The following is a 72,089-nucleotide window of genomic DNA, read 5'->3' as shown; positions in this document are numbered from 1 at the left end:
CCAACAAATTAAAATAAAAACTGTGTTGCCATTGTATCATTTTTATATACCCGAAATGAAATATTTCTTAAATCGATAGCGAGAAACGACATATTTATTTAATTTTTTTATAATCCTTAAAATAATGACAAATTTTAACAAAACCAAGCATAAATTAGTGAAATTAAAATAAATAAATGCTAAAAAAAGTATATTGTACAAAAAGCATATGTTTTATTTTTCTCTAAAAAAAGAACAAAAAAGTAACCATTGAACGAAATATTCATAAGGCAACTCTGCCTTAAACGTCAAAAAAGTAATTAAATTCGTGTATTCTGCTGCAAAAATGGAAGCCAATTCTAATAAATTGTAAGTTTTTATTATTAAATGAAATAATTTTCGTCTAACATTCATCAAATTTGATTTTTATTTTAGACAAAGAAGAACATGGACAGCAGAAGAAACCAAAGCGTTTCTGGATGCGTACAGCAAGAGGCAATTTGAGTTTGAAAGTGCCAAACTCAAAAAATTTGCCATGCAGAACGTTTTGGAAGACCTAATTGCACTGGGAGTTTTGGTAATTTCAATAAGTTTAATGATTTTGTTCATATTTTTATTTGTTTTCCACAGACACAGCCAACAACTGTAGAAATGTTGAAAATTAAACTAAAAAATCTATTGAGGTCCTTTAAGACCTCAATAGACAATAATAAAAAAACAGGGGCATCTCTCATCCGAGCTCCATTCGAAGCGGAGATGATGGAAATCTTCGGCTCGCAGCCCATTATAAACAATAGTCATTCCCTGAATTTATCTGGCAGACAAATTCAATGTCTGCCAATGGGGAGCTTTTCAACAAAAGAAGGTATCATAGTGTTAATAAAACATCGATAGTTTTATCGATTAATCGATTGTTTTGAACTATCGGAACTATCGATAGTTGGGAAAAAACATCGATAGTCTGTTCAGTTGATGTGTTTTGTTTGTTGTTCGGGATTTTTTTTTTAACGAAAATTGTCCTCGAATTAAAAAAGGCTGAATTGAGCCTAAATTCAGTTGGTTGCTGAACGTTCCCTTCTCAATGAACAGTCAACAGTGAACACAGTTCTGTTTTTGACAGTTCAGGTCGTTTTCAGTTTTCACTGCCTTTATTGGGGAAGTCCCTCATCGGCATTTCATTGCAAACTAGATAAATGTTCGACATTGACATATATGTTTTGTGTTTATTATTGTTTCTGGTTATTCCTATGTTATTGTTTGTTAATGTTTGTAGTATTCTCCTCTGTTTATTTGTAAAAAGCGACGGAAGCAAGAAAAAAAATATGAATAGAAAAAACCAATCTACGGTTTGGACTTTTTTCAACAAAAAAGGGCAATTTTGCGCATGCAATTTTTGTGGGCAGGAGTATAAACACTCTGGAAATACCTCCAATTTAAGAGACCACTTGAAAAGGAAACACGCTGATGATATAAGAAAAGAAACTGAGGGTTCATCCTCTGAAGCAGATGAAAATCAACTTGTGCCAGTACCAGCACCACCCAAAAATTCTAGAAATAGCATTAAAAATTATTTTCAAAGGAGTCAAAAATTCGATGCAAATTCCAAACCAAAAAAGGAACTTGATGCTCTCTACGCACAGATGATCGCTATTGATATGCTTCCATACAGAACTTCTGAACACAAAGGGTTAAAATTATTTGTCCAAGCGTTGAACAACAGATATGAGTTGCCTGACAAAAAAACTCTCAAATGTAAACTTGTTCCTGAACAATATGACGAGTTAAAAACTAAATTAGACGAAGCTCTATCAAGATGTAAATATGTGAGTGTTACAACAGACATGTGGACGAGCAATGCAAATGAAGGGATTCTAGCATTAACTTGCCACTTTATACAGGACGCAAAATTAGTTTCAGCGTTTTTGAAAGTGACTAAAATTGAAGGAAACCATACTGCGGAAGCGATGGCAAATGTAAGTTTTTCACAACTCTGTTTATCCTATTATCTTATATTGAATTCCATGCAACCAAAAAACCACTCTCGACTTGATATCCAGCACTTTTCGTTTTCACATCAAAAAGCAAAATCATTCTTTTTTCGTTTTCCATGCAACCAGAAAAATCGGGAAAAGTAGACCAAATCTGAGAGCAAATCTGAAATTGTCGAGGAATTCACCTGTAGAAGAATATTATATAGCTTTTTACAAAAGATGATTTTGTTTTTTCAGGCAATCGACCAATTGTTAATAGATTTCAAGATTCGGGAAAAAGTTGTAGCAATAGTCACGTACAACGCTGCAGCTATGAAAAAAACTGTTGAGTTACTCAAACTTCGACATTCCTCATGTTTTGCGCACTGCATTAACTTAACAGTGCAAGACTGTTTGAAAGTGGAATCATTCTCAACAATTTTGTCAAAAATAAAGGCTATTGTGACTTTTTTTCACAGTTCTACACTTGCTTGTGACAAACTTCGTATTGCTCAAAAGACGTCAAACAAACCAGAGTTAAAACTGATTCAAGAGATATCGACACGATGGAACAGTTCGTATTATATGATGAAAAGAATCATGGAAATACGAAGTGAGGTCGCAATCGCAATAAGTCAATGTGAAAAAGCACCTTCTTTTCTCACAGCAGAAAATTTTACTGCTATACAGGAGATTGTAAGGTGTGGTGGATATAAAATAAAACATATTGTAATCGCGACATTAAATCGTTTGCGCGAACCACATACTTGCGTTTTAAACTTTAAGTTTTTAGTTTCCAAACGCTCACCAAAGCAACCTAACGAAAATAAAAATCAACAGTCCATCGTGTCTCCTTAATCATGATTCTTTCTGTCGTTCTCATTCCCTATCTACTTCTCGAGTTGTTCGGTTCATTTTCTAAAATATAAATCTAATTCGTGTGCTGGTGCAATATTTGCTCCCAACCTAAAAAAACTATTTATCATTATATATTATAAGAAGTAATTAAATAAAATAAAATAAAAATAAAAGCATTTCGTTCTCGACAAGGAAGATAAAAAAATAGCCACACAATAGTGTGCTATATTGGTGACCCCGAAATAAAATTCTTTTCGCCATCGAGACGACGCCATTTGCCGCATATAAAAGTGCAGTTTTAAAACTGTTGTAGGACACGCTACATTTATAACGGCATACAAGACAACGCTTTTAATTGAAACGGAAAGTCTTCAACAAAGCCATCGAGTTCTCGACAATTATTTTTGGATCGAGTGCCATAAACAACAAGACAACTCTTTGTGCAGGCATTTTCAAGAAAAATTTCACGAATAAATTTGCCAAGCGTCATTGCACAGTCAAATACATCCCATCAGTTGTTGCCACAAAACTTTCACCACCGCTCGTTGTTGCTACCGCCCATTTTAGCAGTTGCCCGTTATTGTTGCCCATCGTTGTTGCTGCTCATTGTTGTTTGCTGCCAGTCATTGTTGCTTGCTGCCCGCCACCACTACTTTTCGTCATTGCTGCTACCACTTTTGGCGCTGCTTCCACGCGTGCTTAGTGCACTTTTACAGTTACAGACGCTTGGAACAAGCGGTACAGTTTCCCTACGAAGTGGGGATTACGATTCTTTACGATTCCGAACGAATTTCAATTTAAGCTCTAATTTATGAAAGCAATCAAAATTGAAATGCCCGGTGATAATCAATCAAGTGATCAAAACGGATCAAACGTAACGAATCCACCACCACCATCGGTACAATCGAGTCCCCCTCCGGTAGAAGTAGAGTCAATTAGAATTCGGCTTCCTACATTTTGGAATTCCAATCCGGTCACATGGTTTATCCAAGCAGAAGCACAATTCACAGTGCATAGAATAACCAGTTCTGAGACAAAATACTGTCTCACGGTTGCCGCTCTGCCACCAGACACCTGTGACTCGGTAATTGACATTCTTTCAAATCCACCTAATACAAACAAGTACCTCGCACTTAAAACGGCACTCGTAGAACGCCATTCGGTTTCCGAAATAAAACGTTTAGAAACCCTCATTGACAAAGCAGACATTGGTGACCGAAAACCATCGGAAGTATTACGATCGATGAAAATGTTTGCTGGTACCTCTTTTAATGACGATATTGTCAAAAATCTGTGGATGCGTCGATTACCTCAACCAATTAATATCGCTTTATTATCGGTCGGTCAAAAATCTCTAGAAGAATTATCATCTTTCGCTGACAAAATTTACGAAGCTTCACAAAATACAAGCATTTGTAGTCTTTCCACCACTCAGCAAGATAATAATTCTTCTAATGAACTTGAACAAAGGCTTAGTAGAATTGAGTCGATGATAGAAGCAATTTCGTTCGATTCCCGTTCACGTAGTAAAAATAGAATATTTCAAAATAAGAGAAACAAGAGTAGTCATTCACACAGTCGTGCAAATTCAAATTTAGGGTCGAATATCTGTTGGTATCATAGACGATTCAAGAAAAATGCTAAAAAATGCGACAAGCCCTGCAACTTTGATAAAAAGAATAACCCAAACTAACTAAACCTGCTGTTGCAGCGGCAAACAGGCAGTGTCTTTCAACTCGCCGCTTATTCATTAAAGACAAAACTTCCAATTTCACTTTTCTTGTCGATACGGGGGCTGATCTGTCAGTTCTTCCTCACAGCAAAAGGGGATCAACACCTCAAAATCCTTTGTTTCTACTCTCAGCTGCTAATGGAACTTCGATTCCAACATTCGGTTCCAAATTATTAAATCTCGATATTGGCCTAAGGCGAAATTTTGTTCACTCTTTCGTACTAGCCTCAGTAAATAGACCAATATTAGGAGCCGATTTTCTAGCCAAGTTCAATCTATTAGTAGACACAAAAAACAAAAGATTAATTGATCCCCTCACAAAGCTCCATACCAACGCAACAGCTATAAGATCTGACGATCCTACCCCTAAACATTTTCAAGTTACAAGTGAATATAATGACATAATACAAAAATTTCCGAGTTTAACAAAAGAACCCAATTATTTTGCGCCAATAAAACATACAATTGTTCATCACATTATCACAAAAGGCCAGCTCCCAGTTTCAAGGCCCAGAAGGCTTGACGCCTCTAGACACAAAGCAGCAAAAACAGAATTCGAACACATGATGCAACTGGGAATTTGTCAGCCTTCATCTTCAAGCACATGCTCACCTCTTCACATGGTAAAAAAGAAAAACAACCAAGATTGGAGACCTTGTGGTGATTACCGCAGACTTAACGCTGCCACGGTTCCGGATTGTCATCCAATTCACCATATCCAAGATTTTTCCATGAACATTCATGGTTGCAAAATTTTTTCGAAGCTTGACATTGTGAGAGCATATCATCTCATCCCAGTTGCACCAGAGGACATTCATAAAACAGCCATTACAACACCATTCGGTCTTTTCGAATGGCTTCGAATGCCATTCGGGCTACGAAACGCTGCTCAAACGTTTCAACGTTTCATGAATGAAGTTTGTTTTGGACTTGACTTCGTTTTTGCATACATCGACGATCTTCTCATCGCTAGCAAAACCGAAGAACAACACAAAGAGCATCTCGAGCTTTTATTTAATAGACTAGAGGAATATGGAGTAAACATCAATCTTTCGAAATGCGTCTTTGGTGTTTCCACCTTGGAATTTTTAAGTCACTCAATTAGCGCTGAAGGAATTTCACCTTCAAAGGATCGCGTTGAAGCAATCTTAAACTTCCAAACTCCCAACTCAATCAAGCAAATTCAACGTTTCATAGGTATGATTAACTATTATCATCGCTTCATTCCTAAACTTGCTCAAACAATCGCCCCTCTTCATGAACATTTAGCTTTGCTCACAAAAAACAAGAAACCCAAAAAAGTTTTTTCTTGGCCCGAAAACCTCAACTCCGTTTTCGAAAACGCAAAAGATGCACTTGCAAAAGTTACACTTCTAGCTCACCCTATCCACGACGGCACTTTCAGCATCACCACTGATGCATCCGATATAGCCGTTGGCGCAGTTCTTCAACAACAGATTTCACAATCATGGCAACCCTTATCGTTTTTCTCTAAAAAACTTAAGGATGCAGAAAAAAAATATTCGGCTTTCGATCGCGAATTATTAGCTGTATATTAAGCAATCAAGCATTTTCGATTTTTCATCGAAGGACGAGATTTCACGATTTTCACAGACCACAAACCCCTTTCATACGCACTCACAAGCAAGACGGAACGAAGTCCAAGACAAACCCGTCATCTTGACTTCATATCTCAATTTACTTCTGATATCAAACACATTAAGGGCAAAGACAATGTCGTCGCCGATGCTCTTTCTCGCATTGAAGAAATCGCCACCAAGAAAAGTCACGGAATCGATTTAGAAACGATCGCAAAACTACAATCCACAGATAAAGAATTAAAAGAGCTTATCAGTAATGAGAACTCAAAGAAAACTTCAAAATTTTCATTGAAAGAGTTCAAATTTCCCAACGTGAACATTTACTGCGAAACCTCAACCAACAAAAATCGTCCTTTCGTTCCATCTGATTTACGTTTTAATGTTTTCAACATCCTTCATGGGATTTCCCATCCAAGTATTCGCGCAACACGAAAACTAATTTCCGAACGATATTTCTGGCCAAGTATGAACAAAAATATCAACACTTGGGCCAAATCATGCATAGGATGTCAGAAATCAAAAGTTCAGCGACACACCAAATCAGAATATGGTAGATTTCAAGTGCCAACTGGTCGATTCGATCACATTCACTTAGACTTGGTAGGACCTCTTCCTCAATCTAACGGTTTTTCATATATTCTGACGGCCGTTGACAGATTTACGCGTTGGCCAGAAGCCTATCCGCTTGTGGATATAACAGCTATCACTGTAGCAAAAGCATTTGTCGAAAACTTCATCTCCCGTTTTGGTACTCCTTTAAAAATCACCACGGACCAGGGAAGTCAATTCGAATCAAAGCTTTTTAGTGAACTTTCTAGACTGTTAGGCATACACAAGATCCACACAACGCCATATCACCCGCAAGCTAATGGCATGGTTGAGCGTTTTCATCGACAACTCAAGTGTTCGTTAAAGGCTAGGTGCAATACCATCAATTGGAGTTCAGAACTTCCAATACTCCTGTTAGGAATTCGATGTGCAGTCAAAGAAGACTTAAATTCTTCGGCAGCAGAGATGGTCTATGGACAAAATCTAAGATTACCTGGAGAAATTTTCGTTGGCAATGAAAATAAGCAAACATCTCCAGACAGTTTAATCGAGAAACTTCGCGACACAATGAAAAATCTGATCCCAACAGAAACTCGACAACCAAATCATGAAATTTTCATTCCAAAGCAATTAAACGCATGTAAACAAGTTTTCGTCAGAATTGACAAGGTCAAAACAGGTCTTATGCCTTCATACGAAGGACCATATAACGTCATTCGACGCCTAAGAAAACATTTTGTAGTTCAAATAAAAAACAAAAATGTATCGATATCCATCGATCGCCTTAAGCCAGCGCATTGTATATAATTTTAAAGTCAAAATAAATCAGAATTTAATTTAAAAGACTTAAATCTCTAAGAGGGACACTCGATTGGAGGAGGGTGATGTGGTGGATATAAAATAAAACATATTGTAATCGCGACATTAAATCGTTTGCGCGAACCACATACTTGCGTTTTAAACTTTAAGTTTTTAGTTTCCAAACGCTCACCAAAGCAACCTAACGAAAATGAAAATCAACAGTCCATCGTGTCTCCTTAATCATGATTCTTTCTGTCGTTCTCATTCTCTATCTACTTCTCGAGTTGTTCGGTTCATTTTCTAAAATATAAATCTAATTCGTGTGCTGGTGCAATATTTGCTCCCAACCTAAAAAAACTATTTATCATTATATATTATAAGAAGTAATTAAATAAAATAAAATAAAAATAAAAGCATTTCGTTCTCGACAAGGAAGATAAAAAAATAGCCACACAATAGTGTGCTATAAAGGCTTCTATAACCTTTTGATGTCGCAACAGCAACAATATCGGGTGAGTCTTATGTCACTTCATCCCTAGTTATACCTCTTATACGAGGTATTTCCGTCAAATTGTCAAGTTTGGAAAACAGTTTGACAACTATCGAAGGACGAGAGGTCTTTCATTCCTTAAATAATTCAATTAATATGAGGTTGAAACCGTTCAATACCAGGACATTGAATATGATTTCCACATTACTAGATCCCAGATTCAAAAAAACTGGATTCAGAACTACTCAAGAAGCAGACAACGCATCCCAAATATTGCAAAGAGAGTATGCTGCTATTATTGCGTCCTCAGCCCAAAGAGCAGAAGTGCCAGTGCCAGTGCCAGCACCTTCAACTTCAAGTACAGAATGTACTTCAAATGATTTACTGTTTTTGTCTAATCAGCAACAATACCAGATATCAACACCAGTAAGTGACTCAAAAGCAATAATATGTTACGAGTAATGGCCAATAAATATTTGTGTTGTCCAGCGACTTCTGTTCCTTCTAAAAGAATTTTTTCAAAAGCTGGTCAAATCATGAATGTGAAAAGAAACAGATTGAAAGATAAACATTTAAATACATTGCTATTTATTCACCCTAATTATAATATATTCAAGTAAATACATGCATTGAAGATAATTTATACATAATCGTATCTGTGAATTTAAATATGTAGGTATTGGTATGCTGTGAATTGAAACCTATAAGTTCTTGCTGTGAAATGAAATCTCACTTTAAATAAATATAATATATTATTTACATTAATTATGCACTTTATTTCATATGTATTGGTAAATTTCGGAGTCGAAAAAAAACGAACTCGAGATAAAGTCAAACATGGGAAAACGATGATGGAATGTTTTTTAACGGTTCGATTTTCTGAAAAACTTGCAAACCGGTTGAAATGAAATTTGTTTCACCAACGTTGTTTAATATGAACATTTATTAAAGACAAACATTTAAAAACAAAATATTTCAAGCATTTTTAATAGATTTTTGGAAAATAAAAGAAAAAAATCAGAACTCTTTAAAAAGTCGATTTTTTTTATTTGTATTTTTTGTTATGGAAAAGCTTTTTTTTATTTTCCTTAGCTATATAGTCTCATTTAATTTGTTATTTTTAATAATAACACTATCGATTGTTTATCGATTAATCGATTGTTTAAAAAAAAACAATCGATACTATCGAAAACTCAAACAATCGATGTTTTATTAACACTAAGGTATCATCTTTGCCTGTACAAACATATATATGTGCATAAATAAATAAAACATTTTTTCTTTTGTCTATAAATTCAAGCCCGGCAGCGTCTATTAGTTCACCCACACCAACAACATCTGCCGGTGCAATGGGGAACACGTTGGAATGCCCGACAGTATCTCCTGCGGCAACGTCGAAGAGAATGGGCCCAAGGCAAAAATACTGGCAGATGAGAGAAGAAAGCGCTGCCGGAAAGTATCAACTTTTAAAGAAATATACTGCCAGCAAATTAAAAAAAATGGACGAAGCGGAAAAAGGAAAAGAAGCAAAATTAGTAAGGAAAGAAAAATTTCTAAGGGAATTATTTAATAAACCATTAGTTTTATTTGAATTTACATAAAGCTGTGGTTCATTAAGTAATTCTTTTAACAACTATAAATTTATATGTTTAGTTTCTTTATTTTATATTTTTATATTTTTAATGTCAATATATTCCTACAAGTGATTTTTTTGTGATTTTTAGTTTTTATGTAAATAAGTTCCTTTATATACATTTGTTGTGATTAATGAAATGTGGTTTTTTGAAATGTATGTAATAGGTTTTTTCTGTTTATTTTGAAATATATGTTATATGTTTATTTTGAATGCAGTGAATTTTCTTATTTTGTTTTGATGTTTGTTCAAATGTATGCATATGCATAAATAAAACACGTTAGTACTTTTTTAAATGAATTTTTGTTTATTTTAAATTTAATAAAACAAAGTTTCTTTTAATAAAGAAGAGCGCAAGTTCATTTTTATATTTTAAATTATATTTCTATTGATTAAAACTTCCATTAACAGTTGTCGCCTAGAACTATTTGAAGTTCCAGAATGAACATCAAGATCTGGAAAAGAATCAATCTGATGGCCTTCCTCTAATTCATCGTTGTTGTCCACACACATGTTATGGAGGATGCAAGCGCAGAGAACTAAGTTCACAGCAGAATTTATATTTGTTTGTTCCGTAAAATGAAGAATTCTTCGAAAACGAGTTTTAAGTAGACCGAAAGAATGTTCAACTACGATTCGTCCAGAAGAATGTATTTCGTTGAACTTACGTTGAGCAGCAGACATATTTCCATTGTCTTTAAAGGGCAGAACAAGCCAGTCAAGACATGGATAGGCAGAGTCTCCGAGAAGAAATGAATTGATAGGAAAAAGCTCTTCGGTCCTTTCGCACGCGTCCCTATATAATTCCGATCTTCGTAAAAGGCGACTGTCGTGCAAGCTCCCCGGTTCACCACAAAAAACGTTAATAAACTTTTTTTTAGCATTAACAACACCTTGAAGCAAGATGCTATAACTATGCTTTCTGTTGAAATAGTTCTCTTTATTTAAAACGGGAGCCTTGATTTTTATGTGCGATCCATCGATACAGCCCAAAATGCCTGGTATTTTAGTTTTGGCTTCCATTGCTGCCATATTTTGCCCAACTTCTTCTCTGCTTGGCCATTTAATATATTCATGCCCGATGGATATGAGCCATACTGTAACTTTTTTAACTACATTCCACGCGGTTGAACGTGATATGCCAAATAAATTAGATATTTCGCGGAAAGTGTTGGTATTTGCAATATACCATAGAAATATATATATTTCTTTTTCGGCTGAAATTCTCGGCAGCCCTCTTTTTGGCGTGGAATCGCAGCGTAGTAATAAGCTATACCGATCTAGAAATTTTTTTAAAAAATTGCATGAATATGTATACATGTAATAAGAAAAACTAATTGTATACCTATCAAAACGTTCACTGTTGTTCTTTCAAGTCGAAAGTGGATTTTAAAATTCGCATCGCAATAATTACGAATTATATCCACAAAATTTTCTATTTTTTGGTGATTCGATGGAATATTTTCAGATGATGAGTCTGAGCTTGTATCGAATCTGGACAAATTCGAAATGCTTGATGTGCTGCTATCATCGCTTTCCAATAAAAACTGCAAATACAAATGTTTTTTATCATAAAAAAGAAACAAAAATAAAAATAATTACTTACATCAACTACCGCAGCCTCCATTTGTGGTTTTTGTTTGTTTTATTTTGAAATGTCACTTTGAAGGAAGGAATTTCACACAGATACCAAACTTGAAATAATAAAAATATGATGATTCAAAGCTGTTTTATTATCATGATCTGATCCGGATCAGATCATGGTGATAATAAAACGCGGCTAATAACGCATTATTATATAGTTCACATTTTTGATAGAGATGTTGTGTTCTACGAGATACAAAAAACCAAAAAGTGACTTATTAATTGGTTACAGACTACTAAAAGAAGCTTCCATAAAATTGGACTTTAAAAATGGTGTCTTAATCTATAATAATAGGAGAAAGAAAATATTCTTATCTGTAGATAACAATGAAAAAAAAAATCAGAAAAAAATATAAATGTAGGATCCCAAAACGGCAGCACTGGACAAAACGGACGAAATACATAAAACGACAACACTGGTACGAGACAATACAGACAGAACAAAGAAAATGCGAAAAGCGGAAGAGTTAGATATAAAGAATCAGCCCAAGGGATAAGTCGAGTACGCGGTCCGTTTGTTCGCCCAGCAGAAGTATTTATGTTTTTTTGTGTGATTAAACAATTATATTAATAGTTTTATCTATATCATAAAGTGTTTCTTTTGTTTAACAAATTAAAAACCAAACAAGGTGTTTTACTTATTATAACTAATGAATTGTGGGAAGTGAATCCCACATAAATATTATAAATAATACAAAGGAATTAGAAGATTCCGAGAATATCTTGAATAATGCGGATATTGAAAAATTAAATGATGAAATAATTAAAAAAAAATTGAAAAATTCATTCAAATATAGATTTGAATTCATTGCTTAGAACGGATGTAAGGGTAGATATTAGGACAACAGTCGAAACTCCTTACCCACTGTCAGTTAACACATTTATTAATAAGGAAATAAAAAATTTACTAGAAAATGGTATAATACGCCAAAGCAAAAGTCCGTACAAGTCTCCCATTTGGATTATACGAAAAAAAGGATTAAATGAAGACGGTAGCCCAAAATTAAGAATGGTTACGATTATAAAAATTGAAGGAAAAGACAATATCAGATAAATATCCAATACCAGAAAGTAGCGTAATATTGTCAAACGTAGGTAAAAGCTGAATACTTCTCTACAATTAATCTAGAATCAGGCTTCCATCAAATACTGATGAAAAAATCAGATATTGAAAAAACAGCCTTTAGTATAAATAACGGAAAATATGAATTTTTAAGAATGCCTTTTGGTTTGAAGAATGCTCCGAGTTACAAAGCCCTTAACTAATTACTTTGCCGGAGAGAACGGCAGAATATGTAAAAAATTATCTAAAAAAACGAATAAAACTTTAGACGAGGAAGCTATTTCAGCTTGTAAGAATTTAAAAAATCAATTGATTAACCATATTGAACTGGTTCAACCAGATTTTGATAAAATATTTATACTGACAACTGACGCTTCTAATAATGCAATAGCAGGAGTTTTAAGTCAGGAAGGAAAACCAATAACCTTCATTTTAAAAACATTGAATACAACTGAACAAAATTACGCCACGAATGAAAAAGAATTATATGCAATAGTGTGGTCATTAAAAAATTTAAGAAATTACCTTTACGGAGTTTCAAATCTTGAGATCCATACGGATCACCAACCGCTTACGTTTGCAATATCCATGTACGTAATCCTAACGCCACAATGAAACGATGGCACGCATTTATTGAGGAATTCGCTCCAAAAATAATTTATAAGCCAGACACTACTAATGTAGTTGCTGATGCCCTTTCAAGGCAATATCTAATCTAAACTAAATTTCAGATGAAGACTCTTCTAGTACGGCCACACAGCACTCTGCCGAGAGCAGCGACAATATTGATATAAAAAAAACTACAAAACCTCTTAATCAATTTAAGCAGCAAATTCTTTTAACCCAAGGACGATTCAATGCAAACGAACAAATACGTAATTTTAAACGAACAAGACATTTAATTGAGTATGACACTCCTGACAATCTAATTATTATTTTGAAACAATATTTACAACCTGGAACTGTTGCAATTCATTGCACTCCTGAAGATTTATATAACATTAAACAAACATTAAAAGAAACATTCAATAATAAATTTCTTTCTTCCAAATAAAAATAATTTAGAATTAGATGTACCATATAGAAAATTAATATTGAGAAATAACATCTGGTATGAATACACATATAAACAAATTTTATAAAAAAAAGGATTAAAGAAAATTATTGACGAATGTATAATGGAAGAAAACCCAACTTGTAACTTTTTAATCAACAAAGCAATTGAAATAAAACAACTAAGCATGTGGGAAAGTAAAGTGTCTCGAGTGTCAGCGATATAAGCCGACAAATAAGAAACCTGTGGGTCTATTACAAACAGTAGCAAGTAACCAACGGTTCGAGGTCTTGGCTGTTGACTTAGTCGGGACTTTGCCGAAAACCAAAGAAGGCAACCAATGGATCTTTATCATTGAAGACGTTGCCAGCAGGTGGACAGACATTTTTCCACTAAAAGATGCCACTGCAGAAAACTGCGCGAGTTACATGCCTGACCTCCATCCCGGTCATCACCCCGGTCATTGGCATGGCACTCATCAATTATAAATTCATTCATTTTCCCACGATATAATTGTAACTTAATATTTCATTTTTCATGCTGCCTCACAGCAAAAAACTATTTTAACCTAATATGTATTCACAGCATATTATTGTCAATTTGACGATTGAACAATATAAAGAGAATTGTATAGCATTTATTATTTGAGTTGGAAATATACCTGTTGTAGCGCCGCATCTAACAGTTTGTGTTTTTTTAAATTAAGTTTAACACAGTAACCTTAACTCGCGCTAACGCTTCTCCTAGACGCCTCATATCAGACAAAGGAGTACAGTTTACTGTACTATCATGCAGCAACTGGTTTATTGGTTGAACATTCAACCCACGTTAACTCCACTATACCACCCTGAATCCAACCCGGTTGAAAGAAGAAATCGGGATATGAAAACTCAACTAGGAATCCTGCTCGGAAACGAACATAAAACGCGGGATGAAAACTTACCTGCTATCCGATTTGCCATGAACACCAAAGTACAGGGTACTCGCCAGCATATTAAATCTTCGGCCGTGAATGCAGAACAATCGATGACGTAAACAATGACCTAAGAACTATTGCGGAATCTGAGAATTTAATTCCGCAGATAACACCAAAGCTGGTAAAGCTATCCGAAACTCTTCAAATCGCCCGCGAAACTACCGAAAAAACACAAGACCACAACAAAGCCTACGTGGATAAGAAGAGACATCCACAAGCCGTTATAAAAGTGGGAGATGAGGTAATGGTAACGAGTCATGTTTTGAGTAAGGCAACAAAAAACACAACATCGAAATTTGTACCACAGGGATGGTCCATATGTAGTCATAAACAGAGTCGAGTCATCATCTAATCAAATCGCCCATAAGGACGACCTTGCAATACCAATGGAAACCTATCATTCTTCCGCAAAAACAAAGTGTGGTACTACACAAAACACCGCAGTACCAGTCCGAAGACTGCGTAAAAGAGGACGACCAAAGAAATAGACAAAATCCTGTCACTCCATCGAGACGATCATCGATCCAGAGGGGGAGACTATAACACTTACTTATTTTTCTTAAATTTAAATTTATAACAATTAATTATTTTTTTTTAAATCTTAACTTATTATTTTGTCTTATAAATCTAATCTCTTCTCTTATACAAAATTTGTATTTGTTCATGTAAGCCTTAAGCCGTAAGCTTTACAAAAAGCTTTTGTATAAAAAAGAAACAAAAAAATAAACATTGTAAACAAAAGCTCTCGAGCAATATAAAAGAAGGGCCAAAAGCCAATAATCGACACAATTGGTTCTTGCATTGAGCAGTTCGGCCGAATACTTCAGCCTCTGCAATTCTTTGTATTAAACAATTGTTATCTAAACAATCTAGTAGCAGAAATTTTCTTTAATAATAATAAAAGCGGCACCCGCTATATTTTTAAAAAGAAAACAAACGCTGAGTTTTATTTTCCTCTACAACTCATCCTCCACGCACTCACTCCCTTACCTCATTGTCTAACTCTTTTTTGTAATACCTTCTTTTAAAGATGTAAAGGTAAAAAATATAAATGAGCTTACCAGAGCTCCATTTTGAAAATATTCAACATTTTTGAAGAAATCAAAGCCAATCACTTTGTATCAAATAGTTTAACCTTCAGTACAATTGTAATAATAATAATTGCATTATAAACATTATACTTTTGCCTTTCGAAACAAAAAACAATAAACAATATTATAAACGAAGAAATCAATATCGATAAAATAAACAAAAAAATTCAACGTCTCACCGAAGAAACACAAGATGCGGGATTCATCATTTAAGAAAGAGGGGAGTTAACATATCCACATTGTATTTAAAATGCCACCCAAAAGTCTTAAGTCAAATGTCGTGTAAAATAGTTCTAAGCAATTTATAATAAATAAAGATATTTTTTTAAAAAGGAATTCAACCTCATTTCAATAATTGGCGCCCGAGCAGGGAAGGGTACTGTGTTAAAAAGTGAATTTAATAATCGAACGTGAACTAACTACTTATAAATATAAAACATTTTTGTAATACGTGACTGTAGAAAAGTGCGCTGAAATATTCGAACGTAAGCTTACTATTAATAAATATAAACATTTTCTTAATACGCGACTGTAGATAAGTGCGCGACAAAAAGTACGAGGAAATAACAAAGAACAAATAAGTACGAAATAAGCAAAAGAAGGGAGAGTATCCCGAGTCACCGTGGAAACTAGGAATCTCCGCTGGAAAAAAAGGAACCATACTCAACTGGCACAGTACCTGCAACAACAAAATGAAAATATTTTTTCTGTAAGCATTTTTAAAACTATTTTAAACCATTGCATTCTTAAATTCTTATGAAAATTATAATTCTTGTAAGCATTTAGAATTTTCTATATCGGAAAAAACAAACATTTATATTGAACACTAATTTTTGTAAACATCCACTTTCGAAGACAAGCTTAAGACTCACAAAAACCTTAACCTAATCCCTTTTCCTAGTGTTAGCATTATTATTATTGGATTCCAATCAGTAAAGGATTTTGAAACAACATTCGAACAGCAAAATGGTCAACCCCGATCAACCAAGTAATGCAAGTTTAGTACCTCCTCCACCACCTCGAAACTCTGCAGGATCACAAGATTTAACTGATAATATTAACCAGGTAGTTGCGAACGCTTTCTCCCAAATGGGAACCCCTTCTAGGGAAACCGAATGCTTAGACCAGCTTATTGATATCGGTCAAGCTAGGAACCTAGAGGGATTAGAAAAAATCCCAGATGTGGTGAAATGTCTACGTCAATTCTCAGGATAACCTGGAGAATTTAGCTCCTGGAAAAAAAAGCGTAGACAGGATTTTAACAATCAACGAGCCTGTTCGGGGTTCCCCGAAATATTTCGGCATCCTTAGCGTTATACGAAATAAAATTTTAATAATAATCAAAATAGATCGTCCTCGAATCAAAAATTCCGAGATTTGTAAGGAAAGTCAATAACTACTCGAAATTAAAGCCAGTGACACTATTTTTTATTATTTCCTGGGGCTGAGGAACTATTTGCTGTTTGGAGAGTTGGTGAATTATCCGTTGGCCATTTTCTGTGCCGAACAGATAATATAGTGATAACGATACGTAATAGTAAACTTTAGTTTACATTCTTATTAGAAGAATATCTACTTTACTGATTAATTAAATAAGGAAATAGGACATCAATCGACCAAGATTAAAGTCAACTTTCAACGCGGAGAAGATTGGGTGAGTGAATTGTTCTATAATGCGACATATACAGTATATATCATACTCCGGCGTCTATAAACTTAAATGCAATGATTTCAATAAGTTTTACATCGGCCAAAAAGGTAGAACGTTTGAAGAAAGATTCAAAGAACATAAACCTAAATCAAACCCACATATGCGCTGCATTTAATAGGCAACAATTAAAATCGAGTACCAATCAGGGGTTCGCATGCGTTAGACGTGTATATTTTCTGTACGGTATACTAAAGTAAAAAAAAAAAACATAATCGGTAAACGAAATCGTTCACCTAATGTTGAAGAAATTTCGTCTTTACACGTCAAAATCCAAAATGAGTTCTAAGGAACCAAATAGAAACAGTAAATTTATACCCTTACAATCTTTACCGGATTAAGATAACAGTGATATCGAATGCGATGAAATTATAGACCCTACTCCAAAAGCATACAAAAAAAACAATCTAAAATTCCATCTGTGTGCGTTCTTCAAAAAACGAGTGAAGATGTGTATAAATTGTGTAGTGATCTAAATCTATCAGACTACAGCATTAAGAAAATGTCCATTGGCATCAAAATAAATTGCGAAAGTCTTGAATCATGTGAAAGCCTTAGAGAGGCATTAAAAAGAAAAAACTGGCAATTCTATACCCATTCAAAGTGATGTGATGAACTTAATACTGATGTCGTGAAAAATTAACTAATATCAATTGGACTTAAATGCCAAAATGTTAAAATTATTAAGAAACAATATAGTTACAATATCAGAAATGAGTAGTACTTCCTTTCCCACCAAATTCCTAAAATCTCATCAAGAAAAATAATTTAATAAAATAAACTAAGCAAAATATCAGGTTGCAATGTGGGAGACTAAAAGAATTTCAATTCCCACATCGCGACACCTTTTTGCTTAATAATCACTTTTAATTTTTGTAATTTTTGAAACTAACAAATAAAGTTCAGTTTTAACATTACTCTCAACAAAAACGGTTGTTTTATTATTGGCGCAGTCGGTAATCGAACAAACCAAAGAAGACAATTTCTTTTGTGTTTTACTAAAGCAAAAAAAAACCAAAGAAGACAATTTCTTTAGTGTTAAATAAAAAAAAATATAATAAATAAATTAGAAGCAAAACCAAAGAAGACGATTTCTTTAGTGTTTACAAAAAGAAAAAAAAAAGCATTGAAACGATTCAATTGATTCATGTGACTAACAACAATTTAGTGAATAATAACAATTTTGTAACATATGCCAGGTGGTTCAGTGGGAAATATACAAATAATTTGACTATATTTAACCATTTCCACTTGCACACCCGATTGCAAACCCTTCCGGTTGTTCCTTCCAGTTGTTGTATAAAGTAAAGATAAAAGACGTATCAATATCACCGCAACCTATTGCCACTGGATTACCAAACTTTGACCTGCAGTATAAGAGCATCAAAATCATCGTTAAGGTATACTGACGATTGACGAAACATCCGAACTATTTTCAACATCTGTTACCAGAATCAAGCGGATTGATCTTATATTTGAAAAGGATTACTAAAGTATAGACCAATATGTATTCTTCACACATATTATGGGACAGTCAATAGAAGTCTCTAATATAAATACTGACAATGGTTACGTTATATTCAAGATGGAGACAAAACTAATAGTAGACAATTATACGAAAATTCTCCACATAGTTAACTTACAAGACTATGAAAATGCATTGAATACTATAACAGACAATGTACAGAAACTTAAGACGCCAAAATTATTGACGAACATCTAAGAAACCCCGATTGTAATACTGAACAGATTACAAAACAAATGAACAAACAAGTAATAATTAATAGTGTTAGAGATTAGAGCAACAAGGCACAACACCGTCGGCACCATAGTAGAGCAACAAGGCACAACACCGACGGCACCATAGCAAAGAAAAAACAACATTCCAACCACCAGCTGCATTTGCGCGCGAGCACAACAACAATGCGCGAGCATTTACTAGACCTATTTCTGGGTCCACAAACTTCCAACAACAATAACCATGAGCAGAGCAACGGCGCCGACAAGACAGTATTCTTCGTCCGGTAGATTTTTGGGCACGAGTGCAACAACAACCACATTAAGCTGCGCATCCTTATCATCGACGACGTTGACGATCGAATCGAAATCAGACCATCAACATACAAGTGCGCAGGCCACACCCTTTTTCATAGTGTCGTGATAAGCGGTACTTGCGACCGATAACCAATTTATCGAGGGAAAACAAATATCAACGAGCAACTACAACGGGCCAGCTGCAGCAGCAGTAACAAAAACAACAACAATCAACATTGATGACTGAAAGTCGTGCGATGTGGCCGAATATGATCCTGTGTGCTTTATATTTTATATTATTCAATATTTTGTATTAAGTTTTTTTTCATTGTGAGAGCTTGAGCGGTACAGACGTGCCTTGCCTAAATAATAAACAATAAATTCTTGTTCTGAGTTGAGCGTTACATACAGTCCATTTCTTTCTTATTAGAAATAAATTTGTGTGAAGAAAATTAAATTTGTTTTTTATTCAGCACCGAACAACTAGCAACCTACAGAAAAATTACAAACAAATCGTAGAACATGTGAATACACAACAAATAAAATTAAATGCATTTTTGAATGAAATAAGTTTAAAATCAAATTCAACATTGTTAACTTTTGACAAATTAAAATCAGTTCTTCTAATTTACGTTGATATCGGAGCCCTAATAAGACAAATAGAAAAAATGTCAGATAGTATTCTCATGAGTAGACTATTCATATTAGCACATAACATCTTTTCAAATAAGGAAATATCAGTTCAGTTTTAACATTACTCTCAACAAAAACGGTTGTTTTATTATTATATTAATACACATTCCCCATATCAATATCATCCTCCCACACGATTGCTGATTGTGCATTACACAAAATACCCTTTGTTCGCATTTCGCGACTCATCGTTTTCATTCCTCTTAATTTCCTCTTAAGTATTTTAAGGTTGAAGAATAAAAAGTTATACAGATTAATTGAGGCAGTTGATCATTAGATCCCATCTAGAAAAGTGCATAATAAAATAATATCTTTCTTTATCTTTTATTTAACAAATCGAAAAAAAGTGATTAACAATACGTTTAAAACCTCAATTGTCGCAGAGATTGCTTGAACGTTGGGCTATTTTGGTGCTTAAATGAATATTTTATTAATAATATTGCCATCAATAGAACCTAAGAGGGCTGAAGATTTATTGAAATAAAAAGTATTTTTTTTATTTTGTTCAGACACATAAAATTATAAATTGCCAACGCAAGCACATTTTGTCTCCGGCACACTAGAGGCCAACCCTGTATTTAACCCTAGAAAGATAAACTGCGCCTGAGAGGCGCCCGTAAAATATATATATTGCTTTATTCTTTCAACGGACGTTTGAAAAAGCTTGTGCTTTTGAGCCAACTCATTCGTCGATCAACACTCGCGATAGACGGTTGTTCCGGTTCGGTAAGTACTTCAGATTTTTGGATATGGTAATGCGTTGCGTTTGAGAGGCGCATGTTTATCTCCTGTGTTACTTTCATGCAGTTTTTTGTGATATTGTTTTGTTGTTACTTTGAACTTATATTCTACTTGTGTATGGGTTTTAGGAAAGTTTTATTATCATGGCGTCTAGAAGAGTGTTAGAAGATGAAGAAATTGTTTCTATTCTGAATCAAGAAGACGAATTTTCAAATGATGGCAGTGACAGCGAGATTGAGGATCATGTAATCGAGGATGATGTGCAAAGTGAAACTGACGACGAGTACGTAGATGAGGTTATAGAAGAAAACTTAGATGAAACCTCAACATCTGAACACCGCGGACATGACCACCGAATAATTATTCCGGCTCAAAGAGTAATCAGAGGTAAGAATAGACACGTTTGGGCTACTTGTAAAGGCCAAAATCACGGAAGAACATCTGCTATCAATATAGTTCGTTCTAATAGAGGTCCCACTCGAATGTATCGAAATATTTTGGAGCCACTTTTATGTTTTCATTTATTTATCACGGATGATATTATTCAAGAGCTTGTTCGCTGGACAAATGTTGAAATATCCATTAAACGTAGTGATAGTATGACTTCTCCGACATTTAGAGATACAAATCCTACTGAACTCAAAGCCTTTATTGGTATACTTACTCTCAGTGCTGCAATGAAAGATAACCATTTATCTACAGTCGAATTATTTGATAGTTCATTTAGTGGCACAAGATATGTGACGGTTATGAGTAAAGACAGATTCGATTTTATTATCAGGTGTCTAAGAATGGATGACAAGACCCTGCGCCCTGCTCATCGTAAGCAAGATCCGTTTATTCCTGTTCGGAAGGTTTGGGATTTATTTATTGCTCAATGCAAAAGTAATTACTCTCCTGGAAGCAATGTCACTGTTGATGAGCAATTACTTGGATTCCGTGGTAGATGCCCATTCAGAATGTATATACCTAACAAACCAAGTAAATATGGAATAAAAATCCCAATGATGTGTGATAGTGGAACTTCTTACATGCTGAACGCTATGCCATACATCGGAAGAGCAACAAATACAAATGGTTTGCCGCAAGGAGAGTATTACTTGAAGGAGCTATCAAGACCAGTTCATGGCACAAACCGCCACAAAATCAATGCTACTTGCACCATATAAATTGACAATAGTGGGCACGGTAAGGTCAAACAAACGGGAGATCCCCGAGCAGTTGAAAAACACCCGTTCTCGGCAAGTGGGAACGTCTATGTTTGCCTTTGATGGATATTTAACACTAGTTTCTTACAAGCCTAAGCCGTCGAAAATGGTGTACTTATTGTCTTCATGTGATGAAGGTCCCATTATAAATTCTTCAACTGGCAAACCTGAGATGATAATGTTCTACAATCAAACTAAAGGCGGCGTCGATACGTTTGATCAGATGTGCTCTTCTATGTCATGTTCTAGAAAGACAAACAGATGGCCAATGACAATGTTTTATGGCATTTTAAACATAGCCTTTGTCAATTCTTACATAATTTACACGCATAATGTTTTGCTAAACGGAGGAAGACGATTGAATCGTAGAGAGTATATGAAGAAGCTTAGCTCTGACCTGTCAGCACCGTGGATGAGATCCAGAATGGAAGTCCCTACTTTGACCAGACGTTTGAAGGAAAATATTCAAAAAATCTTACCACAAACCAGTCAAGAGGGTTCTGAAGAAGCTGACGATGAACCTCCAGCTAAAGTTCGGCGTTACTGTAGCCTATGTACTATGAAGAAAAAAAGAATGTCTAAGATGACATGTATCAAATGTAGGAAGACAGTGTGTGGTGAACATAAAAAAGATGTTTGCAACAACTGTCTTTAACTATTTATTAATTTTATTTTTGACTGTATTATAATCCTGAGACTGATAATAATTGTAATTCTTCAAAAAAAAAACCGAAGATCTTCAATTTTGTGTTCCTTTTTTGTGATGGATTTATGAAATCCTTCTTAGAATTAGAAGAATTAATAATATGCATACATTTATGTTTTACGTTTTTTTATGTTTTTAATGGTTTTGTTATATTCTAACAATGAAATAAAAGAATAAAAAAATATTTATTTAATTTAAAAAAAAAACAGCTTTGTATTTTAATCGTGCGCCTCGCAGGCGCATGTTTATCTTTTCAGTACTAAAAAAAAAGATTATCTTTCTAGGGTTAATAAACCGTCTTTTTTAAGAAGATTATTACCAAAACAAAAACACCTTCGGATAAATTATCTTTTATTTACTTAAAAATTGTATATACATACATATATTACTGTTAGATTCACGAATTTAAGTTCGTATGTTGTTCCCCGCTGAAAAATAATTTAAAATACTTTTAATTTGGTTGTAGATATTCAATACACTACCCCTTAAGAATAGGGTTACCATTCATCCCCATTTTGAGGGGAATGTCCCCCTTTAAGATCTCAGGAGATGTTTGTCCTTCAAGACATAAAACGTGAAAGGGGGACATAATCTCCCCCTTTTTTAAACATCCGCAAATTATTTTTATTCTTAAGCAATATTATTCTATCACAAAAACTTGTTCCACTTTTTTTATTCTTTAATTTAAAAAAAAAAGTGAAATTCCATTATACTTTCACAGCTGAACACATCCATTCTTTTAACAAAATGTTCCCAACTTCACTCGAAAAAAGTTGTTTTCCATTTGTCACTTCGTTTTTCATTTCAAAACAGTTCTATTATTTGTGTCTAAATAAAATTAAATTTGTTAAATGTCGGACTCAAATGTTTCCTACGACACTGAAGAGGAAAAAAAACAGAAAAAATATAAAAAAACGAAAAGTGTTTTACAAAGTGCGGAAGGCCAAGAGTATGCCAATTGTGTTTTTTGCAATTGTGATTTTTAAATTTCTAACAGAGGCCAATACGATGCAAAAAGACCCGAAAAACAAATAAAACATCAGACAAAAAAAAGTTAACTTCAGCGTGATAAGATAGTCACTTTTCTAAACAAATTGGGGAACTTAAGTTCTAACCTGTCGAAAGCAGAAAGAAAACAGTTTGCAGCAGAGGCAACATTATCATACCATACGATAATTCACGCTCACAGCTATAACTCATCTTTCCTGATTCAGGTGTGTACTATAAAAACATAGCATATATTTTTATATACATATCGTCGCTTGAAAAGCAAACTGACATAAGTCAAAATTTGTCGATTTTGAGTTAAGTATACAGAACGAACCGCAAAAAAAGTACTAATTTCTATCAAACCGTCATAAGTTTAACTATGAAGCTGACATCAAGAGGGCGTAAGTGTCGTTTTGTATTTTGGTAACATCCCTGATCATTTTTCCAGCAAAATGACTTTTTCTTAGTTTTGTGATTTGTCTCAGTCTTCACTGTGAGTGGTTGTGTTTGTTCCTGGAGTTAAGTCATAACTAAAAAATGTCAGACTGCACCGAAACAAAGCGGTAAGTTTTGTTTTTTTTTTTACACTTTTTTATTTGTAACACTTTGCTTTAAAAAAAATATAAAATAGTGATAAATAAGCTTCTGGAAAAGCGACACTTTTTGTTTTGTGTCATTTTGCTGCCAAATTTCATTCAATTATTTTTGTGGTTAAACGTTTAAATTTGCGTTAAGTCATTTTACCTTGGAAGGAAATTAGTTGATGAAACGCTAATATATGTTTATTACTTTGAGAAGTGTCACTTTACAATATCCTAGGAATTATTTTACCTTACAGACTATCATCTTATCGTCAACAATTTGTGTGTTTTTTTAGATTGCCTACTCGATCAGAATTGCTTGTTAAGCTGGCACGCAGTAAAAATAAGAACCGTGCATAAGAATGGACAATTTATAGTCATGAAAACCCATCATATCAAAATATCCGGCAACACTTTTGCAACACGAGTATAACCGTCGAAAAAACTGTACCATTTCTTGGCTGCGACTGTGACTTATCTACAAAATTAGCCTGTACAGCTATGGAGCACAATACAGTTTCTGGAAACCTTCAGTTGAATTTACATACCCGAAATTTCGATGAAAAAACTTCTGTTCCAGGATGTAGTAGCACCATCACCAGTAGTTCTCGTTTAATAACCAGTAATCCTCAAAGTGACTTATCCTCAGACTCAACATCAGATTTCGAACTTGGAGACTTTTCAGCGGATGATGACTGCAAAGATCCAAATTACTGTACAAGTGGATCATCGGGAACATCGGATGATTTGCAACCATCAAGTCCGACACCAACACCACTTGAAATAAATTAAACCGCAAAGAAAAACCCAGCTCCCGAAAAAGCAAAAATCGTAAAAACGAATGGACAAGAACTAAAGCAAAGATTGCAAGAAACTTTGGAAAATCGTATGTTTCTAGTTCCAAAACTCAGAGAATAATTGAAGAAAGAAAGATGGGTCCTGCGTGTAAGTGCCGTCTTGGGTGTTCATCGAAAATAAATGAAGAGAACAGATTAAAATTATTCAGCAAATACTGGGAATATGGATGTTCAGAAAAACAACGAAACTTTATTGCAGCTTCAATGATTGCAATAAAACCTAAATATAGGTATACCCGAGTACGAGTTGAGGAAGGTTCTACTTCCAATACCAGAAAGCCTCGACAAAACAACAATGCATTTTATTTCAACGTTGAAAACTCAAGAATAAGAATCTGCAAAACTTTCTTTAAATCAACTCTGGGAATTAACGACAGGCCTATTAGAACCGTGCTAGATAAAAAACACCAATATGTCACTAATATGGTCGAATCTGATTTAAGGGGTAAGCACACCCCTTCGAATAAAACTAATGACAGTATCCTTAAAGGAATTAAGGATCATATTGACCAAATACAACGCATTCTAAGCCATTGTTGCAGAGCAAACTCAAACAAAGAGTACGTTGATGGAAGTATGAGTGTTGCGACACAAGATTTGTTTTCTACACAAAAAGAAAGAATTGTTGCTACTGCAACGAGAGGTAGGCCTTCTTCAGGATCAGATCCAACAGAATTTACCTATCAACTCTTCCGTCATCGACTCGATGGTTAATCGTTTCACTGGAGACGATTAATACGACGTAAACAAATGGTTTTGCGACTTAGAAGAAGCCTTTATGTAAAATGCTAAAGTGTAGCGAACGCACTAAATTTGTGTGTGCGCGTCGCTTATTGGATGGTACGGCAAAGCTGTTTGTCACAACTGTTGGTACTTATGAGTACAGTGACTTAAAACGTGTCCTACTTGAGGAATTTGGACGAACAAATTCGCTGCTTGAAGTCTAGGAAAAACTGAGTGCCCGGAAGCTGAAGCCCAGCGAAACAATTCAAAGGTACGTCATTGAAATGAGGAACATAGCAGAGAAAGCAGACATACCAGAATGCGACTTAGTTGATATCATTATTTGGGGTTTGAATGATAAATCGTCTTTGACAACAATGCTTTACCAAGCCACAACTGTTCGTCAACTTCGGATGCAGCTTGATCGGTATGAAAAATTACGTTCAAAGATAACCGGACATACTTCGCAACAGGCTATTTATGTTTCAACCCAGAAACAGGAAAGTGCAACTTCTGTTAACAAAGCAAATATTCCAGCTAAGTTTCTGGCTATCAATGATAATCCACGATGCTATAATTGTTCGCAGTATGGAAACTATCAGTCACAGTGTACGAAACCAAAACGTGCTCCAGGCTCCTGTTATAAGTGTGGTGAAGTAGGCCATTTTCACCAAAAATGTCCGAGGAAAAGAAACATCATTGCAGCTATTGAAGATTCAACAGAAGCTGAAGCACATTTGTCAAAGGAGGAAACAAGAATAGTAAAAGCCATAAGCGTAAAGCGTTACAGATGGTGAATGTCGCTTTTTTGGATAAATCGAGCAAACACACTAAAAGCTCTTTTTGATTCCAGCAGCCCGAAGAGCTTTCTTAAGGCGTCGGTTTTCCCGTTCAGAATCAGCTCAACATTAAAGCCAACTAAGTACCGTGGCATTGGTAATATGAAGTTGAGCATCATTGATGAAATTGCTTGCGAAGTAACCATTGAAAACCAAACTGAATTACATTTATTTTCTGATTTGTCGGATTCCGATCTATCAAATGAAATTACTTCTTAGTAAAATTAGAGATCTTCTTCATCTTATTCGAAAGGAAGAATTCCTTGCAGTTGACGAGCAAACAATTCCTACAAAATGCCGGCATGAATTGAAGCAGTACAACCCGAAAGAAACCTCACAAATGGGGTTATAAGAATCTGGTCTTAAGTGGAGTGTCAGGGTTTAGCTATGACTTTGGTCTTTTCGCTGGAGATCAAAGTAATACATATCCAGAAGATGCTCCTGACGTTGGTGTGAGTGGAAGTGTTGTTTCACTATTGACTGCCACTGTACCAAGACACAAAAACCACAAGATATTCTTCGATAACTGGTTCAATAGCCCAAAGCCTCAGGTACATTTGACCAAAACGGGACTGCTTCCATTAGGAACGGTAAGATTGAACAGAGTGCCAAATATTGTTGCTCCCACAGAAAAGGAAATGCGAAAGGAGTGTCGCGGATATATGATCGAGAGAGTGGCAGATATCGATGGTGAAAAAGTATCCTTTGTATCGTTCTACGACAACAAAGTTGTAAACATGCTATAACACATGGCGACCACATGGGTCAACAAGTGCATGATGATACATGACACCAACCCCGAAAGAAGATCGGGATCGTCTTACACTCCTTGATTTACGACCCAAGCCAACAATAAAGATAAGACCCAAAAATAGATAAGAGATAATTTACTACCGAGGTCGCTGGCAATCACCGTCATCCGAACCTCCGAGGAGAACGAGATGATCAACAAGACTTCAGTTCGATTCCTACCGCAGTGCGTACCGCACATGATTACACTTGTTAGTCTTAAGAATATTTTTTTAAAAAAGACATTGTGGTAATTGATGGTTTTTATTTTTTGCATCTGTTAGGATCATTAGTTTCGGAAACATTTAATAATATATCAGAAGTATGTTCTAATGAGTTTTGTTTTTGACCGATATTTAAAACCATCAATTAAGGATTCGGAACACTACAATAGAAATGAAAAGGAAATTACAAATTTTACATTTTATGCCCACTAAAAAAAGAACAGTAGACTTCCTTAATTGTATAAAAAATCCAAATTTTAAGGAATTTCTAATAAGATTCTTAGGGCAACGCTGGGAGGATAATTCATTAATTTCAATTTTGAGGGGAAAAAAAGTACTTTCTTACGAAGTTCTAAATGAATCTATCTCAAAGTGTGAAGAGTCCCAATACAATTGCAGTCATGAAGAAGCCGACACAAGGATAATTTATCATGTCAGCAAAACCGAATTCAAATGTTACGATTCGAACGCCTGACATAGATATTCTTATTATTTTACTTGGAAACATGCTAATTCAAAGCATTTAAATATTTGACGATCTAAGTTGCCTAAATTGTACAGAACTTGCCGCAAAACTAAATATGAGTTTGTGTGCTGCATTACCTGCATTCACAGGTTGTGACTATACGTACAGTTTTTGTTTTTGAAACCTAAACCTTTCGAAATCGACTAGAAAAAAATGTGTATTACCAGTTGAAAAACTAGCGCAAATTTAGCAAGAGTTCAAATATTTCAAAATCTATATGGCTCTAAAAACGTTTCTTTTGGTAATTTTTTTTAAGAACATACAAAATGTTGATCGTAGTTCATTTCCACCTTGTTTTAAATCATTGTTTTAAAAATATATAGGACAATATTCACAAGTTGTATGTGGAAAAATGCAAGTGTCAGATTATGTGTTGTATCAAGCCCAAATAGGAATACGATCTCCATCCGCTGTTCCAATTGGTGGGAAATGCTGATGTTGCAAATTACCCTTGCATAGGCGGAGTATCATTATCAGAACAAGTTTTTCTATGTTAAAACATATTTTTTTTGGGTTCATATAGAAGAAAACAATTGAACTAGTTTTTCGAATCAGTAAATTTCCTTAAAAATGGCATCAAATTGTTAGAGCATATTTTACTATAAATGCATAAAAGACCATTTTTCGGTTTATTGCACATATTTTTAAAATAAATGCATATTTTAAGTGAATATTTTCGAAATACTCAAAAAACTTAAAGTTTAAATATTTACTTTTACAAAATTGCGTGGGCAGCTTAACACTTTTAATTACAACTTCCATGTTTCATAGAAGTGTCAACTTGGCAGCACTAAACACTATTCCAGTTGTCATGTTTTCCAATTTCATTCCCGTGCTCAAATTAAAAACAAATTACTTGCAAGGAGAAACGGTTTACTTCATAACAAATTTTGTTTGCATTAAGTAAGAATTTATTTCAACAGATATTTTGTTTACAATGCTCTTTATTTAATATATTTTTGTAGATAAAATGCCGAAAGTAAAGACTTCAGTGGCTGATCTGTTACACAAATATGTTTCGGATAATGCAAATGTATTTAAAACAGACGGAAAAGTTTTATTTTGCAAAGTGTGCAAAGGTATTACTTACGAAAAAAAATTACAAGTAGGTCAGCATTTGAAGAGTCAAAAGCATACACAACTTTGTGCACGAAGCTCTGCAGTTTCATCGCAACAGCTAATTAAATTTCCCAGCTCAGATAATGCATTTTGCACAGATTTGTGTGAAATTAAATAATCCTTCTTTAAAATATTTTCTTAAGAAATACACCAACGAAAGTGTACCAAGTGAAACAACAATACGGAAAAATTATGTGGACAACATTTATACTTCTATTGTAAATGAGATTAAAACTCATTTAAAGGATCATTTTTTTATGGGTTTCGATAGACGAAACTATAGATATACAAGGACGGTATGTTGCAAATGTCATTGTTGGTATTTTGCATCAAAATGAAGAAGTCAGTAAGAAGTATCTAGTTAATGTAGTTGAGCTCGAAAAAACGCTCGGGCTTTTAATGACTCGATAAATTTACTTGGAGACATCGATAAAAGTTCAAGCTAAGGGAAATAAGATTATTTTAAATAGAGCTAAAATGAACTCCGATCTATTAAAGCACCTTGAAAACATGCAACTACAAATAATATCGGCGGTAAATCAGAACACCAACGACCAATTTACCCAAATTAAAACAGAGGAGTCTACCACAAAAGAACAAATACTCTTTGTAGACAAAAAAGTATCAATTATGGACAGAGAACTACGGAGGCGAAATATGATCATTAGAGGTCTTTCAGAATCAGAAAACAACACAGAAGAACTCGAAAATGTGGTACTAACCCTAGTAAACGCATGTGCAGATAATCAAATCACACTGTCTGATATTGATTACATTATGCGCATAGGACCAAGACAACAAAATCCCCGCCCTGTCAAAGTTGCAATCATATCATATAGGGTGAAACTCATAGTCATGCAAAACAAAAAGAAGCTTGCGAAAGAACATCGATTCGCAAAAATTTATATTTATGATGACTTTAGCAAAGAGGTAGAGGTAGAGACCAGACAAATATTACGTAAAAAGGCAGAGGATATCAGAAATGAAGGAGCAGATGTCAGCATTAAATATGATAAAATCATTATTAATAAGAAGCCGTTTACACTACAACAGCTAGAAGATGAGAAGAGAAAAGAAAATTCTATACAGAAAAAACAAATCAGGTCCCCGGACGAAAAAAATCCGTACACACCAGAGAGCTCTGAGCAGAGTACTTCAGCCCATCCTACAGACAAACCTAAGAGGCCGAAAACTAAGCCAAGGAACTCAACAGCAGTGACATCTATCGATAAGTTCTTGCCCTGATCATTATACTTCAATTTATTATTAGAATTTAGTCTTAGTATGGACATAGAATTGAACGGAATAAATATAGAGAATATTAATTTATACTTTTTTTTTTAATCTGTAAGTAGAACCGTTGGGCCGGCCCTCTGGGCATTATTGGGTAAGCAGCGAACACAAACGCTGCTTTTTCTGAAACGGCCGGCGGCGTCTGGAAGGAACACACGCCAGTTGCTGATATGCTGCAGTAGCAGGTTAGAATAAGTTATATTAAGTTTAGTTTCAAAATTGTGAATTAGTCTTAAGCGAATAGTGACCGAATAAAGATATTTTTATAAACGTCTAATAGTAAATAATTCAATTTATATAGTGGTGATTTTATAATAATGGCTGTTTCACATATTAACAAACAAACCTACTCAGAACTGAAACCGATCAGATTGCCGAACAGGCCCATAAGTCATTTTGACAACTCTGTGCCATTGTATTCTTTTTCTTGTTTCATTCGCTCTTTAAGCAAGTCGCTGTAAAATATATAATTGATATTGAATTGTACGATCTTATATAATTTATCAACCCTTAACTTAATTTAACTATTGAATTAAATCTTAACTTAATTATTAATAAAGTATTGAATCCACTAGAATGTGTTTGCATTAATTATTCCAAACCACTCAGCCAATGGATACAACAGGCTGCGATTTCTTTTGTTGAGGATGCGAGAATAGGTCCTGAGGATGATGGAGATAACTTTAATGATGATTTTTCTGGGAGTGAGAGTAAGGACGGTTTGTTGACGGATGACGTGCAAAGCGATAATCAAGACGAAGCTACCGACGTCGAAGATGAACAAGAAAATTTTCCAGTCTCCAACTGTATTGTGAACTTGTTTGGGCTACTAAGAAGGGACAAAGAGAATCAGCCCGTTCAACGAAAAATAAGACAGATCAGGTCAATATTTTTGAATGTTTCATCACAAAAGATAGTTGTGAAGAAATTATTAAATGGACGAATGTTGAAATTTCTGCCAAGAAACAAACATATGGCATCATCTCCGCAACCACACAGAACGATTGCCTTATTAAGGTGTTTTACTAAGAAATCTTATTGAAATGAGTAAATAATATGCTATTTCCATAGAATATCACATTAATCTATATGTTGCGAACATAACCTTAAGCGTACAGCAGCTCAACTGATGTAACCATACAGTGGCTCAACTAGATATACTTTCAACAACCTCTCAAGCTTGGAAGTCAAAATATATAAATGTCATTTATTAAATGTCATATATAATAAAATTTTAATTTTGTAATCTCTTTGTTTTAAAAATACATAAATCTTTTATATACTATTTAGCTGTAAAATTGTACCTTAAATGTTACTATTGTTTGTTCAATAAAATTATTACTTTGTCACACCTCACCGAAGAAACAACAATTCTTTTATTTCTTGTTGGAAAACCAATTTTGGACGAAACACTATGTAAATAATGAGTAATTATTATTGATGGGAAGTTTCAATAAGCCAAGCATATGGATATCAATAATAATTCCTTATGAACAAAATTTAATAAGAAAAACTTATTGCTTTTTAGTTTAATCAGTAAATCCTCTTAAATCAATAAGATCTCTAATCCTAACAGCTCTCTATAAAGAAATCTTCTTAAACCAATAAGATCTCCATATTGCATTGTTCCCCAAATAATATGAAAACCTTATTAATTTTCGGTGTTAAGAAGACAATCTTATTAAAAATGATTTTCTTTAAAACCTATAAGAAAATCTTATTAAAACAATAAGATCTCCCTATTATTTCCCAGAAACTATTATGTGGCTATGAATGCTACAAATACCAGTATTTTTGGAAAATAATAAGAAAAACTACTTACTTTTCGGTTAAATAAGTAAATCTTTTTAAAACAGTAAGATTTCTATAAGGAACAATAAGATCTCCACATAAAACTTCGAAGAGACGATCACGTCACTCTTGTAATCACTGTACTTTTGGCAAATAATAACAGAAACTTATTAATTGATAGTTTTATAGGAAAAGCATTTCGTTTTATGATCTCAGCGCGTTCGGACATTCATTTTTCTTAAAGTAAAAACAATTTATAGCCTTATGATGGATAAGGAAAGTGATTCACGAAGTGTGACACTGAACGACATTGAAAACTTATTAAACGAAAGAAATATCTTAAGTGAAGTGATAAGTATAAGTTTGCCTTGCATTTCGTGGAACGAAAAGGACGTTGGGGAAACCCAAAGAATCTATGAATCCTGGGGATTAAGTAGCTCGACTTTGGCTTTCCTTAAAATGTATGAATTAAATTCCATCGACGTGTTAAGCAAAATGGAAATAGAAGATGTTGATAAATTATTCACAAATGTAGATAGCTTAGACTGATTTGGCGAGATAATTAAATTTCAAGTTGGATTAAAAAAGTGGAGAAAAGACAGGGTAAGTGATTTTATTATAACACTGTAAGTTCATAAGTATAAGTTTTCTTACAATTGTTTACATTTGTATTGCGCATTTTTTTTGACTTCATGGACAAGTTGAGATTACTCTAAGAAGGCTTCGACTTCGAGTATACCTAGTTTGACCACCAGAGTAAAAACATATGTAGGTACATATGTACATATGTAACAAATTTATGTCTGCGGAACCCCAAAAATGTAAAATAATGGACAACCCTAATGCACACACTAAAGTGTTTATTATACAGTGTTTGACAAAACAATAGCAACAATATATTTCTTAATAAAATTATTAAAGTTGAATACATTTAAAAGATTTTTTTTCTGGGTTGCGAGGATATGCTTTAGCTTTTAAAAAATAGTAAAAATAACTGTAATACTTTTGTGGCAATCAAAATTAAAATAATAATTTATATATTATAACTTAGTTTAAGAAAAACTCAGTATTCAAACAAATTTGATATTGAATTTTGTTTAAATAATCAAACTTGTTTATCGAGTATAAACAAACTTTATTGTATATAAATAAAAATCAGTTCTGACTTGAAAGTTAAAGCCAACACATCTCGTTTCATTTTAACTTTCTCACAGGATTTTACACTTTCATACAAAGTAAATACAACAACAAATAGAGAGATTTTTGCATTTCAACCGCGACAAAACTATAGAACGTACACATTTTATCAACAATAGCTTAGTCTCTTTCTACTCTATTATAAATTTTACTGTTATTTAAGATAACTTAAGCTTACACAATAATCATCTTATTGATATAAAAGTCACAGAGTAGTTGCAATTTTGTTAAGTGTAAAGTTTATGAAAATGGCTCGTAACAAATATCCCACTGATTTTAAAAAGAAAATAATTGCGGATTTTAATGCAGGTCAATCGGTTACCAGCATAGCAAAAAAATACGCGATTTACTATTCCGTCATGTCGTGAATAATAAGCCGATTTCGCAATTCAGGTTGCTTGGAAACCAGGCATCGTGGTGGAAGACCAAAAAAAAACCTTTATACGAGATGATAAAACGATAGTCCGGCTGGTTAAAAAGGATCCTTTTATTTCGGCAACAACAATTAAAAGTGAACTAGGTTTGTCTGTATCCAGTCGGACTGTCCAACGAAGAGTTGTGGACGAAGGTTTTCACTCGTACAAAACTCTTAGGAAACCTTTTATCTCAAAGAAAAACCAACGGGCGAAACTCGTCTTTGCAAAGGCGCACGAAGGCTGGACTGTTGCTAAATGGAAGACGGTTTTTATTCTCGGATGAGTCCAAGATTAATCTGCAGGGTTCCGATGGAAAAAGCCAAGTCCGCAGGCCTAAAGGCCAAAGATTAAACCCACGTTTCACAAGAGGATCAATAAAACACGGAGGAGGAAATATTATGGTCTGGGGATGTTTTTCTGGTGCTGGAGTCGGTCCAATTCATAACATAGAGGGCATAATGGATCGCTTTATGTATGAAGACATCCTTCAAAACATCATGCTGCCACACGCGGAAGAAGAGATGCAGTTAAAGTGGATATTTCAAAATGACAATGATCCAAACCACAAGGCTAAGATAGTCCAAAATTGGTTTTTGGAAAATCAACGTTTTGAAGTGGCCAGCTCAGTCCCCAGACCTCAATCCCATAGAGAATCTATGGGACACTGTAGATCGTCGGATTAACCGGAGTAGCTGTAAGAATAAGGATTCGCTCTTTGCTCAAACTGAAAATTCTTGGAAAAGTATCCCCCAGGAAGTTATAACTAACTTAATCGAGTCAATGCGTCGTAGATGTGAAGCAGTAATTAAAAGTAATGGTTACGCAACAAAATATTGAAAACCAAGTGCTTTCAAGAACAGAATTTAATTATGTGCTTTAGTTTTGTCGATATTATTTTCCATGAATTGTTAAATCTTTGGTTATATTTTCTTTAGTATATGTAAGTAATGTACATATATATATGTGGGATTGGCCAATCCTCAACACATCACCCTACTCCAACAGACGAACGATACAGAACAGACCACTTAACTAACGGACAGACATGACAAAGGAGAACGAGCGTCCCCTTCCATTTTTCTTATCCATACTCACATTAAATAGTATTCATTCTTACGTTGTCTATGCGCGCGGATAGTTCAGTTGGCCAGGCGTTACGCACTAATCCCATTTTTTTATTAAATATAATTATAAATTAAATACTTACTCGTATGAATAAACTTTAAGTAAAAGTAACTTTGGTGTCGCCTATTTATCGGATCGGAAAATTACCCTAGACAAACCTTTCTACATATATATTTCTGGAAGACAAGAGCTAGGTTACATAAGCTCACCTAATGAAATTCATTCAAATTTATTCAAGTTTTGAAACTTATTTAAAGAAATTGTAACCCAATGATATTAAGTGCTATTGTTTTGTCCGACACTGTATATAATATTATGTACAACCAAAAGAGAACACGGAGTCAAATAGTTTTTAGGTCTTTAATGGTTCGCTTCTTTTTATAGACTACTTTATCTAATACATCATTCTTATATCTACTTAAAACTATGATAGTATACCTATTGTACACATATATATATTTAAATTAAATACATACGCAACACACACATGTCATATTCCGGAATAAACCGTTAGTTTGTGACCAAGACACACTCTCACCACCATCGCATCGACCCGAAAGGTCCTGGAATGGCTCGACAAAAATTTCCAATGATTTGAATTCTGCCTCTTCTTCAAGAGCCTCAACAATTTCACGTGTTTCGGAGTCGAGAGAAGCAGACCTCACCAGCCTTCTGAAGACAACTCTATAAGAGGGCAACTTATTTTGGCTTACCATGAAAAAAATGCAAACCTAGACAGTAAGAAGCAAAAGGATCTGACTCATTGCATTGTGGAGAGGTTTGTTAGAATTGGTGCGAAAATGTCATAGCTATGGAGGAAACTTTTCCAACTGAAAATAAGGTAAGTAAAGTGCTTGCAATACACAAAGGGCGCGAACCAAATTTGTATTGTGAGAGCATAACATATGTGGGAACTTTTAGTATTATTTGCTGCCGTATTTATAAAGACATTTTAAAGGATAAATAAGTTAAGGCACTTTTTTAGTGACAGAAAATGGCCTTGATAAGTTTCACTTCTAGGCTTCTTAATTAAAAAACCTTTAAATGTTTTTTATGAATGCGGCTGTTGGCTTTTAAATTTTCTTAAGACTACCATTTCTTTAAGTATATTTCGTAATTTATTAAAAGATTGTTATAATCTTTCAGGACACTTACTTTTTGGCTCGGAAGGTAGGAAAAAAAAATCCAACTGGAAAATTGTTTTCACGTTGGTGTAATGTCGAGCGTTCTGCTGATGCCGAAAAAAAAAATTGATGAATACATCGGTCGTTCCCACCTAGCGGTACTTGCGACCGAAAATACAAAGCTTAGAAGTCAACATCATCATCAACATCACCAGCATCGGTCGCTCCCAAGTAACTGTTGTTGCGACCGAAAAATACAAATCTTGTACTTTTCATAACAACTGCACCATAACATAAGCACAGAGCATCAACATCAACAGCATCGACTGCCCTGGACACATACACCACATTGTCCATCCTCGATTGTCGCTCCCAAATAGCGGTAGTTGCGACCGACAACGATGACTTAGTTTAATTTAACTAAGCTGAAGCAGCAGCAACAACCAACAACAAGTGTTATGCAGGTGCACAGATAAAACTTAAAAGAAGTATAAAAGCCAATACTTTGTGGGCGCAGGACACAGTCCATTATTAGCATTTATCGACAGATCATCTCCGCGTTTATTAAATAAAGAATAAAATATATTAAACTTGCAATTTTATCGCGTTTCATTTGTTTTCATTGCTCTAATATTCGTTATTGTTTTTCTTCTATTTTATGTGGTGCTTTTCCCTCTGTGCAACAAAGGTTTGTATATGCAAGTTAACGCATCACTTCCAATACGCAACACGATCTCAACTTACAACTATAAATCCAAACCCATAAAACCGAAATATAATATCTAGAACAAAGGATCGATAGTTCTGTCCAAGCACCGCGTACAGGAATATCCACTCTGGATCTAAAAATAGAACCATCATCGATTTGTGCACACCACACCGCATCACGCTGGACACAACCATAGCTCAAGATGATCATGAATTAGAATCATATAAGGGAAAGAATGCAGCGTCGCAGCCACATTCACAGTTCATCGATTCGACTTGACGCACTTGTCGTAGCTTAAGAATTATTATTGTAGACTATATATATATTTTGTTTTAAATAAAGTTTTTTTTATTAAACTGAATTAATTAAATATTAATTGGGGGCTCAACCGGGATGCCCAAGCGTTAAAGTAATTGAAAAAAAATAATTAAATTCTACACTCAGTGGTTCCTGCCAAAAATATATGCCAAAGTAAATAGCAAAGACTATTGAAAGAGCAACAAAAAGGATCATCAGTGAAAGTACCAGTCAACAAGCTGAGAAACCCGTTCAAGACGATCCATCCATAAACTTATAGAGCATCTGGTTCAAGCGATAACAAATATTGTAGAGTAAGAATATTAACTAGTATATTTATAAAAAGTGTTATAAAAAATAAAAGTGAATTATCTATTAAATAAATGTGGAAAAAAAACAAAAACTTAAAAAGGTCAGAAAGTTTGGAACAAATTCGCGAATATAATTTAGACGGAATCTATTTAAATATGTCTGAAAAAAACGTAACACAAGATTATTTAGAGCAAGCTATCTCAAAAGCTTTGCAAGATCAATATACTCGCTTTGAGGCAAATTTTGCTCAAAGCAACAAAATAAATGAAGATAATATTAATCAATTGCCACAACTGCTGTCCAATTTAACGACAGGTACTCAGGTTTCAGAATACAAAACGCAAACAATTAACCAAGGCATACCATGTAATGAAACATTGGATGTCATAAAAAGTCTTCCAGAGTTCAATAATGAGCAAACAGCTTATGTAAGCTGGCGTGAAGCAGCTCACAATTCAATGGTCTTATACACACCTGGAAGCTCTAAATATTTCGCTGCTCTGACTATTTTCCGAAATAAAATAACAAAGCATGCCAACGACGTTCTCACTAATCATGGGACTGTATTTAACTTCGACGGGATCATATCTCGTCTTGACTTTGCCTACGCAGACAAGCGTCCTATTCACTTAATAGAACAAGAACTTAGTGTTCTCCGACATGGAAATAGTTCGTTACTAGACTTCTACAACGCTATAAATAGGAAGTTAACATTACTAACAAATAAAACGATTATGACTCACGGATCTCAGTCCGAAGTCACAAATGAACTGAACTCAATAGACGCAATGCATTGCGCATATTTATCACTGCTTTGAATCGGCAACTCCCACAAATATTGTTTTCATTAAATCCAACAGATTTACCAAATGCTTTGGCTAAAGCTCAAGAGCTTGAAAGCAACAATATTCGTACGAACTTTGCGTTACAGTTCGCATCACATAAAGTTGAAAGACAAAATAACCAACAAAATGCTTTACGTCTTTCTAGACAAAATCACAGTAATAGTAACAGCTTTCCGCAACAAAGACATAATGACTACCGACAACTCACTCAGAGATCCGAACCGATGGTTCTAGGTAGTTCAGCTAACAGACCTATAACAAAAGACAATTTAGAGCGTAACAAGCAGATATACCAACAGGTTAAAGTCAAAGTGACTTGTCAGGCTGGCCCGACAGCCCCGCAAGTGGTTTGATGACGGGAGTTCTTTTCATCAAGGTCCTTGAACACATTCAAAAACAAACAAGATGCACAAAAAACGATATGATTTTACTTCTAATGGATAATCACGAAAGTCATTGTACAATAGAAGCTATAAACTTTTGCCAAGAACATGGTATCGTCCTTGTTACATTCCCCCCTCACTGCACTCATCGACTTCAGCCCCTCGATGTCGCAGTTTTGGGACCATTCAAGCATAAGTTATCCGTGGCGCAAAATGACTGGCTCCTAAATAATCCTTCAAAAACTATAAGGATACATGATCTTCCGGGTATTGCTAATACCGCTTATATTGCTGCTTTTACACCCAAAAATATAGTTTCAGGGTTTGCGAAGCCAGGCATTTACCCTTTTTCAAGAACGGCATTCACGGACGAAGATTTTGAGTGCGCGGAAAAAGAAAACTAGAAGTTGCAGTTGAGCCAAATATAAATACCGAAGCACGTGAAGCACCACAAGATTTTGATCCTAGTTCTGCTAATAATGAATCAGATGTTCAATATTCAAATAAAAATAATCGCGATATTTCCAAAGAAAATGTTGCTTCGCCTGAAATCGCTAGGCCTTTCCCGAAAGCTGGTCCAAGACAAAATACAAAGCGAGGAAGAAAGAAAAGAAAATCACGCATTTTGACAGAAACACCAGATAAAAATGAACTTGAGACTGCCTACAAGGAACGTCAGAAACGCTTAAAAAAATCAGAAATTCACTCTTTTAACAAGCGTTTAAAGCTAGATAAAAGCACTAAACGGGCCATCAAAGCTAAAAAGCCAAAGGAATCGAGTTCGGACTCAGATGAGAGTTGTTCCTATTCGGTGAATGATGACACTGATCTAGATTTCAACTTTGCTGATGACTCATTCATTGAAGAAGTTGATGCAGAGTACGAAGACGAAGCATGTATTGATTTAAGTTACGACCATTTATCCAGGCGATTATATATTGGTGGAATGTTCAAATAAAAACAATAATAAAATGTTAAGTTTTGTTGGCCAAATAAATGAGAAAGATGGCAACATGTACAACGTCAGCTTTTTAAAGAAGAAACCAAATTCGTATAGGTTTTTTTATCCTGATGTAGAAGACAAGTGGTTTGTTAGTGGCATAGAATTAAAAGCTAAGCTGCCACCACCAACTAATCTTCCAGGAACATCGCGGACAGCTGCGATAATGACTTTTGCTTTTGACTTCTCTAAATTTAAATTAGGTTAATGAGGCTACTTCTTGTTTATATACAAAAGTGTTTGTTTCGTTATATTTAGGTAATAAAGTTATCTGTGAATTCTAGCTTGTATGCCCATTTTAAGTTCTTTAGTTTTGTTTATGTTATATGTATGTTCTTACCTTATTAAAGTGATTTGTGAATTCTATTTAATTTATGTTAAGTTTTTTATCTCTTATTTACAAAATAAAACTAATTTATGTATTTTTTAATAAACCAAAGCGTTTAAAGTCTTATTTCAGGTAAAAAATTTACATTAAAAACTGCCGTTCAAAGGTGCCCCAGCTTAGTTCAAAGCTGCCCCACTTGGGGGGCACCTTCGAACATAAGGACCTGCTTCATAAAAAAAATAATAATTAATCGAAATTTTCGTAATACGAATAGAATTATGCGTTTAAACTAAAGCTTAATTCCATTTCTAAAATTGAAAATAAGTTACGAATCAATTATTCAAAAACATAGGTTTTTATGAGAGTTGGAAGCAAAAAGTGTTCAAAGGTGCCCCCTCTCCCCTATGTTTTCGAAAATCAAAAGAAACAAAATTTATATTGGTCTTAAGAAAGATTCGATTAAATAAAGTTGTTCCTCCTTGAATAAACACTGTGTTTTATTTTTTTTTTTTCTCGGGAATAAAGGAGTTAACTATTTAACTGTTAATTAGTGGATTTAAAATGGATGTTCGTTGAAAATCTTAATATTCTTGGTCTTCTTTTCAACAATAAATATAATTGCAAGAATCATTGCACTAATTTAAAAAACTCACTAGTAGCAAGGCTTAGTATTATTAAGTGTCTTTCATCTAAAGAGAGTAAGGTTCATAAAAACTCTCTTTGTTATGTTACAAAAATGCTCATTCTTAGTAAAATTGACTATGGCCTAGCTATATATGGATCGTGTCGAAAATCCACCAAAACCATTTTTAAATCTACGTACCATCAAGCGGCTTTTGTGCTTTTCCAACAAGCCCAATTAGAAACATCCTCGCTGAAGCTGGACTCCCGACAATAGAGGAACGCTATTTAAAAGTCACCGCTTCACTTTTACCCAAGCTAACCTTTCCAACTGGATCAGTGATCGCCAAGTACACTGTTCGTGGCTTCAAAGACGAAGGCGCAAGTCCCTTGGCGACAGAAAAATAAACTGGCAACACCTGCGGAAAAATAAGAAATACAGCCGTCTCGCTCATCAGGCGCTTTCTGTCAACTACTAAATAATCTTCTTTTTTTTCTATTTTTTGTTCTTATGTTCATGCTCACTCTTGTTTTGAATTTACTAGTGACTGGTTGTGGCTCTTAGTTCAAATTAATAATTAACTTACTCTTGAATAAATATTAAAGTTGTATAAAGTGTTTAGAGTATTGTTTATTATAGGGAAGATAATAAAACAATTAGTTTCCAATAATAACTTTCATTCCTCTGCGTGTGTGAAAACTAAATTTCATACCTACACAATGCAAGCCCTATCCAATAAAAGAAGAAGACGAATCCCTTTACTGAAACTGCATCTAAACTTTCCGATAAAAGATGGAAGTTTTTATTCACAGATGGTTCCTTTAACCAACACAACACGACATTTGCAGTTGTATCAAAAGAAGGTAATACACTTATTCAAAGTATTTTACAAGACATTACGTCAATCTTTACTGCAGAAGCTGTGGGAATATTCCAGTTTTTTTTGTTTAAAAGAAATGCGCTTATGAACGAGGATGACGACATTTGTTTGTTTTTGATGTTCTCAACAAACTGAGCAGTCAGAATGATAGGAATGGAATTTCAGAATAATGGGAAATTTGGATTTTAGACGAGTTGCAAGGTTTTTTTGGAATATTTTTTTCGGGAAGTGTTCGCAAAGCAGAGTCTGAGAGCAGGGCAAAATGAGAGGAAGATTTTCGTTCGTGTGAGAGAATGAGATTATTTCCGATATCTTACTATTGAATGGTTGGAAAGAGTTTGCTGAATCTTCTCTGATATGAATGTACTAAATGGATACGTTAAGGAAGAGGTTTGAAAGTAAAAGTCTTTCTTTTCAAAGAAAACCTTCAAAGCTACAACAAGGGCATTTGATACCGGTAATCAAGACTGTTAGAAAACCGAAATTTAAAAGTCATTTGAAGTTGACTTTGAATATTGAAATTTTTTTATATCGGAGGGAATCCCTTACCTGAAAAAAGATCAAAGTGAACGAGCAAATTGTGGAATCCCAGGATAAGTACAGGTATTTTGTCCTTTATTTTAATAGAATTCAGTTTGCATATGTCTATGTATATATACACTGCCAATCACTAGGATGAGGCCACATATTTTTCAACCGATTTTCGGTCCGATACGTGGAAAATTTTACTACATGAGAGTAGGTACATATTTTATTAAAACCAAGTGATACAATTATAGGGTTAATTAGAAAAGACCGTTGGAATTTCCCTACATTAATGAATGAGCTACCTAAAAAGGATATAAAAAAGTGAGTCACTAGGATGAGGCTATTGCGAATATTTCGTTGTAGAAGTTCAGATCAGCAATTTTTTTCAAAATTTGGGTTACAATATTTAAGAACGTTTTACAAATAACTATTTTTATTAAATTTCAACTACAAATGGGTTCCGGAAAGACGTTGACAGTAGCAGAAAGAGGACAAATCGATGCTTTCAAGGAAATGGGACTCTCAAGCCGAGAAATAGCAAGGAAGCTGAACAGAAGTGTAGGATATTCGACTGGACGACGACGACGGTATACGACAGCAGCAACTGCATATAACAACGACGACAACATATGACGGCAACAACTGCATATAACAACGACGACAACATATGACGGCAACAACTGCATATAACAACGACGACAGTACTAACACTTACAAGACAGCAGACGAAGAAGAATAGGAGAAGGTAGAATGAGTCAGAGAGTAGTAGAACATCATCGTGAGCAGACACAACCTCGAATCTAGTTATTTCAGTTAAGAAAAATAAATTAGTAATAAAGTTCTTTCTTTTGTTAAATAATATTTTAATAAAATCCTACTGTGTTTATTTGGAAAAGTAGTTGTGTTTTAATTCTGTGAACGAACCCCACAGAAGTAAGACAGTTGTAAACAACTATCTTGCTGATCCTCAAAACTATGGAAAAAACCAAAAAGGACGCACAGCCCAAGCAAAAACATCCCGAGAAAAGCGGTTAATTTTACGTATTGCTTCAAATTCTACTCAATCTAAATAAGGTCCAAAAGCGGAGTATCAGCCCGTATTTCGACAGTCCGAAGGATAATAAGAAAAGATGGTACTATCCAGAGAAGAAAACTCAAAAAGAAACCTGTTCTAAAGCAAGTACACAAGGAGCTGTTAATGAACTTTGCAACAGAACATGTCTCTTGGAGCAGTCAATGGAAACGCGTCGTCTTTCGGATGAAAAAAAGTTTAGCCTTGATGGTGAGGCAAGTTGTATCGTTTTTTTGGGGTAAAGAGTAACATGTTAAAACTTACCCCTTGATTCTTTTTTTACTGATCGTTGTGATCGCTCAAGACACGGATGTGAAATAACCCCGGAAAAACAATGACAGTGCATGATACTCCGTCAATCTTAAGCAAAGCTCTGCCCTTAGTCTTGAATCCAACAAACATAAAAACTGGATTTAAGAAGACTGGAATCGTTCCCCTGAGCGAACACATTTTTCAGGATCATGATTTCTTGTCGGCGTTTGTAACTGATCGGCCAAATCCAACAGAATCTGATAACACACTTCCTTGTGTGGAACAACAAGCTGAAACAGGAGCAGCCAGTGGCACAGTCTTCAGTTACTGAACCTGTTTTATCATTGGACCCTCTTCCGATAGTTACATGTTCACCGGGACCATCCGGATCCGGACTACAAACAAATAATTTCACACCCGAGCATATAACGCCTTTTCCAAAGGCAGGGCAGCGAAAAAAAATATAACGCGTAGTGTTAAAAAAAGCGGCAATTTTGACGGATATAAGCGAGAAAACAGCCATTTTGGAGGAAAGGAACAAAGTTTTGCCCAAAAAGAGAGCCAAGACCGGAGTTAAAAGGGGCCTACGAAGAAACAAAAATAACAGGTGAAGAAAAAGATATTAGCCTCTTCATCAGAAGATGATGATGACCAACAAAATTTGTGTCTCGTTTGTTGTGGGGCATTTTCTGAAAGCTTGCCAGGAGAAAATTGGGTTCAGTGCATAGTATGCTAAAAGTGGGCCACACCAAGTGCGTAAAAGGATCTCTTCGTGTATACGTATGCATCAACTGTGACACGGATGAAGATTCTTCTTCCTAGTCCTATTTTTTTTGATGAATGAATTGTGATTTTGTATTTTTTTGTTTTGAACTTATTTTTTTATTAAAACTAGGGCTGTTTTTTTACAAAACATATTTAAATAATATATTTTAATAAGCATAAGTTTTATTTAATTGAATTAAGAGTTTTTTCTTATCAGATTTTAATAAAATAATAATGTTCATTAAAAATATTTCTTACTTTTTATAATTCGTGTTACAACTTACCCCTACATGTGGGGGTAAGTTGAAACAACACGTTATTTTCAATGTAATATCCTGACATCTTTCGAGCATACTTTGTTAAAATGTTTTTGTGGATCTGTAGCTTAACCATGGTTTTTAAATCTAAAAAAGTTTTGGCTGACTTATTTTCAAAATGTTAGGAGCTACAGAGGTTTTCGTAAAAAGTGTTACTTTAAGCCTCACTCTTCCCTTACCCCCTAACTATTCGCCGTATCGTATACAGTGCTGGTTATCACGATCGAGCTATTAGAAAATAAACTTTTTATAAACAAGACCAATCGGGTAAAACGAATTACGTTTGCCAAAGAGCATATAAGAAAAGACGCGTTTTCTTGGAATAACGTTATTTTTAGTGACGAGAGCAAATTTAACATCCTAACATAAAGTTAGATCCAAAGAACATGGCTTGCACTGTTAAACATGGTGGAGGATCGGTAATGGTTTTGGTGTATGGCAGCTTCTGGAGTCGGGAACTTAGTTTTTATTGATGAGATTATGGATCGATACGTTTATTTAAATGTCCTTAAGGAGAATTTGAAAGTTGGCCTTAACTGGATCGTTTATCTTCCAGCAAGATAACGATCCCAAGCACACTTCACTCTTGGTCAGAGAGTGGTTACTATATAATGTGCCAAAACAGCTTCGAACACCTCCTCAGTCTCCTGATTTGAATGCAATTGAGAATCTCTGGGAACGTCTTGAGAGGCAAATTAGAAAAAGAGAAATAAGTCAAAAGAGAAATAAGTCAAGGGCTGACCTCAAATTAGTTTTGCAGGAGGAGTGGTCATAATCGGCCAAGATATAATATCAAATCTTGTTAAATCAATGCCTTCAAGAATGTCTGCCGTTGTTAATGCAAAGGGGTACGCTAGAAGTACTATTTTAATGTTATTTATAACATTATTTTATTTAAACTTTTGTGATATTGCTTTTGTAAGCGAAATAGAAAAAAGAACAAAATAAAAGGAAAAAATTAATGTATAAATGGAAGATCTCTTTCCGTTATTTGAGCTAATACATGTAAAGGGCTGCCACTAGAATAGAATTATACTATTTAAGTAAAAGAGAGAGAACAAAAAAGCACGCCAACCGAAGGAGAGTTCAGTTGAATTGTGTCGGTAATATCGGTCGGACGTGTCATTTTTGCTCTCGCTAAAGAAATAAATATTAATAAACAGAAAAATATATTAAACCAATTCAGCGTTTCATTAAACATTAAAAATAATAATAAGTTTTAAACTTTTGAACTTTTTTAAATTTTGTTTTGAAATTAAAAACAATTTTCAAAACTTTCAAAAAAAAACTTGTGAATTAATTAAGAAATTAATAGAAGCACAGGCGCATAAAAGTAAACCTCGTCAAACAAGGAATTTCAAAGTGCTCATTTTTCACACCAATTTTTAGAGGGCCCGTGGTCGTGATCGTCTAGGCGACGTACCAAGTACCTCTCAATCAAGGGGTCCTTGGTTTATCTTTTTTTTTGTTTTAACTTTTTAAATTTTTTTACTTTAACTTTAAGCATTAAATTCGTGTTTGTATGCTTTTCATTTATTTTTTGTTGGAACGAGCTTTGCTAATGCGACCAGAGAAAGAATTTTAAACTTAATAACTTACATTTATAAAGTTGATAGTTCAGTCGAAAATGAAATTATCAAGTGCAATAAATAACAAACAAAATTTTAAGTAAATTGGTGAAGGCAAAAGAGACAACATTTACAAAGAAAGCTGACTCCAAACCAAACTATTAGCAGCAGTGGCCAATTCTACGAATAGCGGTAAGTTTGTTTGAGTACAATTTACATATATATATTATATTTTATTTGCATCTTTTTTTTATGAACTCGAAATTTCGCGACTGAGTTAACAAATTGAATACCTTTATACCAGTACAAATATAAGTAGTAAAAGAATAGAATTTGATCACGTAAAGTGTTGTTTAATTTTTAAAAAATAATAAAATAAGTTATGGCACTAAGAAGTAATTATAACAAAAGCCATAAAATCCGAACAAAGGAATCATTGTTCTAGAAACTAGAACTAGAAATGTATTGGGTACCTAAATCATCCGTTCGGACACACAAAAGATCCCTATTACATTCAAGTGTTTGAATCGTCTTGGTTACGAAAACAAAGTGTAGCATCATTGTTCTATTCTATAAACAAAGCAAAGCGTAAACAAACCAAAGTGTCGCAGCATCTTAACACACACAGCATCAACTTTACCTTTTATAGCAGTATAAAAACCATCCGGAGTTGTCCAGAGCATTACGTTTTAGATCAGTCAATTGGTTCGTTCGTTCGATTGGGTATTGTAAATATATATATATATGTGGGGTAGGAACACAGACAGACGGACGCGTACATAGTCACACACACATACGATCGACGAAGAACGAAAGAACGAAAGCCATCCCAGCGTCCAACGTAGATTTAAGTTAGTCATTAAACTCCTGTCGAAGAGAACAGATCACGTCTAAATAAAGTTAGCTAAAGCTATGTTTAAAAGTTATTTGTTCAATAATAAATACGCTATTATTATAATTCGATCCAAATTAAACGTGTTTTCTTTAAAAATAATAAGTGAACTCTACATTTGGGGGCTCGTCCGGGATGGTACCAGACGCGAGTGCGTGGTAATTGACTTGTTCGGTTTGTTTCCGCAAACGAAAAAAAAAAACATTTTGAGACACACGACGCCATTCGTGCTGTACTTTTTTATTACATTTATTCGCAGTGTTAAATCGTGCTCAGACGCAAACACAAGCTGAAGAAAAGAAGGGGTGACAACACGAAAGACGAACGGCATCAACCGTTTCGTTATTGTACACTCAAATGAAAATAAAATAGAGAGAATAAGAGCGATAAAGTCGTGTGTGTGTGCGAGTTACATATGATATAGCAGCAACTACAATTCAACCGATAAGTGCAGCGTCGGCAATGAAGGGTCAACAGCACGATCAACCAAAAAGTGCAGCATCGGCTAATAACGGTCAACAGCACTTCCAACCAATAAGTGCGGCATCAGCAATAAAGGGTCAACAGCTCAATCACCCACTAAATGCAATGTCAGCATTAAAAGACTATAAAAGCAAAGGCATAACCGATCAGAGGAGCCCAATAATACGTATGTAACCCCAATGATCGCAGCGACGCTTGGACGGCGAATCATTCTGGTTTCTTATTAGTTTGTTGCATTTAGTATAAATTAGTAAAGCGTAAGAGGCCTGTGGCCCAATAAAAAAAAATAAATAAAAAGTTTTTTTTTTTCTTTCTGCGGCCACATAAAACGTAAATTGCGCGTATGTAAAAAATATTAAAGATTCAATCATTCGGGTGTGCGCACCATAGAAAGACACAATTAGAACTTGAACAGATTATTTCTAGGCCTATATCTGTAACAACGACTGAACTTACAAATAAATTCAATAGCAAAATAAACTGACTGCCCAACTTGCTAGCTTAGGAAATTCTTCTAATGTAGAAAATTATTCTAAACAGACAATTAGATGTTGTAAAATCACTGCCAGAATTGTTAGGTTAGTTATTAAGAACAAATTTATAAAGCGAGCATTGTGCTCTAAGAATATTTTTTGAAATTCATCGTTTAATTTTTTGTAATTAAAATCTATATACATATATAATTGTGGGAGCTTTTCGAATTTAAGTTCGTATATTGTTCCCCGTTGACGAATAATTTAACATTCTTTTTATTTGATTGATATATCGGCATATCTTTGCGTTTAAAGTACCTGTTCCGATACAAAAGTGTTTGTAGATATTGATGAATTAACCCTGAAAAAGTTGTGGTAAGCCACAAATGATCTTAGATTACAACAGCACCAAAGGGGGAACTGATACATTTGACAAATTGTGTCATTCCTACACAACTTCCAGAGCTACGCATCAGTGGCCTATTAGGGTTTACTTGTGAAATGCTGGATCATGCTGGCATAAATGCTATGATACTATATAGACTCGCTCAACAAAACAGACAAACTTCAAGAAAAGAGTTTCTGTAACATCTTTTGTACAGCCTTGTTGAGCTGCAGCTAAAAAGAAGGCTCCAAAAGCCGAACCTTAGACGGGGTTTGAAACAGATTATTAAAGGAGTTCTAAATGATGAATCCCAAGTTCAACCCACATGTTCTGCAACACAACAACCAACAACATTGGAAAAATATGTTTGTTGCAACTTTTGTGACAGAAAAAAGACTGACAAACAAAAAGACAATGTGTTACGTGTGGGCAGCCTATGTTCGAAGAACATGGCTCGAGTTTACACACCCTGTAGTGTATGTGGGTGCAGGTGTTATCACGCACTTGCATATTCGACCGTGTTTGATAACGGTAATCATCACCATCTCGAGCACATGCGAATGTACACGAGATAAGACGAGAGTCAGTAGTTGTCTGATCCTCGAAGTGTGCGGATGCGTGTCTCGGCGAGCCGGTGAACATCACAAGTGGCGACGAGGAAAAATATTGTAAAGCTTGGCATTAAGACAACCTTCATTTAATTGAAAAGTATTACAAAAATAAATGTTTTTTTGGTAAGAATGTGTCATCGAGTCACACAGTTCAGTTGATGGTGTCTTCAGGAAGCTAAACACATATTTTCATTTTTTCAATTCTTTCATTTATTATATATTGCCGTCTCTTTCCTTTAGAAAGGGCACGTTCAGTCAGAATCAAATTATCTTGCATTCCAAAACCACATTTTACAACATTTTAATTTTCATTTTGCAATTCAAGTTGTTGTACGCATTACATAAGTCTTACCAAATTGTGAGTATATTTTTCGAGGTAAGTTAAATTCAAAAATTAATTTGTAGTTTTTTAGAAATAAAATTGTATTTGAATACAGTTACGTCTCAGACTTCACCTATTAACACTAACCCATTATTCCCCTTACAATCCCTTGCCTAACGGCACTGAATTCCATAACGGCATCCCACGCCATTTGTTTTTGCTTAACTTGCAAAACGTATCTATAATAGATACACCCACCTTTTCCTTGCACATTCATAGTTCATTTAAAAAATTAATAAAGTGATGATCATATTTCATTTGACTCAAATGAAATATGAATATTTTGTCAACAAGAAGTGCATTCCTTTCCCAATACAGAATTTAGCTTATAGATAAATTATAATTGTAAGATCAGTCTTAATTTTCCTCTTGACTTAAGAAGTGCAGCCTAGCTTTGGACAGCGGCTTCTTTCGTTCAAATAATTATAATCTATATATATAAAAATGAATTGTTCGTTTGTACGTTTATAACATGCGAACGTGAAGTCCGATTTGCTTGATTTTTTGGTATGTTTTCATTATTTGCCTGTAGAAGGTTTGTGTGAAATAATAATTTAAAAAAATTTAATTTAAAAAAAATTATTTTTGTGCATTATTTTTGCATAACGGAAAACAGAGGAATCAAAGTAAACGCGTTTCGATTTTGCAAGCGTTGCATTGTGTTGTGTATGTTAACACAACGAATATTGAAATATTCAATAACACCACATGCCCAGGCCAACAAACGAAATCAAGGCCAAACAATATATGTTCCCATAAGCTGCACTTGCTTAATGCTGACTTGCACTCCCACGGTCGTCGTTGTGTTCAGCATTATATTTCCAGAAATATGAAAATACAATTTCCACCAGCATTATATTTCCAGGAATATGGAAATACAAGTTCCACACCGACAACTTGAATGGGTATGCTTAGGAAGACATTATATCATTATAAATATCAGTGTAAGATAATTTTAAGTTGAGTCTTCTTTGATCAATAAACGCGACACGTCGCACTAGAAATTGAAATTGTGTTTTTTTTATTTCTAAAGCGAGAAATAACATAACTTGTATTAGCTTTGAGTTTGTATACATAGAGGAACCACGCTAGCTTGCGTTAAGACGTCGATAGGTGTCACCAAGTAAATAAATCGACATTTGAAATTTCAAAGCAACAGTTTTCCTGTAAATTTCTCCATACCCATGACGTTTTTCCTGTTTCTCTTTTCTGCTGCCTTTTTTTAAGTCAAATTTCTGTGGAGAGCATTCCCCCAAAAATTTCAAATGTCGATTTTATTCACTTGGTGACATCTACCGACGCCTTAACGCAAGCTAGCGTGGTTCCTCTATGTATACAAACTCAATGGTATTAGCACGAATGAAAAACAGCAGAGTAACAGTAAAAAAAATCGTTGGCTGTGCACTAATACTGGTGTGCGTTGCTTTCGATTGTGGCATTGTGCTATGTATTAGCACGAATGAGAAACAGAGTAGCAGTGAAAACACAGCAATCGCGTCTGTGTATTTTTGTGAACATCGTTGGTTGTGCACAATCATTTCTTAGAGTAGACGCCGAATAATTAGATTTTCTGCTGGCGTGTGTCAAGTCCAAAACAGTGTTACGTATGACAGAAAATATGGAAGCCGTTAAAAGTGATGAGCAGCAAACCGCAGCGAATCAAGAAAAAGAAGAACAAGTTACTATCACAGAAGTCTATAAAATCATTGGTTTGGGTGATGACGCGAACGATTCAGCCAAAAATGAAGAAAATCAGGCAAATGATGAGATGAATATTGGAAGTGCACACGGAACTTCGACGCCGCAAAAAGTTGGAATGGCGTTAGAATTCGGTAATAAAATTCTTTATGGTTTGTTCTTTTTGTTTTAATTAAAAAGTGAATTTATTTCAGATTGGAATAGTGAACCATTGGATTTTAACGAAGATTTAGTTGGTAAAACCTATCTGAAGTTCATATTTTTATTCAAAATTATTCGGTTTTTTTTTTTGTTTGTCTGTAGATGATTTAATCTCTTCGCAAAAATTGAGCTCATCATTGGTGGAGTTACCATCATCGCAAAATGTTAATTCGTCAAAGACAGATTCTTTGCGAAATTTGAACTTATCAATGGTGGAATTGTCCTCATCGCAAAATGTTAATTTATCAAGTGCTTCGAATGCCAGCGATTCAAGTGTGAATTCGAATAAAATGCAGGCGAAAATACGGAAGGAAAATGGATTGCGCATAAAGCATATGATTGGATTCTTCAAGAACGAAGGCGTTTCTTTTTTTAAAGCCAAGCGTAAGTATAATTTATTTGCAAGTAATTTGAACGTGTTTTGAAAGTTTCGTTCTTTAGGTGTATACCAAGCACTGTATGAAGACCGAATGGATCTTGATGTTTTGATGTGCTTTGTCATTACTGGGCAAGTGGTCATCATCGATCAGAAATTAATTCTGCCTGAATGGTTACAACGTAGACCATTGTCAAAGGTTAACAAAGTTGGTGTCAAAAATTAACAATTTATTGTGCGTTGCTATTTTTGTAAGCTGCATTTAGTTATTCAATTTTTTTGCTTTTAAATCATTCTTTGTTAAACCAATTTCCTTGACGGAACCAAATTAATGAACCAAAACGATGTCTCTCTAATTTAATTTAGAATTGAAATACAGTTATATTTGTATTTTATCAAAATGATTTATGAATATTGATTTCAAATAAAGCAACAATCAAATATTGTGTGTTCTAAATGTTATTTCGTGAAGTGTGTTGATTTTATGTGAAGCAAAATTGTTGGCGCCAAATGATTGATGTTTTTGCCGTAACTGTAAACAATTATCATGTGTTTCTCTGATTCTTTTGTTAATTTACAGCTGAATAGTATAACCGAAAGCAACGCATATCAGTATTTGTGCTCAACCAATCCCAGTAGGAAATTTCAAAAAATTCATCGGTGAATCACCAACTTTTTCCTTGGTGAATGGAAGCTACACCCCATGAAAACATGGTGAAAACATCAGTGAAATTAACATGGGGATTGGATTGGCGTTCACCAAGTTGTGAATTTCATGGTGACTGTTCAGAGAGGAAATCACCAAGCAAGTGCATTTGGTGTATTCCAAAGTGAATTGTAGTTGATGAAAAATACCGTGAAGTCACACCGGGGAAATCACTGGGTTAGTGGAGTTGCTGATATACTTGTGTACTTTACATTGGTGAAAAATGTGATGAATGTTCACCAAGGAATTCACTTTGCAAAATTGAATGCCTTTTTCATAAATGAATATTGACCAGTGGTTTCCTTAGGGAAGCCAATGTAACTCATTCACTAATGCAAATTGACCTGGTGAAAAATGTAGTGAATGTGCATAAATGAAGTCAATCATGTTTTTATTATCGAATTATTTTTTACTCATACCTAAATCTTTGGATACAAATATTAAAAAAAAAACCGCCATGTAAATTTTTATGATTTTATTGAAAAAAATGCTGCCAATGTGCAGATTCCATTTTTTAGCTGCTCCGTGGTGACACACAAACTTTTAATGTCCGCTCTCATTTCGTCTATCATATCTTGTTGATTCTATACAAAATGTAAAGCAGATATATAGAAATTTAATTTAATAAAATAATAATAGTTATAATTACCGTTTTCTTAAAAATCTGCCTTGGCTGCTTTGTGGGTGAAAATTCAATGGAGTCCATTGCCGACTGTTTAGATCCGGAAGCCTTTAAAAAAAGAGCAATAAAATAGGATTAGATAATTGTAGAAAGGGATTTGTAATTTAAATGAAATTACCTGAATATTTTTCTTGTCCATTTGAACACAAATTCTACCAATTTACCAAAATATTCACTTTTTTACAATTATAATTTATTTTCTAAACTCTTTTTAATAACTTTAAGCTTTACTCACTTGTTGACACTATGAACAATGAAATTCAACTGAAAACTGTTTCTCGAAAAAACAACAATGCTCTCAAAAAAAAAAATCACTTACCCCGAACACTGTGCGTTGTTGTTGGAAATAACTTTGTTTCTAAGCAAACCAGGCTGACGATCGCGAATCGAAGTTTTTATGATATGTAAAAAACCCGAACATTGCAATCCTTCAACCATGCGTCGCCATCACCGTCGGTCGTTGTTGTTGGAAATAACTTTGTTTCTCGAAGCAAACCAGGCTGACGAACGGGAACGGCAATTTTTTTATTGTATGTAAAAAACCCCAGCATTGAAATTCTAAAACTGAAGCCAATCTCCGTATTATTCAGTGGCAGGTAGAGAAGAAAAAGGCAAATATAAACAAAAACAAAACACCCATCTCGTGCTTCATATCGGGAATGAAATATTTTACAAGGAAAAAGATAGGGTGGATTGTATAATCATAGGAAAAACGCAATGCCTTTCAGTAAGGATTTCATTGCATGCTATTCCTAAATGATTCGAGTAGCTGATTTCCTTGGCGATTTCACACAAAATTTTCATTGGTGAGCAAATTTCCTACTGGGATGTGCTCGCAAAAATACATAGACGCGTTTGTTGTGTTTAATTTGTTCTCTGTTTCTCTTTCGTGTTTATACACAGCAGATCAGCACAACCGATGGCAAGGCATACCAGTATTTGTGTACAACCAACAATGTTTTCAAATCACGTTTCTATGTTGTGATACGAGCAGCATTTGTTGTGTATTGGCAAATAATGTAGAACTGAGAATTACAGCAAACGTGTCTATGTATTTTTGCGAGTACCGTTGGTCTTGCACTAATACTGGACCATGTTAACTTCGTTTGTGTTGTTGTGTGCGTACCGGCAAATTAAGCGTATCAATGTTCTGCACCGATTGGGCATTCCAATGGGAATTTGAGTGAGCGTGCAAGTGTTATCTCATATATCTGCTATTTTTCATCGTCAATAAACATATTTTTTCTTGGATTTTGGTAATTGAATAAATAGGAATTAAAATTTAGTTTCGACTGTGAGTTGATGTGTTTTATTTTTGTGTATAGTTATAATTATGCCGCGACCGAGACGTGGCGCCAATATTGGTCGTCGTACTCATAATGAAAGACGAGTTGCATCTGCTATAGCAGGTGAATCTGAAGCGGAACGTGAAGTGAGACTTGAACAGCAAAGAGAGCGTCAATCGAGATCGCGTTCTGCTCAAACAAACGAAGAACGAGTCGCGAGTAATTCTTCGGATCGAGCGAGAATGAGTCGCAATCGCGCTGTTAGAAGTCGTGCCAATGACAATATTAATCAGCGAGTAATGCGTGCTGCTTTCAATTATGATAGTGAACTATTGTTCTCTTCCATGCCTTTCAATCGGAACTATGACTAATGTCTGCGAACAGTGCAATGCATTGAAATTTCCATCGGAAACTCCTGGAATGTGTTGTGCAAATGACAAGTAAAATTGCCTGTTTTGAATCCTCCTCCTGAGCCTTTGAGGTCATTAGTTTCTGGTTTGACTCCAGAATCGAATCATTTTTTGTCTAAAATACAGCAGTACAATTCATGTTTCCAAATGACGTCTTTCGGCGCCTCAAATATAATCAGAGATGGATTCATGACTTTTAAGGTAATTACTGAACACGACACTAACAATGAGTTCTATCGTGAGATTGCATCAAATGTTTCATGTATGCAGATTCAAGGTCAAATCTATCATCGAATTGGATCGTTATTACCATGTTTGGATTCCAATCATTCCTTTTTGCAAATATATTTCATGGGAAATTCAGATGTTGAAATTGAACGGCGTTGTGTGGTGTCACAAAATCCAAATGATGGTAATGCAGTGAGAAGAGGAATAATTGAAAGATTGCAGCAGTTTTTTCACGATGAAAATTGTTTGATCAAATTATTTCAAACTGCCCTTGATCAAATGCCTTCGGATTCTCATAGAATTGTTATTCGGGCCGATAAAGCACCTGGTGGAATTCATGCTGGAAGGTTAAACGCACCAACAATTGATGAAGTTGCCGTATTAATTGTGGATGAAGGAGCGAGCAGTCGAGATATTGTACTTCTTCGTCGAGATCAAAGTGTTGTGCATGTTTCGGAAACTCATCGTTGTTATGATGCGTTGCAGTACCCAATTTTGTTTTGGCAAGGCGAGGATGGTTACCATTTCAATATTAAGATGAAACATCGTTTAACTGGTTAGTTACAATAAAATGCATCACACATTTTGTGAATTATTGATACTTAATATTCGCATTTATTTCAGGCTTGGAAATAGCAAAAAAAGTTAGTGCGATGAACTATTATTCGTACAGATTAATGGTTCGGCTGAACGAAATTAATCATATATTGAATTGTAGAAGGCTTTGCAACCAATTTATAGTTGATGTTTACGCTAAAATTGAGTCTGAACGATTGAATTTTATTCGATTTAATCAGAAAAAGTTAAAATCCGAACAATATATTCATTTGCGCGATGCAATTCAGAATGATGGGAATTTCAACGATATTGGCCAAATGACAATATTACCAGCAACATATACTGGAAGTCCACGACACATGCACGAGTACGCGCAAGACGCAATGACGTACGTTCGGCATTATCATCGACCCGATTTATGTATTACATTCACCTGTAATCCTCAATGGAATGAAATAAAGCAATATATGTTTCATGGTCAAAGTGCTTCTGATCGCCACGATATTGTTGCGCGTGTGTTCAAGCAAAAATTGAAAACGCTTATGGATTTTATTGTCAAACAACAAGTGTTTGGAAAAGTTCAATGTTGGATGTATTCTGTGGAATGGCAGAAAAGAGGACTTCCGCATGCACATATTTTGGTTTGGTTAGTTGATAAAATTACGCCAAATGAAATTGATAGCGTAATATCAGCCGAAATCCCTAATCCAATCATTGATCCAGGACTGTTTGAATCAGTTACGAAGCACATGATTCATGGACCATGTGGGGCATTAAATGTCAACTCACCGTGCATGGCTGAAGGAAAATGCACAAAACGGTACCCAAGAGCATTAATAGCGGAAACAATTTCTGGTAATGATGGTTATCCGTTATATCGTAGGCCGTTACCTAAAGATGATGGCGAAACAGTTATGGTGAAATGCAAAAATCAAGACATTAAAATTGACAATCGTTGGATCGTTCCATATTCGCCGCTATTGTCCAAAACTTTTGGTGCTCATATAAATGTTGAGTATTGTAACTCAGTAAAATCTATCAAGTACATATGCAAATATGTTAACAAAGGAAGTGATTTGGCCTATTTTGGAATTGCTGGGGATAAAAGTGATGAAATCACTTCATATCAATTAGGCCGTTATATTAGTACAAATGAAGCAATATGGCGAATTTTTTCATTTGCAATACACGAAAGGTATCCAACTGTACTGCACTTGGCAGTTCATCTTCAGAATGGTCAACGTGTGTACTTCACCCCTGAGAATGCGGCGCAACGAGCAGAACAGCCACCGAAAACAACGTTGACTTCATTTTTGGATCTGTGCAGAAATGACGAATTTGCTAAAACGTTATTGTATTCTGAAGTGCCACACACACATGGAATGAATCTGCGAAAGTTTTTCAAAGACGGAAACAAGGGCAACCAGTACGAGGCCATCCAAATGTATTTTCTACAGAAGCATTGGGTCGTGTGTATACCGTTCATCCAAATCAGGATGAATGTTTTTATTTGCGTTTATTATTGATTAACGTTCGTGGTCCTACGTCATTTGAAGATTTAAGAACAGTCCATGGTGAATTGTGTGCGACTTATCGGCAAGCATGCCAGCGTTTGAATCTACTTGAAGATGATATGCATTGGGAAGCTACACTTGCTGATTCCGTAATTTCATCATCTCCACATCAAATACGAACATTATTTGCAATTATAATATCTACATGCAGTCCATCAAATCCACTTGAAATATGGCATAAATTTCGTGATGACATGACGGAAGACATTTTACTTCGAGTGCGACGTTCAGTTTCAAATCCTGAATTAGAAATCACACCGGAAATGCATAACGAAGCTTTGATTTTGATTGAAGACATGTGTATAATGATTGCAAACAGAATATTAGTGCAGTTAGGAATGATAGCGCCTAATCGTGTAGTTCATGATGTTATTAATCAAGAAATGCATCGTGAACAACAATATGATCGTAATCAATTGAGAACATTTGTGCAGTTAAAAGTTCCACAATTGAATAGTCAACAGAAATATGCTTATGACAAAATCATGGAAGGTGTGAACAATGAAGAAGGTGGATTTTACTTTATTGATGCACCAGGAGGCACTGGAAAAACATTTTTGCTGTCATTGATTCTGGCAACCATACGATCGGATAATAAAATTGCTTTTGCAGTTGCTTCATCTGGAATTGCTGCTACCTTATTAGACGGTGGTCGAACTGCGCATTCTGCATTTAAATTGCCTTTGAATATAACAACGATTGAATCTCCTACGTGCAACATTTCCAAAACGTCGGCAATGGCAAAAGTTTTGCAGCAGTCTAAGATAATCGTATGGGACGAATGTACAATGGCTCACAAAAGATCATTAGAAGCATTAAATCGAACCATGCAAGATCTTCGAGGAAATGAAAGACTTTTTGGTGGCGCCTTTATATTGTTATCAGGTGATTTTAGGCAAACTTTACCTGTCATTCCCCGATCTACTGCTGCTGATGAGCTAAACGCATGTTTGAAGTCTTCAGTTTTGTGGAAATATGTTAAAACATTGCGTCTTAATTAAAATGTACGTGTACAATTGCAAAATGATCCTTCTGCAGCTGAATTTTCAAAACAACTTTTGGAAATTGGGAATGGTAAAGTTGCAGTCGATAAATCAACCGGATTAATAACATTACCAAGCAATTTTTGTAATATCACTCAATCGAAAAAGGAGCTGGTTCAACGTGTGTTTCCAAATATATTGCAGAACTACAGGAATCATGATTGGTTGAGCGAACGCGCAATATTGGCAGGAAAAAATAAAGACGTGAGCGATTTAAATGCAAGTATTTTGCAAGAAATAGATGGCCAATTTTTTGCATACAAATCAGTGGATACGATAATAAATGAAGATGAGGTAGTGAACTATCCTACTGAATTTTTGAACTCACTTGATTTGCCAGGCTTGCCATCGCATTATTTGGCATTGAAAGAGGGAGCACCGATAATAATGCTCCGAAATATAAATCAACCACGACTTTGTAATGGCACCAGACTTTCCGTGAAAAAACTGATGGCCAATTTAATTGAAGCAACTATTCTGAGTGGTAAATATAGAGGCGAAAACGTTCTAATCCCCCGAATTCCAATGATTCCATCAGATATGCCATTTGAATTTAAACGGCTTCAATTTCCTGTCCGTCTTGCCTTCGCTATAACCATTAATAAAGCTCAAGGTCAGACTTTGAATATTTGTGGCTTAGATTTGGAGCAACCTGTTTTCTCGCATGGACAATTGTATGTTGGTTGTTCACGTTGTGGTAAACCCTCTGCATTATTTATAAACACAAAAGATGGAAAAACTAAAAACGTTGTTTATCAAAGAGTTATTGTAAGAAATTGATTGTGGATGAGTTTTACTGAAAATTGATACATGGGAAAATTTCGCAAGTTTCTTTTGTGTATTCGCCCTGCGAAGCGGGCGAGGGTTTTGCTAGTATAATATAAGAATCAAAGAAATAAGTAAATAAAGAATAAAAATAAAAAGAAAAGAAAACAACAAAGTTTTTTTTTAATCAAAACGTTCAACCACAAACGTAATTACACCTATCAGCTTTGCAATATTTTGTTATTTGGGAGAGAGATTTCAAATAGAAAAACAATGGATCTGTAAAGCGAGAAAAGAACTATAGTATGTAGCCAAAAAAAATCAAAACAATAAAAAGAAACAGAAAAAATGATACAAATACTGTAACCGAAAACAAAAAAACGAAAATGAAAAGAAATAAAACAAAAAGAGTAACGTTAAAAAGAATGGCTACTGGTGGAAGAGGGGGAAAAACAAGAAATGTAATTCGCCGTACGGCAGTTAGAGTTTAGTTGTAAGAGAGCATTCGCGGAGTTAAGACGTGTTGTTAATAAAGAAATTATAAAGTTAATTGAGAAATTGTTGTAATACTGTTTGATTTAAAAAACCTATTAAAAAAGAATATTTATTTATTGATAGCCCATTTATCGCTTAAAGGTATAAAAATAAAAGTTATTCCTCTCATGATACAAAATGTCCAGCTAGGGTCAAAAAGTGTCACACTTGTGGGGTCGAATTAGTCACTTTTGGCAGTATTGCAAGACACAAAAACGTGTGTCAATTTAAATTGAGGGAAAAATAGCAGGGAAAACGAAATAAGTTCATGCAACTTAATGAACTTAATTCGCCGTTATCTATAAATGTGCTTAATAGTGAAAGTGACATAAATGATTGAAGTCTACCAGGGACGAGCAAAGGTAGGCCATCGAAAAATTTTGAAGAATGCAACGAGCGTACGAAAAAACGTCGCGTACATGAACTTATTTCCCAACACAGTACAGAGGAGATTAATTATGCTGCTAAAATGACTAGTCGCTATTCGGATTTTATTCAAAAATCGGATAAGACTTAGCTATGCAGCAAAGTCTAGTATTGTGCTTAGATTTGGATTTGTCTAAGAGGAAGTACGCTCCTCTACGTTCTGTTGTCAATGGTGTCCACAAAGACTGTTTTCGAAGTTACTATAAACTACAAATACATAAAGAAGAACTATTGTCTGAAATTGCTGCTGTGTCAGCAACAACTGCTGAAGTCAACCTTCAATCACTATTAAACAAAACTTCTAAAAGCACTGTTCAGATTATTATATCTACAGTGGTGGAAAAAATAATAAGTGTGCATGAGCATTTACCCTATAACGGCCTTCAAATGACATTTTTCTTTGCAATAACGGTTATTTTTTTAGTTTTGTCATTAGAGCACGCTGAAAATATTTTATCATTAAAAGCCATCCTATTGATCATTGTTGATATTGCGCGAGTTAGAATAATACGTGTCATCCAATTTGCAGTGAAAAAAATAGGTGTTATATTAATTTTTCACATATTTAAAAGTGATTACTTGTTTTTTTTTTTATTATTTCTTTGCAAAGTAAGTTCTATTTTCTTATATTTTATATGATTTTTAAGTGTTTACGTAAAATTTTAGAAAATTTTTTTTAAATAATGGGCCGTGGTAGACATTGTTCCGATGAAGAGAGGCGTCTCATCCGAAAGCTCCGCTCTGAAGGAAAAACATATAAAATAATATCTGAAATGTTGTCATGTTCACAAAACAAAATAACAAATGCTCTAAAGAAGAGAAAGTGACAGGAAACGAGAGGAAGAAAGAGAAAGACATCTGACAAATTGGATCGTCAAATAGTAAGAATGGCAAAGAAATAAAGAAGACCCTTAGATTAACAAGAACAGTTAAAAACTGGTTAATAGCAGCTAAACTTCCTGTTCGCTCTTCTAGAAGGACCTATTTGTTTCTGAAAAGAATAAGAAGAGAAAACTATTTGCTAAAGGTCAGATTGAAAATGTTAATGAAACGGGCGTAAAGAGCTTCAGAATATTTTGTGGAGCGATGAAACCAAGGTGAATTTGTTTGGTTCGGATAGCAAGCATTATGTTAGACGACCTCCTTGTCAAGAATACAACCCTAAGTACACAAAAAAGACCATTAAGCACGGTGGTGGAAGCATCATGGTATGGGGTTGCTTCTCTTGGTATGGAGTTGGGCCATTGTTCTGGATAAAGAACATTATGGATCAAGAAAAATATGTGGACATTTTGGAAAATGTTATGCTCCCTTACGCTGATGACGAGATGCCACTGATTTGGAAGTTCCAACAGGACAATGATCCAAAACATACCTCGAAAAAAGCAAAGGCCTGGTTTCAAGCAAGAAAAATTAAAGTTCTCGATTGGCCAGCTCAATCACCTGACCTCAACTCAATCGAGAACTTGTGGTCTGTAGTCAAGAATGATCTAGCTTCAAAAAAAATTTCTAACAAGGCTGCCTTATGGAATGAAATCAGGGAAGCTTGGGAAAAAATTCCTGCAGAAACTTGTAGGAACCTTGTGGAATCCTTGCCGCGAAGTTACGAAGCAGTAATAAAAGCTAATGGAAATCCAACAAAATATTAATATAATTAAAATATACGATAAGTTTTTTACCAATTTTTTTTATGAAGGATCTTAATTTTGAATTATTTATCTATGCCAGAATTTGCACCTATTTTTTTTCCAATCTCTCTTGTTTTATTTTGTTATTTTTAAAAAATCAACTATTTTCATGCTAACCACAAAATTCTTTTTTATTGATAACAATTGATTGTTGAAAAAAAGTCGAAAATTGAAAAAAAAATTCAAATAATTATGAATAAAAAATCAAATTTGTTCGCAGTTTTCATTTACACCTATTATTTTTTCCACCACTGTATATTGATGGCAGAGAAATTAATATTAAATACACAATGATAATGCTTGATGACAGTGCAATAAATACATTGAGCGGGAAAAATGCAGCTCAAAATTGTTATACATGTGGAGCCAAACCTTCGCAATTGAATTTACTTGCTGTAGAAGATCGAACACCAAACACGAATAATTACAGATTTCGCCTTTCATCTTTACATTCTTGGATCAGATGTTCCGAGTGCTTATTGAACATCTACCCACAGATTACTTCTTAAAACTTGGCAAATACGCGATCCAGAAAATAAAACAACATTTGGAGAAAAAAAAATTAGCCAAGAAAATTTTAGATTGAAAATGGGTTTACTTGTCGACATTCCTAAACCTGGATATGGATATGGAACAAGCAAAGGAAAATACCGCTCGACGATTTTTTTCAAATCCTGAATTATGTTTGGAGATAACAGGGGTAAACATGAAACTTATACGCAACTTTTGAATAATATTTAGGACAATCACAACTGGTCGTCAAATTAATTTGGAGAGATTCGTAAAGCTTTTTGAAGAAATGAAAAATATGTATTTTTCCCAATACAGTTGGTACTACATGCCAAGCAGTGCTCATAAGCTTTTGCTTTATGCGAAGGGCATTATTTCCTTTTTTCATTTACCTATTAGTATCCTTTTTTGAAGAAGCGTTGGAAGCCAGGTTGGATTATAGTCGAAATCGAAAGTGTTCCAGCTTAATGATTGATTTAATTGATCATTTATTAATAACTTCGAACCCAATTATATCAAATATACGTTCCAAAAGCTCGCATGTTTCTAAATTCGATCCAGATTTTGATCAATATCTAGTTAGTAACAGTTTAGAAGTTTAAACGTTGCCAATAGATATAGATTTGAACGATATTGATGGGACATTAGCAAGCGATAGCAATTAATTTATTGTTCATTATCTGCCTGGTGAAAACACAGCGTCGCTGTTGAAGAAGCTATTGTGTATTCGACCTAAGATCTTACGTGTTCAGCCTAAATCTCTAACGAAGTTTCTTGATTTGTCACCCAGGGTGCAGTTCTGTTGCTGTCAAACTGAACTGCAAGCGCCAACCAGGTGTAAAATTCTTCATAGCGTTGTGTATTTCGTCGCCGTAACAGGCCGACTCCACTAGAGATAATTTCTCTCAGAATACTCATCCTGACATGAAAAGTCTAATAGAGTCGCGTTGTTTCATCTTATGATATGATGTTAGTGATCTCTCTCTGCTATTTTGTCTTGACATCGATGTCTGATATCAAATTTGACATTTGACGTTTGAGTTTTTTTTCCTTTTTTGTGTGTGGATGACATCTCAATTTCATTATTTTGTGTGTCTCAAATCGACAAGTATTCATTTGGCGAGAACAAAAAAAATTACTGTGTTAAAAAAAGTCGGCATTTGCAGTTTTTTTTATTAGATTCATATATTTAAAAGGATTAAATCAGGTAATAACACATTTTTATACGAAATGCGTTTTTGACAAATCCTTTTAAACATTATAATCATGAGTGAGTGGAAACTTTCCCAGAATGAAACCAAGCTCCTGATAACTTGTACAGGGAAAAGGAGTGCTTGTGGAACTACAAGAGCAACCTATACAAGAGGAACGATTTGAAGAACAAAGCTTGGGCATCCATATCCCAAGCAATGAACAAGGACGTGATCGATGTTAAAAAAAAAATAAAAATCTTCGCTCAGCTTATGTGGCTGAAAAAAAAATTACAGATTCTCAACATTCTGGTGCTGGAAACGAGGAAGTTTATGAGACTCACCTTTTTTATTTTATTTTTATGAGCTTCGAACTCAACCTTATTAAGCTCAGTGGAAGGAAGTGATCTTCTTCAAAGTGCAATGATAAACTCAGATTTATTTGATGAGTTTTAAAAATTATTTTATCTTTAAATTTTAGCAAAAATTCAGCTATAAATAAGTGATTTTGAAAAATTGTGTTCATTGTAAAAAAGCAAAGATGTATCAAAGTGTCGTTAATAGAATTACCTTATACAAAATAAATTTATACCACCTAAACGGATTTCAATGTGCTTTATAATTTTATGATTTCTAATTTCAGGGAATTTTGGCAAAGAAGATTGTTAAAATAAATGTCAGATTGTTATCAAAACTAACGTGATGAAATGTTGTTTTCACATATTTATATGTTTGTCTGGTTCTGCAGATTTTTTTTTTTAATTTTATCTGGCATTATTTATATTTATTAATAAAAAAACATTTTGAAACAAAATCAAACAAAAAATCAGTATAGCAACACGGGGCTTTATTCTTTATTTTTGTGATCGCACATAAGAGCAAGTTCGTGCAACCACATCGTACATATTTTTTTCTTATAAATTAAGTAAAAAATAATTTACAGGCATAGATACGTAGAAATGTTTGGAACGTCTCCATCAGTGACACAATAACGCACCAAATTTTCACGAATTCTTGATGCGTGTTTATAGTTGGAATAATCTTGTGTTGTCAGAGGTGAAATTGTGGTAGAGTTTTAGAAATCAGGAGATGACCTTATTAATGGCGAGAGAAAGTTGTGTTAAACACAACAAACTTTAACCACAGCTTCGCAAGTTTCCAAGCTCAAGTCAATAGGACGATGGAAAATTTAAAACCTCGATGCCAATCGTCAGAATGCCATCTCAACTGTCAGGCGGCACCGACTAAGCCTAGAGTTTAGAACTTCCTGTTGTGTAGTTAATTTTGAATTCCGGCCAAAACCTTTCATAACAAAAATATTAAAAAATTATTGCTAGTAATAATATTTATTTTAAATGTTCTTTATCTTTTATTAAATGTTTATCAAGTGCAAATATATCATCCCCAACAAAAAAGTATGTCGTTTGACTTTCTTGCCCTTTTAATGGCTGTGCATTTGAAATATTAAGGCAATTTTTAACAATCCCATGGTAAAGACCACAGTTCTTAAAAATTATTACATCAGACGCTCTTCCATTTCCTCCAACATCTATGTACAGAAATTTGCTATGAGCATCCACAATGGCAAGCAAAACTATGCTGAAAAAGCCTTTATAATTATAGAGGTCGGAGCCTGAATGTGGCGGTGCTTTAATTCGAATGTGCTTCCCATCAATCGCTCCAATTGTATGTGGGAAATCCCAATACCTAATGAAATCATTGGCAACTTGCAACCATTAACTTTCAGTTGTAGGAGTCTTGAATGGAAAATATTTCATGAATTAAAAAAGAACCTAACATTTCAAATGCACTGAATTTTTGGTCAACCTTCATGTTTTCACTTTGAAGAGTATTATATATATTGCATTCAGCTATAGGAGTCACCAGTTCCAATGTACGTAAGAGTAATCGCAAGCTCTGGGTGTGATTGCAAATCGCATACTCGTGTCTTGCCTTTTTATTAACGGTTCAACCTGCAATCAATAAATTAGCAAACTAAAAAAAGTTACTTGCATTCCTACCAGAATAAGAACCGCGGTAAATCTGTCGATGGACATCCTACAGAAATTTTGATAGTCTTCTCCTTGATCCCAGAGTAAATCCTTGAGTAAATGTTGCTCAAGGTCATGGGCGTCCCTAAGTGTAAGGAAAGGATTAATCCAAAAACGATGTTTCTGTTTAGCTTCCTGCTCTTCGCTCATTTCTAACTCTTTAAGATTTTCTAACACTTGCAGAGCTTTAAGTGTACGAATTGCACCATGTTCACGCATTGTTGTTGCCAAACACCCAAAACATCACCCTATAATTTTTCTAGTTTTCTTCTAGCACCAAATAGTAATTTCAATGTCAATGTCAATGCCAATGCCAAACGTAGGCCATGACCAACTATAGAACCTTTGCAATTTATTAGCACGCCTTCTGCATCAACCTGTCAAGAATAGCTGTTGTTGTCAATCGCACTTGCCCTAACACAGAAGTAACCATCTACTCACAACTAGGCCAATGCCAAGGCCATCCAATGCACTTGCATTGTCTTCGCACCATCGACATCGGTCGTTCCCACCTAGCGGTACTTGCGACCGAAAAATACAAAACTTAGAAGTCAACATCATCATCAACATCATCAACATCGGTCGCTCCCAAGTAACTGTTGTTGCGACCGAAAAATACAAATAATAACATAAGCACAGAGCATCAACAGCATCGACTGCCCTTGATACAAGTAAACACCATGCAAAATGTCAACATAATTTATGATCATTCCCACGATCATAATTGCTGACAACGTGTCTGGCTGCTAAATGCATTACAACACGTAGCAAGAGTTAAACACGACACGAATTTTTTTTATTGTTTGACGTTTGACGTTTTTCAGAGATGAATTCACTTTTACCTCTCTTGCTCAAATGAGATGTCAAGACATAAACTGCCCAGCGAAGAAAAAAAAACTTCTAATTTCAATGTCAGAGATCTGGTTGGCGATACAGATATCAAGTGGAGTTGGACAATAAGGTCGGAAATCAAGTTTGATCACGTTCAGAGAACTTTTTTTTGTTATAAAAAGTGAAATATTAAGAATTTTATTTTTAATAAACGTTTAAAATGAGTTCAACGCCGTGTAAATAAAAAAAAGAGATAAGATCCCTCGCCATTCTAAAAAGAGTTCATCGTCTTTAAGTTCTTCATCCTCACGCAGTGAAATGTTTGCTTCCCCACCACCAAACAAACGAAAGAGAGAATCTAGATCTCGCGAGCCGACATCAATTGATCAGCGGTTGGGTGAGCTAGCAGATCAGGTCAGTTATTTGTAACTATGTATGGGCATGTTTGTTCCATAAGAAGAGGGGGCGGGCGTCGGACTGCACATGCCAACATCAGATGATTTTCTCAGTCATCCAAAATGTTCCAACAGATCACTAGATCTGGGTCAGTTGCAGACTGAGAGCGATGCAAGAGTGGTCCAGCCAGCGAAGAGAGAACATTTTGAAGCGCTTGTCAGGTTGCAACATTTTTAACTACCAACATGGAAGAATGTGAGATATTCCAAAGCAATGAACGTTGAACTTCAGGTAAATGATAGCTCTGTTTGCTCAGGAAGACAAAAGATTATTTATTTTCCACAGAGCAAGTAATGGCAGCCCTTTCTAATTCCTTGTTGGAACAAAAGTCTTTGTTGAAATCAGAACTTCAGTCAATTTTTGGGCTTTCAGGTCACCGGATGACTTGAAACCAAACTCTTTGTTTGACAAATTTACAATAAGAGCATTGAAGTCATAGATGTCGCAAGAGCAACCCTTGGATGTGACGTTTATGAAGTTCATTTTATAGAGATGAAGTAAAGAAATGGCTCAGACAAAACCCTGGAAGAACTGTTACACACTACCAAGTAGGACAATTGTTCGGAAAAGTCTATTTAAGAGCTGCTACAATGACAGTTGCGATAAACGGCTTTCGCAAGACCGGCACATGGCCGGTAAACCCAAATATATTGGAAGACCATGACTTCTTGCCTTGCGAAACCACGGATATGTTACATGATGAACAACTTACTTTTGACCTAAGTTTGCTTCTTTAACAATAGCGGTAGACGCATCAGTGCTGTCCCATCCACTTACGTTATATACCCACAACCCCTGTTTCAACAATGAATGATCAATCCACGAAATCAATTTCTTACTAGAAATCCGTTAAATTATCGTTAATCAATGCATTGATAAAATCCACAAACCCTGTTTTAGCAATTGACGATGCGCCAACGCCCTCAACTTCTTTCCATAATTGTTCACCATCTCAGATTGTAGAAAGAGAGCAATGAAGAAAAAGAAATTTATCGAAAAGCTTAAAAAATTAAAAAGGCAGATACTTCAGACAGCGTAGAAGACGAGGAGTGCTTGTATTGTGGGTATATATACTCCCAGTCTATCGAAGGACGGGTTTCCTGTAGAGCTTGCGGAAAGTGGGCCACAGCAGACAATAATTCCCCATAGAAAATGTTGTCGAACAAACGTCTACGGAAAGAAGACAATCTTTGCTTAACTTTTTTAACTCTCTTCGGAAGATGGAATCCCATTATAAAAGGTCAAGTTCAGCTAAATTTACCTGGAATCAAATTGGCTTTCCAAAGCCGATTTGTTTAACTTTTATACCAAGAATGGTGGTAAAACCGGAACATCGAACCTCTAACCCTTACCACGTTTCGGTTAGAGTTTGAAAACCAAAACCTTAGCATGTTTTAACCAAAAAAAGATTTGAAGCCAAAAACCAAAAACAAAAGGTGGATGAGGCACGAAATGAAAAAGAGGCAGATAAAGGTAAAGTTGACGAATGTGTAATGGTTTTGACGATGGATCTGCAATCGGTTCTCTTAAGCCCTAAATCTAATATCTCCACCATGTACTGCAAAACGAAGTAGTCATCCACAATTTCACGATCTTCGATATTCAGTCCAAAAAGGGTTATTGCTTCTTGTGGAATGAAACGAAAGCCCATGACTTTGCTACCATTTTAAGAAAGTTTTTATAGGCGCAGATAGAAAATACTTCTGTAAGGCGAATAATTCTATACAGCGATATATGCACTGCCCAAAATAGAAACTCTACATTGGCTAATGCGATGCTTAACTTTTCAATCTCCCATAGCATAACCATTGAACAAAAATTCTTATGAAAAGGCCACAAGCAAATGGAAGCTGACTCGATGCATTCCTGTATTGAACGGATCTATAGAAAAACCGATATAAACGATGGTTACATTGACATATGCAAAAAAGCAAGAAAGAGTAACCCATACGAGGTACAATATTTGGATCACACCTATTTCCTCAGTTTTACTTCCGCTGGTTTCTTCAAGTCTATAAGGCCAGGAAAAAAGAAAGGGGGATGCATGTGTTACTGACATAGACGCACTTAAATATTCAGATTACGCTATTTTATTTAAAATAAAATTTAGTGACTCTTGGAGTCTCTTACCTTGATCGGAAATTCCAATAAAATGCGTTCTGTGAGGACTCTTCCTCAACTTTACCAAGAAAGATTAAAAATTACTAAAAGAAAGTACAACGATTTACAAGACTTGAAAACCTCATTACCAAGTTATTTTCATGATTTTTATGATATTATTCCTTATCATAATGAATAAAACCTTTTGTATTTGTGAATTATATATCTGTTTTCTTTTTTGTTTATGTTTGAAACAATAAAAACCTATTAAAAAGATAACTTAGTGTACATTTATTTATCTGACTATGCTGTGCCTATCTTTGAAAAAGAACAACTTTACAAAAAGTTATGGGCAAAAATGCATGTTCAAACTTAAAATGCGAATATCTCGTTTAATACGCGTCCTAGAGGGTCAAAAGTTGGCTCCAAGAGGGCAATTATTGAACTCCATTATTTCTGGATCTATAGGCTACCTAGAGGGCTGAAATTTCAAAATTGTGATCTAGGAATCATTCCCTTTCCATTGCTGTGCTTATCTTTAAAAAAGTCCAATTTTATAATAAAAGTTATGGCAAAAATGCATGTTCAAACTTAAAATGCGAATATCTCGCTTAATAAGCGTCGTAGAGGCTTAAAAGTCCGGTCCCAGAGGTCAATTTTTGAACTATAATATTTCTCGATCTAGACCACCTAGAGGGCTGAAATTTAAGAATTGTGATCTAGCAATCATTCCCTTTCCATTGCTGTGCCTATCTTTAAAAAATACCCATTTTACAAAAAGTTATGGGCAAAAATCCATGTTCAAACTTAAAATGCGAATATCTCGCTTAATACGCGTCCTAGATGGCCAAGAATTGCTTTGCCAATTTTACAAAAAGTTATGGGCAAAAACCAATATTTTTACTGAGCAATCTGGCAAACGTTTTCTTCATTAATTTAGTCTCATATAAAAGCATTTATTGGAATCAATTTTCTAATGGGTATCAAACTTCAAGGAAGCTATGTATAGAGATTATTGGTCGACTCGGCCTCAGCTGCACGATTCATTTCATTTCATTGATAATGTTATGCCAGTAAAAAGGTTTGATTGGCTTTTGGGAAACTTGCACTTGAACGATTCGTCGCATATGTCTATAGAAAGATATCTAAAATTCTATAACTGGAAGAGAGGTTTCGAGTCTATTTTCATCACGGCCAATTTCTTGCAATTGTTGTATAATAAATTGAAGAGACCAAGTGTAAGAAGACCATTATACTTGGTTTGCACTTTAACAATGGCAGCTACACCTTATTTTAAAGAATTGATGCCAACTTCATGGGAAATATAGAAATAACCGCAGCCAACTTCATGTAAAAGAACGAAGACGAAGGCATTCAAATTCGAGAAGCCAACGGCCATTGACGCCATTAATTCATATTTGTAAAAAAAAACTAAATTAATATATGTTAACACAACGAATATTGAAATATTCAATAACACCACATGCCCAGGCCAACAAACGAAATCAAGGCCAAACAATAAATGTTCCCATAAGCTGCACTTGCTTAATGCTGACTTGCACTCCCACGGTCGTCGTTCTGTTCAGCATTATATTTCCAGAAATATGAAAATACAATTTCCACCAGCATTATATTTCCAGGAATATGGAAATACAAGTTCCACACCGACAACTTGAATGGGTATGCTTAGGAAGACATTATATCATTATAAATATCAGTGTAAGATAATTTTAAGTTGAGTCTTCTTTGATCAATAAACGCGACACGTCGCACTAGAAATTGAAATTGTGTTTTTTTTATTTCTAAAGCGAGAAATAACATAACTTATATAAAAAACAATAAAGTTTGAAATCAAATAAACTTGTTATCCAAATAAACTTGTTACATTTTATTATTGATGAATCCATGATAAAATTCAAAGATATGTTACAAAAAATAGTTTCTTTTATATTGCTGCTGCAATGTTCTTCTTTGGTTCCCTGAAGGACGCTCTACTCTCATCCAATACATGCCCAAAAAATCAATCAAGAGAGGGTTTAAGGTTTGGATGATGTGCGACAGTAGTGGATACGTTCTCAGATTTGATTTATACATCGGGAAAAAAAGGAAACTTTGTTGACAAAATGTCTTAGATTTGACGTCTGATTTTTCAAACAAAATATATTTTGATAACTTTTTCAGTTCATGTAAAAAAAGAAAATATCGACGCGTGTAAAACAGTGCGTCAAAATCGGTATTTTTTGCCAACCAATATCAAAAGTGATAAGCAATTGAATGAACATCATTTAAATGCAAAGTAATAGAAAAAAGCACATTATTTTTTGACAAAAATTTATAGGTTTTTGTACGTCGTTTCTTCAATGACATACATGCATATTTTTTTGCTAGTAAAACCAAAGAAAAATATTCACTTCAAAAAGTTAAAAATAAATATTAACTCTACTTTGATCATAAACGATACATTTTACATAAAAGTGGGAACCCGGTCCATTCAAACATGATATGAATTCATGTATTTGTATGTATGCGTGAGCGCACCTAGTACCTCGTGTAATTCTTGGCATCACTACTGTCTTTATCTTTTCGAGTCGTGTCGCAATATACTAAAAATAAAATAAATTAAATATTCAGACTTATTCCGTAAGACGTTGAACGCCTAAAAAAACGACAGTGTGAACTTGGTATTACGTAAAGCGTTCAACGCCAATTAAACGTCAATTTATCGACTCTCTCTTGTGGAACGCGTTCACATTTCTTTTTTGGTTATTCCGTTAGGCGTTTATCTTAAAAATAAACAATTTAAAAACGTCAAAAAATGTCGTTGCAAAATTTGTTGACACCAGAAGTAAAAATGTGAGTTTTTTAATTTATTTTAGTTTTTATAATTTAAAATTGTTTATTTAGGGTAAAAATAACAACCCAGATCCAAATGCGACGGATGGTCGAGCTGATGTAGGAAACCGAACAACTCGCAAAAAATTACAAAAGAGGTTATGAAAAGTCTTTGGGGTGGGAGTCTGTTGCTGAACTTTTAAATAGTCTCGGGCCACCTATGAGAAAAGGAAAGAAGTCGTAGAAAGTAGTTACATCTATAATATGAATTTTAAACTTAAGTTAAAATTCATTTTTGTCCTTAGGTCTGGTTTGACGCCATGTTTAAAGCTCAGTAAAAGCTCTTGTTTAACAAAAAAGAAAATGAAACTACAGGAGGAGGGCCTTACAAGAAAATAACTTTTAATGACTTCAACGAAGCCTTAATCAGGATATTGTCGTTGGACTTGGTAGTGAATCTGACAGGATACGCCGCAGGTGTTTCATTTAATTTTGCGTCCCGATCCCTAACTGTCCAATCGACCCCGCTGAGATCTGCAAATGTTTCAACGGCAAATATTACGGTAACCACAAGTGCATCATCGTTTCCAGTAAATGATATGCCTATTGAAATAATTAGCGGGATCGATGATGATTTGACACACATTTTGGTCTAGTTTGAGGAGCAGAAAAATGATGAAGAGTTACGTGTGATGAAGCTCCGAGAGCCAGACCA

At 34.7% G+C, this 72,089-nt stretch overlaps 4 protein-coding genes and 1 long non-coding RNA gene across 6 annotated transcripts; 3 read left to right on the top strand and 2 right to left on the bottom strand.

The window, feature by feature from the left end:
* Nucleotides 1-9,900: 9,900 nt before the first annotated feature.
* Nucleotides 9,901-11,382, bottom strand: LOC129940878 (uncharacterized). The gene is made up of 3 exons (XM_056049400.1): nucleotides 11,220-11,382; nucleotides 10,959-11,160; nucleotides 9,901-10,893 (listed from the first exon to the last, which is right to left on the bottom strand). Exons 1-3 carry the CDS (start codon nucleotides 11,238-11,240, stop codon nucleotides 9,986-9,988), a joined length of 1,131 nt encoding a protein of 376 aa, XP_055905375.1. The 5' UTR covers nucleotides 11,241-11,382; the 3' UTR covers nucleotides 9,901-9,985.
* Nucleotides 11,383-38,709: 27,327 nt separating this feature from the next.
* LOC129945115 (uncharacterized) lies at nucleotides 38,710-39,629 on the top strand. The gene is made up of 2 exons (XM_056054776.1): nucleotides 38,710-38,993; nucleotides 39,068-39,629. Exons 1-2 carry the CDS (start codon nucleotides 38,710-38,712, stop codon nucleotides 39,627-39,629), a joined length of 846 nt encoding a protein of 281 aa, XP_055910751.1.
* Nucleotides 39,630-50,292: 10,663 nt separating this feature from the next.
* Nucleotides 50,293-51,730, top strand: LOC129945109 (uncharacterized). The gene is made up of 4 exons (XM_056054768.1): nucleotides 50,293-51,061; nucleotides 51,122-51,163; nucleotides 51,231-51,512; nucleotides 51,570-51,730. The coding sequence occupies exons 1-4, from the start codon at nucleotides 50,836-50,838 to the stop codon at nucleotides 51,728-51,730; spliced, it is 711 nt and encodes a 236-aa protein (XP_055910743.1). The 5' UTR covers nucleotides 50,293-50,835.
* Nucleotides 51,731-52,670: 940 nt separating this feature from the next.
* LOC129941243 (uncharacterized) lies at nucleotides 52,671-53,419 on the bottom strand. Of its 2 annotated transcripts, XR_008780835.1 has the most exons (4): nucleotides 53,212-53,419; nucleotides 53,011-53,136; nucleotides 52,860-52,940; nucleotides 52,671-52,794 (listed from the first exon to the last, which is right to left on the bottom strand). It is a non-coding gene; the product is annotated as an uncharacterized LOC129941243 (long non-coding RNA). The 2 variants fall into 2 exon arrangements; XR_008780834.1 differs by lacking the exon at nucleotides 53,212-53,419 and having other exon boundaries at nucleotides 53,011-53,181.
* A 1,316-nt stretch (nucleotides 53,420-54,735) lies between these two features.
* Nucleotides 54,736-61,365, top strand: LOC129945100 (uncharacterized). The gene is made up of 5 exons (XM_056054762.1): nucleotides 54,736-55,372; nucleotides 55,441-56,847; nucleotides 56,931-57,896; nucleotides 57,987-58,688; nucleotides 60,779-61,365. The coding sequence occupies exons 1-5, from the start codon at nucleotides 54,736-54,738 to the stop codon at nucleotides 61,363-61,365; spliced, it is 4,299 nt and encodes a 1,432-aa protein (XP_055910737.1).
* The last annotated feature ends 10,724 nt before the right edge of the window (nucleotides 61,366-72,089 follow it).

This window comes from Eupeodes corollae, chromosome 1 (genome assembly GCF_945859685.1).
Source record: "Eupeodes corollae chromosome 1, idEupCoro1.1, whole genome shotgun sequence".
NCBI classification, from domain to species: Eukaryota; Metazoa; Arthropoda; class Insecta; order Diptera; family Syrphidae; genus Eupeodes; species Eupeodes corollae.
Note: the sequence above shows the minus strand (reverse complement) of the source record. Positions and strands in the feature narration are given on the sequence as shown.

Excerpts from the sequence above, each read along its gene's own strand:
- LOC129940878 (XM_056049400.1), bottom strand. The coding sequence starts at position 11,240 with ATGGAGGCTGCGGTAGTTGAT. Across the intron at positions 11,161-11,219 it reads TGGAGGCTGCGGTAGTTGAT|TTTTTATTGGAAAGCGATGA; the intron begins GTAAGTAATTAT and ends TTGTATTTGCAG. Across the intron at positions 10,894-10,958 it reads AACAGTGAACGTTTTGATAG|ATCGGTATAGCTTATTACTA; the intron begins GTATACAATTAG and ends AAAAATTTCTAG.
- LOC129945100 (XM_056054762.1), top strand. The coding sequence starts at position 54,736 with ATGACGTCTTTCGGCGCCTCAAATATAATCAGAGATGGATTCATGACT. Across the intron at positions 56,848-56,930 it reads ACAGAAGCATTGGGTCGTGT|ATTTAAGAACAGTCCATGGT; the intron begins GTATACCGTTCA and ends CGTCATTTGAAG. Across the intron at positions 58,689-60,778 it reads TGTTGGTTGTTCACGTTGTG|AGCTTCAGAATATTTTGTGG; the intron begins GTAAACCCTCTG and ends ACGGGCGTAAAG.
- LOC129945109 (XM_056054768.1), top strand. The coding sequence starts at position 50,836 with ATGACAGAAAATATGGAAGCCGTTAAAAGTGATGAGCAGCAAACCGCA. Across the intron at positions 51,062-51,121 it reads TGGAATGGCGTTAGAATTCG|ATTGGAATAGTGAACCATTG; the intron begins GTAATAAAATTC and ends AATTTATTTCAG. Across the intron at positions 51,513-51,569 it reads TTCTTTTTTTAAAGCCAAGC|GTGTATACCAAGCACTGTAT; the intron begins GTAAGTATAATT and ends TTCGTTCTTTAG.
- LOC129945115 (XM_056054776.1), top strand. The coding sequence starts at position 38,710 with ATGATTTTACTTCTAATGGATAATCACGAAAGTCATTGTACAATAGAA. Across the intron at positions 38,994-39,067 it reads CCCAAAAATATAGTTTCAGG|AAAACTAGAAGTTGCAGTTG; the intron begins GTTTGCGAAGCC and ends GCGCGGAAAAAG.